Here is a 72,089-nt window from a genome sequence, read left to right on the forward strand (position 1 = left end):
AATATCACTATATTGTGAATCTTATTTCCATAGAGGCGTAGAAAAAAATTCCTTCAATTAGTAATTAGAAAATAGAAAAAAATTTCAAAGCAAGATTTTAAGTATCCTTTTTTCTCTCGTTAATTCGACAAGAGATTTGATTAAAATATCTCTATTTATAATGGTAAAGATTGTTCATATAAAATCTTGCTTTAATTCCTTTCCTAGATGGAAGAAATTACAACTTTTTACAATAATCATGAATAGTAAAAATGATGATGAAAAACTAAAATCTTCCAAAAGCTATATCTTAATTTATGTATTAACTTTGCCTAATTGTTATTTAGAGCTAACCATGGCTTAGGCTTGGGCACCGAAAATATCAAATTTTAAATAGATCCGGCCCAAGCCTGACTAAAAATGAATATAGTTTAGACCTAAAGCCCAATCCATGATCAATTTTATTCTTCTTAGAGTAGAAGTTATATTCGGTGAAAAAAATTTTTGAAAAGAAAAACTTTGACTAGCCCGTTAAGACCCAAATATGATTCTTAATGCCATGCGATCATTATGTATGTTAAATCCTTCAAGGATGGATGCAGCACTACGAGTCCTTCTCGAGAAGGATGCGGTGAATAAGCCTCGTATGGATGATGTCTTTTCGTGTTGTTCTAAACTCGGCACTGATGGCAAAAGTATTGAACATCCGCTGCCCCTGGCTGCTTGTTCAAAAAGTTTCCAGCATGAGAGAGATATTACTATATTAGTTATTATTTAAAGTTGATACTATATTCTTTTTAGGTTACAAGAAACTAGACAATATTTTGAGAGCCAGGAGAATTATGTTATAAAGCGTTCGACCATGCAATGGCAGTCAATGCACAAAACCCAATTATGGAGAAATTGGAACAAAAGACCTGAATGAGTTATCGAAGCAATAGCCGGAAATAAAATGGATGGATGCATTCAGATTAGGAAGGATGGTTGATTGTGATTTTCTTTATAACTAGGGTTATATTAGTACATTTGTCTCCAAGTCCGAGGTATCCGTCGCGGGTGGTTCTATATACACCCCCCCTATTGCTCAGGACACCCCCCCAAAAATTAAAAAAAAATTAAATACTCTCTACACCCCCCCCATTTGCTAAGGACGCCCCTAAAAAATTTAAAATTCCTAAATTACCCCCCACCCTCCCCACCCCCTCACCTAAATTGCTCTCTACACCCCCCAAACCCCCCCCACCCCGCTCTTCCCCTCCAAAACACCCGCCGGCTTCTCCCTTCCGCCCAAAAAACCTCGCCTCAAGCACCTCGCCGGCGGCCAAACCCCCTCCGTCTCCCTTTGAACTGTTCCACCCAAAGCACCTCGCCAACGCCCAAAACCCCCCCGTTCCCCCTTCATCCTCTCGTCGCCGGCATTCTGTTCGGCTGCACAGAGCCGGACAGAACCCTTCTGTTCGGCTGCACAGTGCCGGACAGAAGCCTTCTGTTCGGCACTGTGCAGCCGAACAGAAGAGTTCGGTTGAGGGTTGCCGAACAGAAGGCTTCTGTTCGGCACTGTTCAGCCGAACAGAAGCCTTTTGTTCGGCGATCCAGTGCCGAACGGAGCACGAACCGTGAAAAAAAAAAAATTTCGAAACAAGGTGGAACACGTACCTTTACGGCCGATTCTTCGTCCCAAATCACTAGTTGCTTGTCCATGCTTCGAATGGGGCTTAAATCTCTTTCAAAGATCGCCTAAACGATGTAAATGGATCGAGGGGTTTAAGGGGGGTTTGAGGGGTGTTTTTTTTTTTCTTTTCAAAACGAAACGGAGGAGGAGGAAGGGAGGGTGTACTGAGAAAATTTCAAGGGCAATATGGTAATTACACTAAAGGTTAGTTTGGGTATTTTTTTTTTGGTTTTTGGGGGGTGTCCTTAGCAATAGGGGGGGTGTATATAGAACCACCCATCCGTCGCCGCTCCGGCATCATCAGCGGACGGCCGAGAGAGAGAGAGAGAGAGAGAGTTGAGGGCAAAGCGAAACGCTCCGAGGACGCCTCAGAAGAGAATTTGGGCGAGGGTTAGGGTTTGGACGACGACAAGGAAGACGGCAATGGAGAGCGCCCTGGGGAACGCCGCTTCCGTCGCGGACCAGAGGCAAAAGATCGAACAGTACAAGCTCATCCTCGCCTCCGTCCTCTCCTCCGACCCCTCCCAGGCCAGGCGATTCATCGATCACAGTATCGCACCCTCTCTCGACCCGCCTCGATTCATGAATTAGGGTTTCTTGATATCTTTTCTCATTTTCTTTGCAAATTTAGTAAATGGCTTCCCTTCCCTTCTTTGTTGTGCGGAAGTGGTCTCGGATGACGTTCCTTTGGTGGTTTCGAGGCAACTGCTGCAGACCTTCGCGCAGGAGCTCGGTAAGCTGGAGCCCGAGTTTCAAAAGGAGATTGCTCACTATGCTTTGACTCAGATCCAGCCCAGGGTTGTCTCGTTCGAAGAACAGGTCTTTCCTTTTGATCTCCCTACTGTTTTCCTGCTTTTGTTCCTTTCGTTCCGTGCTCTAGAAAGCTGGCACCGGGTTTTGTGGAAAGGAAATTGATCAATGAAAAAGAAGAGAGTAATTTCATGTCGAATATGTTGGCATCATGCTGGAGTTCTTGCAAGGATTGGGTTCTTTGCTTGAAACTGGGGTCCTAGTCTATAATTAATGGGTTTCAGTTGGCTGCTAGTGCACGGTTTCTTGAAATATGTTAAATTATACGCTTTTGAAGAATAGGTCTTCTCTTTTCAATCTCACTACTTTTTTCCTGCTATTATTCCTTTCGTTCCACGCATCTAGAAAGCTAGGAATCGGTGTTTCAGAGAGGGCAAATGACGGATGAAATAAAAGGTAATAATTTTGTGTCAGGTAATTTGGCGTCATGCCAGAAGTTCTTACAAGAATGAGATTCTTTGCTTGAAACCATTATTATAAGTAGTAAGTATTGGGTTAAATTAGCCATTTTTACAGCTGGCACAAGCTTTTGAGGTAACCTGGTTTGACCCATAAGTGCACACAAAGCCTGGTCTATAATTGGCGTTGGATTGGACTCTTGTTTGACCTAAGCTGTGAGCCAAGGAAAAGAAAAAGTCTCTTAACCAATCCACCAATCTCGAACCATTTATCCTTACGATCTGCACAACATGAAAAAAAGAAGAAAATAAAGAAACAAACTCACATTTACATTTATAATCCTTAAATTTATCCATGTTTTTACCTTGTTTGGGTCAGCCATCCAATGGCTTTATCTTGAGTTTGATCCCCTTGATATGACAGCAAAAATACTATGCGAAGCACAGAATCTCGAGTTTGATCCCTTGATATAGAGAAATAAAATAATAAAAGAATATTTTAAAGGAGGGAAAAACAAAATGAGAGAAGAGAGGAAGGTGAATCAAATGGCAATAAAGGAGGTGTATTAAGTGCAAAGTAGTTGTATCCATGCCTTTAATTCTTAGGTTATAAGTCCTTTTGGTATATACCATTTTTGCAAAAAATCCTATCCTTTTGAAGTGAGCTGCTGATTATGTGGTTGATACATTTGAGAAACAATTTTAGTTTGCCTACTTAAGGCCAATAGGTTATTTAAGTAGCTAGTCTTTAGTGATTTTAGGAATTGGACTTTATTTCTATGCTGTATTCAGTTTTGGATCAAAGGACTTTTAAACTGGTGAAATAAATTAGTGCTGCAGATGAGGCTTCAATATAATGTTAGGTAATAGGTTAAAAGCCTGAGATAATCTCAGGTTAAATCATAATATCTGTGAAAAACAAAGTTGGAGTACATTTTTTTGTTGTTCCAAACATGATGTCCCAAATTGTTCTTATCTTTTTTATTAGGTTTTCTAATTTTAAACATCAACCATACCCAAAGCTCTTACCTCTAACAATCAATGCTATCGAAAGCTTCATTATCGCCTATCTCGAAAGGCAACCTGTGTGCATCCGTCAAGTCCTTTATTATGTTTCTTGGTTCTTGTTAATGCTATCTCAATCCGGAGTATATTTCTTTTTCTTGTCCAATTTTCTCACATTTCATGCAAAAGAAATGCCTCTACAAGAAATATCTTTGGACGTCTTGGCCACCACTACTCATATTAATGAATTATTTTAGTGAAGAGACATCAACACTTAGAACAAAGAGTTTCCCTTTCTCCAAAGGATTGTGTCGATATATGGACTAATCCTCACAATTACTTCCCAACCAATTAGTATCTAATTGTCACCCATATGATGAAAGACAGCCACATATTCTTGTTTGGTGTTTGACAATCAAACAGGCCAAAGTTGTTGCTTATCCCATCAATTTTTAAGAATCGGTCAACCAATGAACAGTAAGATATTTCCAGCTAGTGCTATAGTCAATGGTGGAGCTGAGTTTCCTTGTTTAAAATGGAAGATACATAGATAGGATGAAAACAATCAGATAAAGGTAAACTACAGTAATGCTAGCATCAAGCACAGTTGCCAGGCTACGAAAAGCGAGAACCAATACAAGAAACGAGAATGGGAAACATTGTATTAATTTTTATACAATTCGAGAATAGGAAATGTCTAATCATCAGTATTTCTAGTATAGTATATTAAAAATATAGTTTAGAATTTAGCAGAATGTTAAAATTTAGAGGGTTGCTTTGGTGCAATGGTAAGGTTGCTTCATCATGATTTGGAGGTCATGGATTCGAAACATGAAAACAGTCTATCCGTATGTGGATGTAGGGCTACGTACATCTGACCCTCCCTAGATCTTACGATAATAGGAGTTTCGTGCACTAGGCTGCCCTTTAAAATCTTTGTCCTCATTTACATCCTTTCTAATCTTTTTTGATAAAAAAAAATGTTAAAGATTAGTTGAATAAACATGTCAACAACTGAATGGGATATTATTTTTTCAATTTGTTTTCAAGAGGGGTGAGTGTGAGTTTTGGCACAACGGTAAGGTTGTTCTATTATACCCTAGAGGTTATAGATTCGAAACACAGAAACGACCTCTCCATACATAGGGGTAAGGCTGCATATATCTTACCCTCTCCAAATTCCACATTGACAAAAGCCTCAATTTGAAATATCGTATGGGAAGCCTTAATTCCCGTGCTTAAGACATGAATTGCATGTTTCACAGAATGTGCTTCGCACTGGTTTTGAATTCGGCTTCATGGAAACCTATGTTGATGCACATTTTTGGACATCTATGGCTTAATTGTTATTTTTGATCTTTCAGAATGTTATAATAATAAAAAAAATCAAATTTAAAAAAACATTTACATCAATATTGCATACCAGCTATTAACATTAAATCGGGAAAGCTAATGACAACTTACATTTGCATGTATTACCAAATTATGCAGAGTTTCCTATAATATATAATTTCATACTCAAGTTTCTCATCTCTGCCGAGATTTTGTTTGTTTCAGTATTGGACACCGCCTAAAATGATATGTAGAAATGCCAATCCCTAATATCTTTGCAGGCATAAATCGATAATCCTCAGGTATTGGTGGATATGATATAAACATTTCAGCTAATATTTTTCAATCACTTTTTTTTTTACTCAGATTTTCTAATTAACAATTTGAAAATCAATGCCTAGATTTAGTTCTTATTATCGGATGCGATTTATAGGCTGAGATTTTGATATATGAGTCCAAAATATCGGCCAATTGAACATTTTATTCTTTCCAAATCTTCCAACCTTCCATATAGGTGAAGATAAATTAGATGTCAGTTCATCTTGGTCTTGCTCACCATTGAGATGAACGATATCTATGTTTTTGAAAGCCTTGTTCCACAATGGTCTTCCCAGGATTTATTCATTTTGGTTTACTTTTTTCTCGTATAAAGTTAAATATCTCAGCTACTGACCCCTAAATCTATCGTTTTTATTTGAGAAGGTCATCCGGTTCGTATATTTCTTGTTTTCCAGACAATACTGAACTAAATCAACATGTGTGCTTGATGCATATTTGCTATGGATGGACTTAATTAATAGCTTTTTTTGTCGTCGTAACTGACATGTCTCAAATTGCAAATAATGCTTTTTCTACTTGTAATACTCTCAGGTATTGGTTATCAGGGAAAAGCTAGCTGAATTGTATGAATCTGAGCAACAGTGGTCGAAAGCAGCACAAATGCTAAGTGGGATTGATTTGGACTCAGGAATAAGGTAGATTTTGCTTGCTTATTCTGCTGCTCATGTGACATGGGCCTTAAGACAACATAATTAATTAATTAATTATTTTTTAAACAGGATGCTTGATGATACATACAAATTATCCAAATGTGTCCAAATTGCTCGCCTTTATCTTGAGGTTTGTCTATCTCATCCTTCTACATTTTGAACAAATAATGCCTGATAATAACAATCTGCAATATCACTAACATCTTGCTTTATTTGTCAGGATGATGATGCTGTAAATGCAGAGGCTTTTATAAATAAAGCTTCTTTTTTGGTTAGCAATAGTAAGAATGAAGTTCTAAATTTACAGTACAAGGTGAAAATTGTTATTCCAAGAGCAGCTAGGGTCCTTTAAAACCAAATATTAGATTTCTTCTTGCAGCTTTTGAACTCTCTCTCTTTCTCTCTCTCTTTTAAGGTTTGTTATGCAAGGATACTAGATTTAAAGCGGAAATTTCTGGAAGCTGCACTTCGTTATTATGACATGTCTCAGATTGAGAAACGCCAAATTGGAGATGAGTAAGTGAATTAGTGCTTCCTATAGAGATCCATTAAATGCTGGAATTAATTTAAAAAGTTTAGTAATATCTACTAATTATGCAATTCTTTCCCTATAGTGTTGTTACTTTTTTAGCTGGGGCATTTCCATTTATATGTCTTCATCCTTTCTTGAACTTGCAAAAATTTCCTTAGCTTTTTGGAAATTGCATAACTATTGTTTCGTTTGTTAAAATCATCAAAAAATATCCCCTTAATCTATTTCAAACATAATGTAAGAAGCCATGTTTTGACACCTAGGTGGGTCTACTAGGTCGATTCGCCTGACCCGTCACCAAAGGCCTTTGATGGGTTGGGAAGATCAGAAACCCAAAATCTTGAAAAAACATTAAACCCGATTGGCCATGCGATTGATCCGTTCAACCCAAAAGGTTGATCCATCCAATTAATTGGGATGAAAGTGGAAATTCTAGGGTTCAATCTCTTTGATTCCTTCCCTTGAAAAGACTTGACTTCCTTTTTAGATGGGCCTTCAATCGAACTCTCACCAATGCCAATGGTGTTCGCTGTCCAAATTCTACAAGGCATGTGGCTTCACAGATTGGGAGAGGTGGAGGATAACATAGGTTGTTGGCTATGAGATTGGTAGATCAAGGGAAAAGGGGAGCAAATTTGGGGTCCTCGACAATGAGGTTGGTAGATTGAGTTGTCCTCCTGCACCTCTTCCTCCTCCGCCTCTTCTTCCGCTTCTTCCTCCTCTTCCTCCTATGCATCTGCCTCTTCCTTCCTCTTCTTCTATTCTATTTCTCTCTTCTTTCCTTCCTCCTCTTCATCCACCTCCTTCCTCTTCTTCTTATCTTCTATCTCTCTTCTTTCCATTACAATTTACAAGCAAGAGAGGGAGAGAGAGAGATGGGATTTGGAAAATCAACAAACTGGAGAAAGGAGAGTTGTTTCTTTCATTAAAGAGGAGGAATCTAGTTGAGCGAGGGTCGACTCATGGTCGAACTGGTAACCTGTGAACGAACCACCATTATGGGTTGCATTGGGTAAACGGATTCCGAACATTGGTAAGAAGCATTCACTTATTTTTATCTATTAAACTCAAAGATAATCACAACAAACTCTGAACAGCCAATTGACTCCATGGTTCAAACTGCAACAACGGTAAAAGGGTCACTGACATTTAAAGAACAAAATATTACTCATATCCTGCTTAATTTAACCATAAGGATTATCATGGATGCTTTTAAAAAATAGATGGATATTTATAACCTATAAAACTTTAGGGATATTCCTTCTATTTAAGCAAAGGATATGGACAAGGTTGCAGAACATTCTTATTAATATTTTGACATATTTATTACAATTAATTTCTGAAAAACCTATGTGGTTTATTGTTTTTAATTGTCTCATCTACACGTTTCTGTTATTTTATGGCACTTCTTAATTATTTCTATCGCTGATATTTCCCATTCATTTCCTTAAGGTTTTTAATATTTGCATTAGAGCTTTGTTAATTTGATCTTGCATCAGTTGGATATTATTAAATTGCCATTTGGTCAAGGCTCTAAATCTCTAATAGACAGCCATGATCTAACGTATATTTTGATTCTTTCACATATATTAGATGACACCTGTTGATACTTGTCATGCCTCTGTTTGTAAGCCTTTATGAGACTGTGAACTATTGAATCCTGGCTCCTTTGTTCATATATTCTTATGCATTTGTGTACATACTTTTGAATCTCAGGGAGATTGATGAGGATGCATTGGAGCAAGCCCTTAGTGCTGCTGTGACCTGCACAATATTGGCTGCTGCAGGCCCGCAACGCTCTCGTGTTCTTGCTACATTGTACAAGGTATTCATGCTGTATTTGTGTGAGGCCAGGAAAATCATCATCATGCGATATCAATATCTTTTTGCTTAGCGCACTAGCATAACTAATCTGCTTCTTGTGGCTATTATGATTGTTCAAAATTTGAAAAAAAATCACTTTGGGTTCGTTTGGCTGGGGGTAACTTGGCATGGGAAAATAAATTCCATGCCAAATTACCAGATTTGGTACGAAAAGAAGATGAGAGAGAAGGTAAAATAAATAATAGGTCCCATGCCTATTTTATCGAGAGAGAAGGTAAAACAAATACCACTAGGGGGTGGTTTTTTTTTTCATGCTGGAGAATTTAAAAGTCATTGCTTGACAGAAATGCTCCCACTTTTTTCGTTGAAACCCACAAATGCCCTCTTTTAACTTTGTCAACAACAGTCCCAACTCAAAACATAACACCATCAATGAGTTTCAACCCAAAAGTATATGTAAGTATAATTAATATTTAAAAATATTTATTAACTCATGTATAATTAACATACAGCATGTGTATAATTAATTTAAAAATATTTATTACTCATGTAAATATATTTTAATATTTGAAATAGCCCATATTAATATCCTTTACATAAGTGAGCCATAATGACCAACAAATGGATTGAACAAAAAAATGCCATTACTTGAATTGTTTATTCAAGGTTATTGTTGGAAATTTGGCAATAATTTCATATAAAATTACCTCCAGCCAAACATAATATTTTTTTTCGGTGCCATTTTTCTGAGTAATTTTTCCACCAGCCAATGTGGTAAAATTCAGTTTCCCTGCAATTATTTTTTTAGATAAATGATTTTCAGGAATCGTCGTATTACTCTGTAATCTGACATACCCCAACCAAACGAGCCCTTTAAAGAAAATTCTTCATGTCGTTTATCATCTTGCATCTGCTTTGATTTACTTAAGATAGAAATTCCATGAGTTCTGAATTATAACAAAGTAAGTTGGATATTACAATTTCGTAAGTTGGAAAAGGGTAATGTTGGAAAAGTCAGTCATGGTCATTTGGGTGTTGTTGATGTTTCAAAAGTCTTTTTAATCTTTTCAAATTTCAAGGTGATAATACATCATGCTAATACAATGCTCAATGAGTACTATATATCATTGCAAATTCAGGTTCAATAGCCTATTTCAGAGTCACATCGATGAGGATAATCCAGAATATGTTGTTGCATATTGGTTTTAGATTAATTATATTAATAAAAAAAATGTAACATAGTTATTTCAAGAGAACTAGTGAGATTTTTTTTTTAAATCAGTTCTGGGGACTCATGAACTTATGCCTTGGTGTTTCACACTCTGTTCAAATAGGAGGCTTGATAGGTTCAAAATGGAGGTAGTGTAAGTGTTTAACTTTTGTGGAAACTTTTTGGTGGTGGTGTTGCTCCCTTCTGTAATGTCCTTTTTCTTTATGTTTTCCTTCCCGGCTTTTGACTCCCCTAGGTATGAATAGGCATATTCTTCATATCCCTTCACTTCAAGAAAGAAAGAGAAGAAAGAAAGAAAGAAAATGCTCATGACCAAAAGGAAATTTTGGTTAAAATTGTAGGCAGATTTTATTGATATGCCTCATAAATAGAGAGGAAATGGCGAAGAGAAAGTGATGGTTCTGGATCACAAACTTTTTCACTCAGTTGGGCTTTCTAAAGAACTTGGAATTAAGTGGAGTGAGTGAAAAGCAGCTCCTTAAATAATCAAGAAATATTGGGCGATAGAAAAAAGTTTTGGCCAATTATTTTAAAGCTGTGATTGAAATTAAATGAGAGGAAGGGAGGATGTTTTATATAGAAGAACAGTTGCATGGTATAGACTAAGCATAAACATGAATGTGTATGTTTCCTTTAAATTTGATCATCTCTTTTTCTTGTAGACTTCTTACTACATGCTACTCACCCAAGTTTGAAGCTGACCTCATGAATGCTTGCAAAACTTGCCTTACTATTTTCTCCTTTGGGCTTTGTATTTTGCATTGTTGATGTACATTAAGGAAAAGGCACTATTAGGAACTACGTAATGGAATATATGTTGGTATTCTATTGATCCTCTGAGACTTGGAGTGAATGGGTGACTTGTAAACTTTTCAATGCATAAGAAGATTTGTTTCATGCACCTTTGTTGGTCAGGAGATGTTGTTGTCAGTTACTTGCTGTTATCTTTGTATGAACTATGGAGGTGCTCTCTCTTTTTTCTTTTTAACCCATTGCAAGGTTCCAGTTGGGCGCATGGGATGAGTCTTTTTGGAATTATTACAAAGATTCCAGAAGTTTTGGGGAGTTGAATTCTCTCCCCCCCTCCCTCCCCCCTCTCTTTTCCTTTCTCAAGTTTTAAGCACAACCATAGATAGTACTCATGTTGGTTGTGCGAGATATGTGCCTCCCTCTCCCCTTTTCCTGCCCATGGGTTCAACTTTGTTTTTTCCGGCTGCATGAGATCTGCCTCCAAGCTTTCCTATTATATATATGTAATCTAGAAATCTTATTTTTGAGTCTGCATGTCTTCGATGAATTTGGGCTTATTATTTTGATGTTAATTGATAAAGCTTCCTTGTCGGTTTCTAAGTTGCCATGGGTATGAGGAAGAATGGCTTTTGTCATTGTGAGCTTTATTTGGGACTTAAACTATTGGAATAAATGCTGATATTATCCTCTATTTAAGGGATAGGTTTCTTCTTCGTGGAGCGCCTTCTGCGCATGGTCTCAGAACTTGTTGATCCATGTCAAAACTAGGTCAAAAGCTCAAAGCCAAAAACATGTAAAAAGGATTGTATGGATCAGGTCATACAAAATACACTTGATTCTAGTCTAGAACATCCAAGTTTTTGATGAGTTGGAAGATCATTTGAGTCCTATGGTTAGCTGTACCATATCACCTTATTATTCATTTCATGCTTCATAAGATCATGCGACGTGATCACATCTTTCACTATATTTATATCTTGCTGCTTAGAATTTAGAAATTTTGCCAAAGCCACAATTTTATCACATTGTTACCTGATCGTGGCTCACCATGTCGACCCCTATACAAGTTGTACTATATTGATAAGGTACTAGTATGATACCGCGGTTTGGTACAATGTAGGACCCGAACCGGCTTGTTTTAGGTGGAACTGACCTGTTCGGGCTAGTTTCGGTGCTGTATTGACTCGCCCAATGTCAGGCAATACCATGACTGGGTGTGAGAGAAAGGGTCTCATGACCTGTGTCAATATCGAAGCTTTATCATACCATGCTGGGCGTAACGTACCATATTGATAAGGTATCACTATGGTACCTGGAATTGGTATAACAAACCTTGATTTGGACCAATGCTGGCAACATTTTGAAATGATGGCCATTGTTTTATATTGTTTTAAACCCGGATTTACTATCAATTCATACATGTAAAAAATGCATATTCAGGCAGAAAATGTTATTTAAATTTTTTCTCATATTTTCAATTTCTTACCCTTGCAATTTGCAAATATAGACAATGAAAAAAAAAGAAGTTGCATTTATCTTAGATCTTGTTTCACATGCACGCTGTTAGATTTATTTCTTTATTTGTTTGTTTGTTTTCTTTCGGGAGAAAAGAACAATGCGAACTTTAATGTTAAGTATGTTTGGGTGTTTGTATAATTAAATAAAATGATGAGTCCCAGTAATATTTGTCTTTCTTTCTGTCTGTGTTTGGAAGCGTGAGAAAAAAATTGATGAAACTTATCTCCGAGTTTCTGAGTTGACTCTCTCCAGTCAATTTTTCGAGCGTGACTGATCTGATCCCAAGTTGAGTTTTTGAATAATGGTTTATCAGTTTTGCATCACCGCCACCATCTTGAAGTTCGGTTCGGCTAAATCTACATGCTACAAAACTTTTAAAGTGTCTTTCTTTGGTGGATAGCCCAATGTTTGCTTTCGTCTAGAGAGCATATAAAACTGTTTCGTTATTATGAAAACTTGGATGCTTTTGTTCAAACTAACTTCAATGACAGGTTACTGTTTCCTTTCAATTGATGCAGTTTTAAGAACATGTGGATCGATAACATATCATGAACTCTTAATACCCCATATGAATTTTATATTATTACATCTATTTACTTAATTGACACACCCTCAAATAGTCCATTTGGGTTAGTATTACATTTAAAAACTGGCTACCAACCTTCAAGTCTCCACTTTCTTATTTGGCTCAGGAAAGACCTGTTCTGGCATTTTTTATTTTCTGAGCATGTTCTACTGATCAAATATATTAGAAGAGAATTTATTGAGCTTGTTATACTGATAAAAATGTAAAAGTGTACAATGAACATGCTAATATTGTGATAAATGATAAATAAAATATTTAGCATTTCTCATATCACTTTAATTACATGGGTGATGAAATTCATTTCTGTAACTTTGCAGCATGCAGCCAACACTCACGCTCATCTTTTAGAACTGTATTCATTCGATAGCCATATATTCAGTATTTTGAAGTGATCTTTTGGTGCTAAATTATGGCCTATATTGTCTTCTTCTATTTGAAAATTGAAACTGCTCATCTTTTTAAGTTCAAATGAACAAAAATATGCTATTTTGAAGCTTACCATATATGAATTTTCATGCTGTCTTCTTAAAGAATATTTAAATTGCAAAAATTGACATTCTGTTTTGTATGTTACTACTAGGATGAGAGGTGCTCAAAGTTGAAGATTTATCCCATCTTGCAGAAGGTACGCACTATGAAAAATAATTATTGAGGCCTTCCTGCATGGCAATGCAACTTAGTTTTTTATTTTTCTTTAATTTCATGGACAAGGTTTGATTAATATAAATGCTATTAGGTGTATCTTGAGAGAATTTTGAGAAAACCAGAAATTGATGCATTTGCTGCTGAATTGAAAGCACACCAGGTAAATATATTCTGCTCCTTGATTTCCTGTTTCCTATGTTCTCTTCTATCCTTGTTAGTTGGGAAGATGTAAGTTCTTATACATTTTCATCCAACAGAAAGCACTTTTACCAGATAATTTCACTGTGCTGGATCGCGCAATGATTGAACATAATCTTCTGAGTGCAAGCAAACTCTACACAAACATAAGGTAGTAGGAGCAAAACATAAGATTTCCTTCCGTACTCTGGAGTCCCTACCTTATTCCTATTATGATTAATCCTAATTAAAAATTTCTGCTATTGGAACAGTTTTGAAGAACTAGGCACCTTACTGGGTATTCCTCCTCAGAAGGTACATTTTCAGAGTACACTGATGCCTTTCATAATTCAGATTGGTCATTCTGTGATAATGTTGGTTGTGTTAATGTTCATCTTAGAATGTTTGGGTTATTCTCATTTGTACTATGTGACTGCATAATAATCTTTTGACTGTTGATTCTTTGATGCTGTGGAGGTTCTTCCATTAACTTTTGATTCTTTGCTTGGCACATAAGGAGCATTGTTTTATGACAATGCTTTGACAGATATGTTCAGTGTATGTCAGTGCCATTTTAATGTATCATGCTCTTTTTTATGCTTCTCTCATGTGGATTCTTTGTAAATTTTAGAATTTTCATCATCATTACTGTGTCACTGTTCTTTCAACCTTATTAGAATGTCTGTTTGGTATATTTATTTAACTCTGACATAATTCCTCCTCATCTTTTGGCAGGCCGAAAAGATAGCCTCAAGGATGATCTATGAGGATAGAATGAGGGGATCGATTGATCAGGTATGGTTCTTCTTCTCATAACTCTCTTGTTTCACGTCAAACTAACCAACTTCTTCCAGAATCCCCAGGACATGAATCCCAGATGAATAGTCATTTGGTTGCAGCCTTTATAGCAAAAGCCAGAAGTTTTTAGATGGTAATAAATAGCAAAAACAGCAGCTCATACAAAGCCACACCATAAGCTGACTAGATATAAGCGGACAAGAGATTTGCTTCAAGAACTGTTATGGCAACAATGTACCAATCAAGGTTCACCACATGATATGCTATCTCGGTATCGGGCGCCATACCAGTGCTATCGTCACTACGTTGGTTCGCCTACGAGGGCCAGTTCGGCATACCGAGTGTCGGTACACCTCCCATATCATGTATCGGTACTGAACTGGTACAATATGGTATGCCTTGTACCGTCTGGTTTGGTACAATATGACATACCATGGTTTACAATCTCAGTACCGGAATCCGTACCGGTACCATACTGATACAATATCGGTATGCCCTGTACAGGGATCGGTCGGCACAACAAGACTCAGTACATACCTTGTAATGAGTTGTAGTTCGGTACCAATACGGTAGGTATGTCTGGTACGGGATAGTATGCACCGAACGGCGAACCTTGAATGATAAATTAGTAAGCCATACAACCATGATGGGGATAGACTAGAATGGCTACCAGTTATTCTGGGTACACTCACAAGGATCCCATAGTACTAAAGAATGAAGGCAAACTGCAAGTTAGGATGTTTGGCTTTGCTCAATTTGCTTCATTTCCAGCTAAGAAAACTAGTCATTCTGAGTAAAGACCCATGTACTGGTTGTGAGCAATCCATTTATATCATTTTTTTTCCTCAATAGTTATTCTTGCAGGTCTCGTAAGAGTTGTTTGTTAGATCTTCCAGTGGCAGCCTCAGGCCTGTTTGTCTTATGTTTACTGATACCGCTTGAGCTTTCAAGCATTCTATATTAAGTTTTGGTGCTCTCACATGTTTAAAAAATTTAGTTCTATACTCATTTTCTGGCAATGATTCTGAAGACAGCCACCAATTTACCTGGAGGATATTTTTGATGTCATCTTATAATTCTGAGTTGGATTCTTAACTAGTTCAAGTAGGGAACTGATTGTCAAGAAAATCATGTCAAGTTTGTTGGGATCCCAGGCTTCGCTCTATGTGAAGGATGCTAGTTATTTCTAGAGGCTTAAATTTTTTGAATCTTTTGGCCACATTGGATGTATTTATCTGGCCAGTACTAGATGACATACCAATGGAGACTAATTCTGATACTTTTCTATAGTATCGTGCTGGCAGCAACGAAGGAGATATGGCTTCTATTTTATGACATGGTTTGATGCCAACCAGCATTTAAATCCTTGATTACATGCTATCAAGGGCTTAAGAGAGGTTATTAAGACAATAAAGGAACCTGCTAAAATTGTTGTATTATTATTGTATATCAATATTACTTATAAGGGAGTGACGTGAGCTGCTATGTACCATTGACGACAATATGGGACCAACTAGGGGATATAGTAGTTGCATATTTAAACTATATAATATATTTTTGTGTCGTAGAATTCAGGAAAAATATGTTAAAAACCTTGAAGAAAATAGCATAGGGATTGTTTGTATATTGTTTGGAATATTATGTTTGGTTAAACGGGCAATGCTGTTTAATGGTGTTCTGGCACCAACCAGGGGTTGGCCCAGTGTTGGTATCTTGTGCCTCGTTGGTGGTTGTGTTTGAGCGGCATAATGGTGCAGTATATTGATGGAAAAAATATTCAGGATAATGAGCTGCAGAGGTAAGGTGGATGTGCAGGATTTGGTGCGAGTTACGTGGTTATGGGCTGTATGTCCAGCAGCCTACTTGGCTTGGCCAGTGAAGGCCTGCTACCTGTTGTATAGCCCACTGCTAGCCTATGGTCTGACTACCCTCAAGGGGAAAAAGTTTGAAAAGAGTAGGGAGGCCCAAAAGGATCAGGCCGAGTCATGGAAGTGTATGAGGATATCGTCCTCAGAGAACAATTTGTAGTGATTTCATGTCATAATTATAAGCGAAAACAAAGAAATTTCTTGTTAATTTGTCATACTGATTCTTGTATGTTATCATTCTTGCTGTGATGATATTTGTGCATTATTGTTGTTTTTTGCTACCCTTCAAATATTCAGTTGCACTTTCTTGTAGGTTGAAGCTGTCATACATTTTGAAGATGACACTGAACAGCTACAGCAATGGGATCAGCAGGTGAGTCTTGTTGCAACCTGCAATTGCGACCAAAACCAGCAACATTAGTATTACAAAATATTGTGATATACCCATTCAGCCGAACAATTTTTTTACCCAACACATTTTTTACTGTTACGTAATCTTTCGTCTATTAGAAGGTTGCGTAAAGCTTATTAGGAAAGGAGAATCTGGGGTTATGAAGGATCTAGTTATCTTATTTTCCTTTTGTTGTTAGATAATTTTAGGGCCATTAGAAAGCTGCTTACAGCTTATCATAAAAGTAAATGCTGGGAAGTTAAAGTAGGATCCAGTTAGCACATTATTTACAACCTGAACCATCCCTGTTCAGCTTCTTTCATAGCCTGCTGCATTATTCCACGCGATATATATACAAAATTCCTCAAGCTCTATGAAATTCTTATAATGATTTTTTTGCCGTCAAATAATATCTATGCACTATTCCCACTGAAAGCTTTTTGTTTTTCCTGGAATGTCTTGTTTATGTTACTAAAACTGCTCATGTTCATGATACATGTTGATCAAATGTAAAGAATTGGTCATTATTCTTTGCGCTAACATATTATTGACGTATGCTCAAGTTTTTTCTTTTTTTCATTACTTGCAGGTTGTGGGAGTATGTCAAGCACTTGATGATATTCTTGACAGTATGACAAGTAAAGGCATATCAGTTCCTGTCTGAACTATCTGGTTCTTTAAAGATCCATCCAGCTTAGACAGCTGGAGTTTTTGACTTGCATATTGATGATCAATAGCCCATTTTGTGATCGCTGCTGTCATGCTTTGAGGTATAGTAAGTATGACGGAGTAGTCTGGGCATCTACTTAAAAGATTTTATATGCAGTGTCATCAGTGCTTATGGGCGGTTATGCAAACAGGGTTCTCAAGTATCTCTCTTTCTAAAGTTACACAGCCAGGTAGATTGGAGATGGCATTCTGTCAGTGTTCTAAAAAGCCGCTGCAGTATTTGGGCAGTCAAAGGACTGCATATATCGAATATATATATATATATATATATATATATATATATATATATAAAGTATAAATAAAACATTGTTAAGGTTCAATAAAAACAACAATCGTGATAGTAATATTTTTCTGGATAATTGATGTAGGTACATTTATAGAAATGATTAATAATTAATATTTATTATTCAGTGATTAAAACTAACAGTGATGGGCATGAGATACTTGAAATGAATATTTGACCCGGCCATCACTTACAGGACCTCATAAGAATGAGGTATGTATCTAGCTTCATATTGCTAAATGAGTTGCATATGTAAACTGCAAATTAATGGTTGAGCTACACGCAGAGCTGCATGAAGCCAAGGCAATTTTCCTGTCGGCCTGTATGCTGTATGATCGCATGATAGTAATTGCAAATAAACAATGCGGCGCTGTCTGTATCTGCTCTTATATGTGGCCTTATTATGCATCATGTTTCAAAACATAATATTTCATGATCGATGATCGCTGCTGCTAGAGTATATGGAGTCATCGGTAAATGTTAGCCCAGCCATTACATAAAATCGTCTGTGCGCTCGGCGTGCTTTATATCTCTATGTATCACCATTCACCGCTTGGCTGCATTTTCTTCGATAAATAGCCACATCAACTCATGAGCAAACCAATGATCGTGCTTGTTTTGCTTGTGCTTATGTTGTATGATGCCTGCTGACCTCTGCACCTGATTTCAGCTGTTAGTTGAGTGGATACTTTTATCAGCCATATCACCCAAAATAGATGCTAACATGATTTATAAACAGCTTTACGATCACTACTGGTATATGGTATTAAGCTCCTTATTTCACGAGTAATCGGCCGTTCAAGCATCCGGTGACGAGCACTGGTGTCAAGGGGTACTCCTCTGGGCAATTCTTGCGAACGAGGATGCCCGCTCAAGCACGAGGAGACTAATTTTGGAATGAAAGTCATTTATACTACTTATTCCACTTTAAACCGTAAAAACTAGAAAACTAGCTATTTATTCCAAGAATAAACTAGGTATTTTTGAAAAATGAGAGCTACTTTTTTTTTTTTTTACCTGTCCTGGAGTGAACTATTCCACTATGTAGAGTGTGATAGTTTATTCCAGCGAAAATGTAGGTAAGGGTATGTTTAGCATCGTTTTCCCTCTTTTCAATTTTTAAAATAAACATACTAAATCGAGATAAAAAAACATACTTGGCATATCTTTAGATATTTTTATCATTTCCAGAAATAATGCCGTTGTATTCTTCATTACAAAAAAGCTTCTTTTTAAAATAAAATCTCCCATCACTACTGTTTGACGGTTATATCCACTTACTACTCTAATGCAGATAGCCACATCGCCACCATTATTTACTTTATAATATAATTTTCACCACCATTATTGCTATTATTGCTGACTACCACCATCATCACTACTACCGCTACCACCATCACTACCACCACCACCACCACTATCACCATCACTATTACCGCCACTTCTATTATTAGCGTCAACCACCACCACCGCCACCACTACTTTGACTATCATTACCACCATTACGCAACCATCCGACCATCACCACCCGGAGCATTTTTTATTTCCTTTTATATTTACAAAATAAAAATAATTGATTACATCAAGTAATATTTATACTTTAATTTTTCTAAAAAATATATTTTTTTATTTGATAAAATAGAAAAAGTAGAAGTGTTGCTAAACAGAACCTAAGTAAATCAGTTCCATGTAGATGCTGGTCTGCACAATTCCAGAATGTTTTCAGCGCGGCTTGGTAATACCGTGGTTGGCCACCATCTGACGCACACGGCATGCGGCTTGGCAAAGCTTCAGGCAAATACCACCGTCGTGTGCTATCCAACTAGACTCTTGCAGAAGGTTCATCTCATCCACAGGACCACAAATACACCCAGCCCAGCACACAAGAAAAAAAAAAAAAAGGGAAGAAGATGAACAATTGATTTTTAATATTTCTTTCCTCTCTTTTTTACAAAAATCTATCACCAATGTAGATTATTTCTCAAAAATCAAAAGAAAAAAAAAAGCACAAAACATTCTGGCTATTCGTGCTTCCTGTACATTTTCTAAAAATGGATTTCCAGTGAGCGTGCTCCTCAAACTACCACGCATAGCGCTAGCATAGCTGATCATGGGCCGGGCTTGGGCATAAACAATATCAAATTTTGCATAGGCCTCGCCTAAAGCCTGATTAAAAATAAATAGAGTTTAGGCCCGAGGTCCAGCCCATGATCAGCTCGAAGCGCTAGCGATATTTACCGTTCCATTCCGAACTATCAAAAATGTTAATATGCACAGTGAAACTTGGCCCATATGAAGAGTAGAAACTAGTACGCCATCAAAACATGGCCACTTCACACCTATGTTTAAAACTAGGAGCGGGGATACCTTTGGGGGGATGAACATTTTGTTTTTCCACTTTGTAAGAGGACATCATAATTCATGGATGCCAATTGTGATAGATTCTGCAATAGAACATACCATGTCACTGGTTTAAGGCAGAAGCTTATGATAGTTTGCAATGATGCAGAGAGCAGTGAAAAATTAAAAAACCAATCAAGGACAAGTATTTGTAACCACTTATTTGATTTCCTTGATTAAGAATATCAGCGACTAATTTGTGAAAATCTTGCATGCTAAAACGATAAAATCTGAAGTGCAGTTGATGTCGGACATGCAATCAAAATGGAATTCTACAATGCAGGAAATGGGTTTACCTTGAAAGAGAAATTGATTGAAGAAAGATCCAGAGAAGTTTGGGAGTCAAACTCCTTTAGTTCGCCATATTCGTCCATCTGAACATGAGAGAACAGAAGGGTAGAAAGAGAGAGAGCCTGTTAGTTATACACTTTCAAGTTACAGCAATTTTCAGGAAAGGACGAAAGAAAGCACATTGGTATCAGGTAATAATTGAAACAAATAAAACAGGATCCTGAAGTTGCATCTGGACAAAAACAAATAAAAGCCAACCTGACTGTCAGCATGTTACCAAATTTAGAAGTTGAAATGCTGATAGTAAAGATGACAGAGAACCTAAAAATTGATGAGACTATCCTCAGGTCCTATCTCATAGTTTGATTACCAAAAATTGTGTGTCGCATATTTTGTTTGCACCAGTACCACGCTCTACCAACTACTGCCATGAATTGGAAGCATAAACTTAACACTCTTTGAGATACACGAGATGCATCAGTGAATAACCAATTTTGATATGCTCAACAGTGATAATTGCAACACATTTTATTTCATTTAAGACATGCTTAACTTTTACTACTAAGTGACATATTCCTATGGCTAGGAAGACTTTGAGAGAGCTCTTTAAAACATTTCTGAGTAGAGTTTCCAGAGTCAGATGATTTCTTTTCTATATAATATTTCCAAGAACAAGAATCACATAAAGCTTAAAGCATCTCATACTTTAGCTAACACTTTTTAAATAACTGAAAATACGAACAGCACATTTCCTCATTTTTCAATGCAAACTAGAAGTAGCAAAATCTGAACTGCACCAACCAACCCACCTGAAGCACCCAGAATACATGGGTTTGGGTGGGTTCATTGTAAAGCTGGGTCTGTGACCCGTCATCCCAAAATCATTCCAATAACAATTGTCAGGATTAGCTCCCTGAAACTGAGGGTGCAGCTCCCAAACCCAACATACTCGGTAGTTTTCTAATTTTCTCATGTAGTTTGGTTCACCAAAGAAAAGGTTATACAAAGCAATGGCTAGGACAAGCAACAGGGTTTCGAGAAGGGGTTGCATTTTATCTCATTTTTTTATTAATTAATTTATAACTGATATATATCCTAAATTTCTAGGTTTATTTGTGATTGTGATGATATATTGGAGGTTAAATTCGATTTTGTCATCAGTGATCTTTGCATACCATGTTTTGTTTTATTTTTTAGTCATATGTACGAACGACAAGAGAAAACATAAATGAATTGGTGGGTGGTTATGGATTATGTAAAATAAATCGGCTGAGTATTGCTTCACATTTCTGCCATGATTATAAATGGGTCAACTATAGGTTGAGAGTTTATTAGACCCGAACCAGGCTTGACTTGACCTGAACCCAGCCCAAGTTGACTCACCCTAATGCAAACACAAATTGACATCATATGTAAAATAAATTTATTATATTAAATTATTTTCTTCTGAATAGAGAGGAGCTGTAGGCAATGGGATATACAACGAGAAGATTGTCCACCTCCCCTAAATATCTGTAACCTTCCAAATCCTAGCGAAGGCAGGATTTGATCCTAGGTCATTTTTTTTTTGGTAAACCGGCATCTCACTACAGAGTATGAGTACGCCTCGAACAATCACAGTACAAAACGTGGGCTAAGCTCTATGGAATGGGGATAGTGCCCTCCCATAAAAAGGCTCCGGTATGATGTGCTGCAAAGGAGGCGACCTAGTCAGCCGCACTGTTCGCCTTCCGATGTACATGTGTGACCCCAAATGAGTCGAGACCCTCCAGAAGGTGGCATACATCCCAGACGAAAGGATGTAGATCTAGCCTAGTACGCCCACTCCTGATCCAGTCAATCACTATAGCCGAATCACCCTCCAAGAGTATCTACCGAACCCCTAGGTGCACTCTAGCATGAATGAGGCCCTCGCACGCCGCGCACAACTCCGCCACTGGGATCGACTCATTAAATATGCACCGTTCCCCTGCCGCAATCATCCGAAGGTCGTGGTCTCTGATCACAAAGCCCACAACACATCTACTGCCGCTCTCTGAAATGCTACCGTCAAAGTTCACTTTGAGAAAATCAGAGGTTGGGGGCTCCCAGGATATCATGGGTACCATCGCATGCCTGGTCGTTGCAAGAGCCAAAGGAGGGCCCCAGATGTCTCTGTCATCCCCAGGTAGAATCTCAGCTGCAGCACTCGCCAGCTCAGCTGCATTTGCAAGTGCTCTATCTACCACTGATCTCGGATAGAATCTTCTGCCCTCGTATATCCTTGCATTCCTGTCCAGCCATATGTGGTATGCCACGTAAGCCGACACAACTGCCCTCTGTGCCCATCCAGGTCTCTGTCTTGAGTCCCTCAACTGACTCAGGAATGTCTCTGTGGAAGTGAAAGTGTCAGTGAGTCAAAATAAGGCCCCAACCCTGAAGCGCCCGCGGGATGTGAACAGAACATGGCCGATGGTCTCCTCCCTCGGGCACCCCCCACAATCAACGGAGATCCGAACCCCTCTCCAAGCCAGGTCCCTCTGGTCGGTAGGATGCCCCATACCACTCTCCACAAGAAAAAGGCCACCCGTGGGTGGATCCATAGCCGCCAAATCCAACACCCCTCCAGACAGCGAGCTGGCCCCGAATCCACTAAAGCCTGAAGATCACTAGCTATGACTCTAGCCCTCCCTAGCCCTCCCTGACATGCTCCAGATCCTCCTAGGTCATTTGATACAGCTACCGAAGACTTAACAACTTGATAAGCTAGTACCTTCTATCTATTAAAATTTAGGATGCTTGTATATGGTATATTTGTCTCATCTCTCATTAGCATATAAATTGGGCCCATATACAAGTCGTTTTGTACATTCATTTAATTCTATTTTTGCTTTGCATACATCAACAACTGTGAGTTTGCCTAATTTAAGGAAATCTTGCATTTGAAATTGTTCCTTTTTCGATATTTATCTTTCTGAGGAATTATTCCTTTTGATGAAAGATATTGCTACTAAGTCTTCCACTTTGGCCTTTTGGTTGATTATACATTCCATAAGATGCAAACAATTCCTCGTACTAAACCTTGCATTTGATCTAATCATATATAGATCCTTTCCAAGTCTGGGAGAACATCAAGGGCTTGCACAAATTTCAACAATAATTAATAAGGCATGTTAGCTTCTACAACCACTGCTCTTTCAAGACTCATGGCAAGTGTTTTATATCCTAAACAAAATACTAGACCAAAATTACACAACATTGATTTTGGGATGTGTTTCCAATGATACAAGTTAAATTAGCATTAATAGATCATTTTCTGATCCATGAAGTCGAACTTGAATACATGGGATAAAGCACTAAGGTTTTTATATGGTTGTGTAACTTGTGTTAATAAACATGTATGGTACACTAATGATAATAAACCATGTCGTAGATATGAATATTAAGCTGAAATGAAGATGGATAAATTGGCATAAATCATATGAAAAAAAAGAAAAGAAAATCACAATGGGCATCCTTCTGCTATGATTGGTCACCAATAAAATAAGGTGTGATATAATGATAAAAACAAGAATACCAAATATGAATAAAAAATGATTAGGGCAATCAACATGATCAATCTCTTCATAATGCTTGTTAGCACCAAGATATTTAATCAAAAAGCCCCTTCCCATCTTGGATTGACTTTGAAAATTCGTAAGTTAAAAACTCAGGAAGTATATCTGTTACAACAAAACTTTGTCCATACTCTTCTCGATATAGATTATGTATTATCACCTTTGACCACTATCTTATTAACTGAGACCATGGAATGCCGTACCGGCCCGTACCGGCCGGTACGTATCGGTCCGGTCCTAGACCGGTACCGGAACCACAAGAAAACCAGTATCTCCGGTTTTCTTGTGCGAACCGGCCGGTACGGAGCCCGTACCGGTCGGTACCGGCCGGTTCGCACCGGTACGATTTTTTTTTTTATGAACCACAGCACGAGGCGCTGTGGTTTTTCGCTCGCAGTACCGGCCGGTACTGTACCGATACCGGCCGGTACGTACCGGACCGGACCGGTACCGTACCTGTCCGGCCCGCCACCGGTACGCCGACCGGTACCGGTACGGCGGACCTTGACTGAGACTTTAACCATGATCATAATATTTAAACCATATCCCCAAATCTCACAACTTCTACCCATATTCCTTTAAATTTCCATCGTGGACATGGTTTAGTCTATATTGTCCATTTGGACGAAAGATAGACCTATTACTACGATGACACAATGTCTAGGAAGGACAAGCTCTTTTATGAGAGACCATCAACTTAGTTGAACCAACTCACACTGAACCCAAGTTTTGCCTCTCATCCTCCACTTCATCCTCCATCCAACCCCTCTCTATCAGATCAGCAATGATGACCGGGGAAGGTGGAGTAAATGAGGGTCGGAACCCCGCTTGCCGTAAAGCATTTCTTGAAAAAATCGATCCATCTTGGCTGAACTAGCTTGCAACGAAACCATAGTTGCTTTAAAGCATTTTCTTTTTCCGCATCATCTTCCTCTATCAATCCCCTCTCCTTAGGATTAGCAACGCTGATCGGAGAGAGGGTGGTTGTTAAATCCCTCCCAGCGTCAAACTAAAGATAAAATTAAAATGGTGTACATCTATACTGACGCTCGTCTTTGATCAAGGTGATGGGTCAGCTCCGCTGGAGAGATGATGGTAGTCGCTAGAAGTTTGCAAAGAAATTGCCAATGGAACAGAGGGCATACTAAATGAATGGAGCAGAGGGGTGTGCACTGGAGCATAGACCTAGGGAAATGAAGACAGATGCTATGAGTGGCGCACAAACCACCACCTAATCTACCCTCCCCTATCATTATCGCTGATCCAAGGGGAAGGGGTTGGATGGAGAAGACATTGGAGAAGGCGAGGTGGAGAAGTGAACATGGGTTCACCATGAGCCCATTCAACTGCATTGGTGGTTTCTCATAAAAGATCTTTTCCCTCCTAAGATACATGTCACCTTGGTATAGGTCCTTAGCTTTCCTGAGCAAGCTAGGATAATGCGAACTAAATTGCATCCCTTTGTCTCCTCTTCGTATATCATTTGACAAAAATTTGAGTACCTCTTCTTATTGGAGCCTCCTCATGTCTTTATTGTATGCATGTTATATGTTAATTGGTTCTTTACTACTTCATCATAAACTGGTGAAACTTCAACAACCCCTCAAATACACTTATTTCTAGCTATCTTAGTCTTCATCCATCTCAACATTTTAATTTTTTTACAATCAACTCATTTTCTTGAACTCTTTATCTCAAAAAGTTCTTGGTTTTACAACTACGCTAATCTTGTTGTTGTTTGATTTAATTTTTCACTTAAATAACCAGGTATCAATTAAAAATAATGACACTCCAAACACCTCTCCACTTCACCCATCCAATTCTAGTTCTAATACCTACTATCTTCATACATTTCGCCATTCTTTCCTATAATAGATCCAATTTAATGAAACTAAATCACTAGCTTTATCTCTTTGTCCATCAATTCTAATTGGGGCCTCATCTTGATTTATGTCTTTGCTGAAATTGCATTCTATATACCTTGTTTTCGTTTTAATCTTTTTTAAGCCCTTAGTCTCTAAGGCTTCCCTCTATTTATTTGGACTAGCATTCAATCTTGTCCTCATCCAATGAACCACTAACAAATCAAAGAATGAATCATCAGTATATATCATCTACAAGTGGTTCACACCTTAGTATGCACTCCTGATTATTAATAGTAAGTTCATAGATGACTGGTGTAAAAAAGACACAGGCTTAGTGCTGAACTTTCTTGGAAGACCAGAATGACTAGAAGTACACTTGTCAAACTACTAATCTAGTGGTACTAATTTGAGTTATATGCAATGAATAACTAAACATTTCAAATATACCTCGTTGAACTAATTAAACCAAACTATTGGTAACTGTTGCAAGCAGTAAAATTAAATAGCTTTCATCAATATGCTTAACCTCTCCTGTATAGTAGTACTTCAAGAGTTCTAGTTCTTGAAGCTTTCCAATCAAGTAGACAATAGAGACCAACATTGGAAGTAGCAGCCATTGGGCTTGAATGTAGGAGAGCAATTTAAGGTAGTGTGGCCATCCTCACTATAAGCAAGAGTTAACCCTGACAAGCAGGAGATCTTAGATTTACGTTATAGTCTTAAAAAAGAGGAAAGTTCAGCGTGATGGAAATAGTGAGAAAAGGGTCAAGATTCAAAAGGAGCAAAGAGGAAGGAATCAGCCGATTGGAAATAAACATAATAGGTTTGGTGGTTTGTCTATATATTGTTCAAGGAACCAGAATTTCAGTTTGCGCTGCAAGGACAAAAGCAGATTGAGGAATCACAAGTTTATCATCACTTCACAAATCACAAGTATTACAAATGTTGTAAAAGAAAAGGATAACATGGTAACATCAGAGACTATTCTCTAATCAATATCTAATTTTAAGAAACATTGGAAAAAAGTACTTATCTCCAAATAGTTAATCAATCTAAGTAAATTACAAAAGATGTCATGACTAACACAAATTATCAGATTTTGTTTAAAATTGAGCTGAAGAGGCATACTTACATTTGTTTCAGGGCCAGTTTCTGGGCTAGACATAGTTTCACCAGAGGTGCAATCACTGGAGTCTCTGTTGACTGGAATCAGGCAAGAATTTTGCGAATATCGTGACATGAAATAGCTTGTATCATCTGCACTATCAGGATTTGGAATGAAGGCAGCCTACAGATGATAATCGGTAGCTATGAGATCATAGTAAGAAGAAAATGAGTATAAGATTTGAGCATACTATTCTTTCTTATATACAAAAAAAAAAAAAAAAACAAATCAAGACACACCAAGAGTACCCTATGGTGCACAATATAATTAGTAACTCATAACATTTAATATCTTAGAAGTGGAATAGCAATTGAAGTGCAGGCATAACTGCTAGGAGAATTAAAGACAAGGCTTATCAAACCGACCATCTTAATAGAAGTATCAACAAAGACAACCAAACACCTAGTGCATTTCTAAAAGCATATGGCACAAATATTTACATTTCTTCCATGTAGCTTAAAATCCAATTGAGCCATCAAAGTAGTGAGCTCATGTATGAGAAAACAAGCCCTTGAAATTATAAATAGAAAACATGAGCACGTGCATTTACATTTTCATTATATAAATCAGGCAAGTCTACAAAAGAATTGATGGTGGGAGTCAAATGCCCAACACTATACTTGGTAGGGCTGCAAATAGGCCAAGTTGGGACCAGGGCAAGCATGAGACCAACCCAACCTGGTTTATTTCAGTTGATGATTTGCAATCCGAACCCAATCCATTACCCAACTAGGGTAGATAAGGTTGGTCCGCAAAAAATCACTCAATAGTGTACTAATCTATTGAGTATAAATATCAAATATCACCCAATCAAACACTATTTAACCAGACAAATTTATAAGAGTATAGACTTAATTAAATATGCTTATTCAGTAGCACAAGAGGATAAAAGTAATAGTCCATCTAAGCATGAAAATACTCATCTAGGCATATATCATTCTATGTCAGTTATCAACCCATCTAAACAAGGAAAAGAACATCTAAGCATATCATGTTCTATTTCATTTTAATAGTCTATCCAAGAAAGAAAAAAAAATATTTCATTATTTTTTTAATATTTTATTTATTTCTGAGAAAAAAAAAGAAGAGTAAACAGCTAAGCTCGGAAATAAAAATTGCCAACATATAATATTTCTAATTAGTAAAAAAAAATCAAAGAAAAAGATAACAAAGGAAACATCAAAAATATTTACTTCTTAAACAAAAAGAAAAAGTTTTGGTCAATTGCAGCTGAATTTTTCGTATGTGACTGAAAATGCTGCATTGGCCAAAAATGTTGATATGGGCCAAAACCAGCTGAAACCAACCAAAACTGACAAAACCAAAAAATTCAGCCAATTTCAGAAGGCATCGGCTAAAGCCAATCATTTATTGTCAAAATACATTGGTTTCAACCAAAACTTAAAACATTGCTTCTGACTCTTTGGACATGGCCCTCTAAAAACATGATGATTCATTCATGCAAGATCCATCTTTATTAATTCTATTCGTCCTTTTCACCCGAAATCTCTTCAAACAGATGAATGATAGTCTGCTATTTTTGCTTGCAGTTTCTAATAAGAAAGTTCCATTTAATTTGTTAAGTCAAATTAATAGTCAGTCTGATTTTTTTCCTTCATACTTTCAGCCAAGTTAATGAAGCACTAATTTTTTAGCAACCAAATGGTAGTGCACTACATTTGCACAGTTAAATATGAACCTATATACTATATATTAAAATCATTGGGACACAAACTAAATAAATCTACTTCTGATGCATAAAATCTGTTTGACATTCATCTCAAAGAACTATTCATGCATACCTTTTGTGAGGAAAAATTGTCCCAGTTAATCTCCTTGAAGAAAGGATGAGCTTTTACCTGTAAATTGAATTCAACCATTAAAAAAAGGAAAGATTGCAAAATCAATACAAATTCAATGCTCTCGAGTTTCTAAAGGAAGGGGAGTTAATAGGAGTTCTTTGAAAAAAATACAAGTACACATATATCAGGTACAACCTCTGATGCCCCATTAGCACCAAGCCGCAAATCTGGATCTTGAACAAGTAACCTGCAGAAAATGGAATGGACAAATTACAGTTAGTTATTCAATCAATATCCCCTAAGAAAACAATATTCATACATCCTTACCATGTCTAACAATTAGAAGGTCCTAATTAAAGGTAAAGTACTTTGAGGCAAATGACATGTTCGATGAAATGATTTTTTTTTTCTTGTCTATCTTTTATTTCTGGATAACGACACATAAGATATGGGATTTGCATATAACCCCTCTCTTTATAGATCAAATGCATATAAAGACCTTTTTTTAAATCTGCAAATCAATTTCTTTTCCAAGAGATTTCCCAGTAGGACCTCAACTTTCCATCAGCCATAGTGGAATATTTAGTAATTCTTTTCCTATCGCATCCCTCACTCATCCCCTTGGAGCTATTATCTAATAAGCCAATCCAGCTTCTCAACAGTCAACATCAAATTCGAGTTCTCTGCTAGAATCATTTTAAGAATTAACATCTTGATTCTATGTTGAATTCAAAGATTCCAGAGTTGAGGGGTGGTGTAACTCATTAACTTGAAGTCCCAAAGAACCAAGTGAAAGGAGAAACGAGAAAAGCACTAACTTATTCATTACATCTAATGAAATATTAAATTGGAATCTTATTGGGAAAATTCTAGAATAATAGCATCTTGATCTGCGAATATTTAAAAGAGGGATCTTTATATGCAACTAGTCTGTAATGAGAGTGGTTATATGGAGAAAAAACTTAATATAACTAATGTATGAAATTATACTTATGCTCTTGTTTGCTAATGCTCGAAAGACTAATTCAATAATCTAATGGAACCAGTCCCTCTGTCTCTCTCTGTGTGTGGAGTTGACTATACACTTCTTATTAAATCTTTGCTAAAGGGCTTAACAACTTGATGGCTATTAGTGGACAACAAAGTTTGTCTGCAAGAAGGTTGTCATTGTAAATTGACCGGATATTGGACATGGGCCTATTTACAAGCTAAATTAGGTACCAACCTTGATGCCCACATATGGCCAAACAATTTTAACACTACTACCAATGAAATGATGAGAAACGTGCTGCCCAAGCCTCTACTTCTCACTATCTCCCCCAATATACACATGCATGCATGCATTTATCTAGCAGCGAATTCCCATCTTACATGCAATAACTAAAAGTTCGCCAGTAAGCATTACAAGCATATTGGCATATTGGAGTTAGTATATCAGTTAATAACCAAATATACATAATACTTGAGTGTTCTTCAAATAAAGGGCATTGAAAAATTCTCCAAGGGGTTGTTTTTCCTTGGGTAATTTAAATGGGACCTAAAAGCAAGACCATTTGTAGGAAATCAACAAGTTGCCAAAACAACAATAAATCATTTACAAGAGTAGGTTTCTAAAGAGAAAATATTTGATCCTTCCCCCAAAGCAATCCATAGAAAATAGCTGTATTGGGGGTTAAAAATAGTGCTAGAGATGAAGGATGAATGTGGTTTAGGGCTGAAAACGGATCGGATACAGATCAGATATCATCATATCAATATCCATATCTTTTTTTTTTGGCGAATATGAATACTGATACAGATTAATGGTACCCATAATTATGTTAAATGGGTATAGATATGAATTGAATACTGAAAGTGCTAATATAAATATAAGTAAGTCGGATTGTTATGATCACCAAATCAAAGATATTACTCAATGAAAGGTAAATTAAGTCAATAACATGTTAATATGGTCCCTTGTTTCCATTAATTCATAAGTCATAAGATTTAATAGAATTACAAACAGAACTAGTAATTTGCATACGGTTCAGATAGATGTCAATTCATGTCTATATCCATTTTTTTTTGGTGGATATGGACACGAAAAAGAATATTAGTCGGATGCTCATATTCGCATCCATATCCAAATAAAGTCATATACAAAAATGGATCCTGACGGATATTATCTGGTACACTTTCGCTCCTAATGTGGTTCGTTCGAAGATGCAATTCATATCACTATTACATCCAAAAATTCATTTGAAAACTAGTAGTATTAGTACGTTCTATCCTTTGAATTGTTGATTAGAACTTGCTTAGATGATTATCCTAGTTTAATCCAGACATAAACAGGGATTGCAAATAAAATTCAGTGAGTTAGGTGTGTAATGTGGAAGTTTAACATTTCAATATAAAATAATAGTAGACAACATAGAAGGATTATACTGACATTATATTAATATGTGGCTATGTTAGCAGCACGGTAGATTCAACTTAGTAGCCAAGAAGCACAATTCACTTTTAAAGCTATAGAAGTTTCTATTAAGGCACCCGTCTATATATGAAATAAAAACTGAGAAACATACTGAGGACATTCTCCCATTAATAGACCCAACCACTGTCATATTTAAATCTCTTCGCTTCACTGAGACAATATTTTTGGTACAATGACTGCAAAATTAAGGGATATATATGCAACGACAGCCATAGCCATATCTTTACTTGGCCTTATTCTAGGATCCTCACCTAATCAGATATTCCTGATTTGTTAAGCTTACACTAGCTGTTCTTACATGGTCCCATCCAAATAACTTGAGACTTAATTTTGTGCTCTATTTCGTTTTTGTGCCATTCAAACTTATTCCCAAGGTTGTTTAAAAGGCAGCTTTTACATGATTTTCCAATAATCATCTTCTAAAAGTGCTCCTTCCTTGCTCTTGTATTCAAAATCCAATCCCCTATCTGCCCCACTTCCTTCAGGTAATACCATATCAAGCAAGTTCTAATTGGAGTTGATATATGTTCTATCTGTGTAAGTTAACCTTGATTTCAGTCTGCACAATAAGACCCCATTTAATGTAAGCCCCCCATGAATAATCATCATAAATCTTTTAGAAAAAAATGTTGGAATAGGAAATATTAGTAAACTGTGAGGAAACTGTTGGATAAGGTAGATTTGATAAAGGATTCTCCCGGTCATAAGGTTGCTCTCAAACTGGCAGAAGAACAATCTGGCCTTGTCTTTTAGTTGTTTTTTTTTTCTTATCAATTTTATTTTTTTTTTATGTCTGATTGTTGGAAACTGCAATTGTTTGTTTTAACCTTGGACTACAGCTTGTCTGCTTTTGAGGTGTAAAAAAAAGTCTTAACAATGTGATTGAACAAGAATAACTAATCTTCCTTATTAGAAGTTGCAGACAAAAACTTATGGTATGATTCAATTTCACAAGAATATAATTCTTCGAAAATGTGTGTGCAGGATAGTGGATATTCTTCTTGGGTCAGAAGCAGCATATTTAGATTCAAATTTAATACTTTATATAGATAGAAGCTGAGGGCATAAGTTATAACTTGCTGGCATTTCAGTAGGCCACTCTCAGGAGGATCTTGAATGGAATATTCAGCGATAATGCATAAAATTGGTTACAGAGAGCAAAGTTGAAAACCCTCAATCATGACCTAATGGACATCCAACCATCATTTCCAGTATGATGCCTATATTTAGGCATAGAGAACTCCTATTTAAATTACCCTTTAATACAAAAGGTGAATAAACTATCAGTAAATTTTCTACATGATTAACATACATGAATACTCGAACATCGTGTCAGTTAATTGTGATGACATCCATATTTGACAAAACAAGCTTATGTTGGTAGTGTTTCTTATCTTCTCGTAGTCCCTAAATTTTATTTCCCTTTTCTTCTTGATGTTCTTTTGAAAGTGTGTCTGTATTATTTAAAAGGGTATTTTGCATGTATACCCTCTTAACTATTCAAATTTGTGTGAATACCCAACAAAGTTGCTATTTGCATGTATTCCCTTATGAATAATTCTTTTTGCATATCTACCCATTGAGAATATTTTAAATTTTATGCGGCTCATTTCTTAATAGTGTTAGATGGCATGGGTACATAGGCCAAAAAAAAGGACAACTTTGCAAGTGTTTTATAAGGACAACTTTGCAAAGGTAGTCATGCAAATTCAAACATTTAGGAGGGTATACACGCAAAAAAAGAATATTTAAAAATAATTCCATTGAAAAGTCAATCTTATAATGCATTAAATTGGGCTGTCATAAAGCTCAAATCCTTTTCTTCCAATCGCAGACTAAGCTCAAATCCTTTCCTTATAAGGATTCAGCATTTCACATCCCAGATTGTATTATCGACTTTTCATATTCCCCTCTAGATTCCATTTCTTCAACTAAATCTTGTCTACAATGGAAACTCAGCCAATTAACAAATGGCTTCTTCTTTGGAGAAACGGAGTAGCATATTAACTCTCTTTCATCTATTTTTCTTTCCTATCTTAGTCGTTTAATCCTTTCATCTTCTCCAACTGCAAACCAATTACACCATTCAATATCAATTAACTTTTGAATTTTAATTTTTTGATTTTTAGAATTGTTAAATTTAAAATATCCCATCCCAATTAAGGGCGGCAATTTTTGACCGTACCTGGCCAATCCAACCAAGATAAGGAGATTTGGATTTGGCATAAATAGATTCGGGTTATAAATGGATTGACCCAAATTACCCACTTATTAAATGGGTCGAATTCATTTTTAGAGTCTCCACCTATTCAACTTGTTTCAAGCTATTTAATAATTGCATTGGGTTAACATGGTTATAACCTGAATTTTTTAGGACCAATTTAACTAGTTATCACAGACCTGACTCAATCTGGTGTTTTTATTAAACAGGTTACATGTGTTGGATTGAGTTGCCCAATTAATAAACAAGTCAAGTTCAGTTTTGGATTTCTGACCTATTGGCTCAGGTTAGGTTAACAGGTTTTCCAGACCCTGGCCTGACCCAACACATCGCCCCCCCCCCCCCCCCCCCTAAATACTAAAATGGTAATATTATTCATTCACTACAATTTATATAATCTTTATATAATATAACATTACGTAAAACTTTGTGTTCATAAATTTGATATTCACAACTTTTTCTTCAAATGTGCATTGCATGCCCAACAAGTAGCATAAAATATTGAAAACTGCAGGCTACGGTTAACCAACCAGAAAGTTAGAAAACCAAAAAAAATGCTGACAAACCTGTCAATCAAGTCTTTGGCTTCATATGACATGTCATCAGGAACATGAGGCCAGGGAATTTTCCTGTTTAAGATGTTCTGAAAGATCATCTGTATACACAAAACAATAAAATATTTTGTAAAATGCAGCTCTCCATCCTGGCTGATTTTGTACAAAACATACTTAGAAACTACTTTATACAGAAATTGTAATCCAATAAAATAAACTCCAATACCAATCTTCACAAGTCATACATACACTGAATTGGTAATGAAACTGAAGTCAAAAAGAACATTGCCATGTTAATAGTTTGCACTTTTTGAGTTTAGAAGTTGGGTTGGGTTGCATAGTTCCATCAGTGAGAGACCAGTTTTCATACTTTCAATTTTCTTCTAATTATTCCTGTTTATGAAATTTGACTAGGCCCTGTTCTTTAATAATTAACAGTTTGATAAAGGTGAGATGTTAGAATACATATCCTTAAATCCACCACAGGCAAATAAGTACATGCATGCCATTGACAAGGTCAGGCATTCAAGTGACATAATCAACTATCACAAGCCATGGTCAGGCGAGGATTTTCATGGTTAGCTATATGTGTTTATTATCAACCTTGATCGGCAATTGCAAACACAGTGCTAAATGTATAAACATGGTTACTTCAAAAATCTTGTATGATTTGAAACTAGTTTACCATAGGCTACTTCCTGTAAAAATGGCACTTCCATGAGTTAAATGACATGTACATCCATATGCCCAAAAGTAGACCAGTTACATGCCTTTCATGATTTCCAGTTTCACTTCCATTAACAAAAAGATGCTGAGGCAAAAGCTTATATTCATGCATCGAACAACCACTTAATTCCCACTAGTTATTTACTAAACAATCCACTTTCATGCATAAGATAATCTCAAACCCCAAGCCTCTTGCCATGATCTTAACCATGGTTAATATGACTAGTACCGTACCGTTCTAGCATGAAACCGGAACTAATATGGGGGTCAGGATGCCGAAACAGATATATTGGTACCATCATGGAATGCCGTACCGGCCTGTACCAGCCGGTACGGGCCGGTACATACCGGTTCGGTCCTAGACCGGTACCGGAACCACAAGAAAACCGGTATCTTCCGGTTCTTTTAGCCGAACCGGCCGGTACGAAGCCCGTACCGGCCGGTACCGCTTGGTACCGGCCTCGTATCGGTGCGAACCGGTTCGCACGGGATGATTTTTTTTTTTAATGAACCACAGCACGAGGCGCTGTGGTTTTTGAAACCACCACGTGGCGCGTGGTTTCGCCATGCGGTGGTTTCAGAAACCACGCGCCGCGCGTGGTTTCCCAAAGAAGTGGCCACAGGCCACTTCTTTCAAAAAAAAAAAAAAGCTGTGGCCGACAAGGAAGAAGTGGCCTCCGGCCACTTCTTTCTTTCAGGAAACAAAGAAGCGGCCGAGAGGCTGCTTCTTTGTTGTCAAATCAAAAAAAGAAGTGGCCTCTAGGCCACTTCTTTTTTGTTTCTTTTTTTGTTTTGATAACACAAAAACCGAAGTGGCCTCTCGGCCGAGAGGCCTGTCGCCCTGTCTGCACCTCGCCTTCCTCCTCACTCGTTCAGTTATAAAAACCGAACGAGAGGCTCTATCCAGAGTAACTCAAATCCAGAAGTGTTTCAGAGAGATTGGCTTGTCCAAAGTAACTCAAATTCAGTGAGCCTCTGAAGAGTAATCAGAGACGAAAAGATTTGAGAGATAGCCCACAAATTGAGGAGGAGGTCCTGCCCAAAAAATCCAGCGGAGACTATTTAAGGTGCGGTTTTTTGTCCTTATAACCTGGCGCGAGAGCGTGAGCGAGAGATCCGACAGTTCTTATAACCTGGCGCGCGTTCCTTCTGATTGGGTTGATTTGCCTCCTCCTGATTATACTTATGATCCGGATATCTACGCCAGGTTATAAGGACAAAAAAACCGCACCTTAAATATTCTCCGTTGGATTTTTTGGGCAGGACCTCCTCCTTAATTTGTGGGCTATCTTTCAAATCTTTCCGTCTCTGATTTACTCTTTAGAGGCTCACTGAATTTGAGTTACTCTGGACAAGCCAATCTCTCTGAAACACTTCTGAATTTGAGTTACTCTGGACAGAGCCTCTCGTTCGGTTTTTATAACCGAACGAGTGAGGAGGAAGGCGAGGTGCAGATAGGGCGACAGGCCTCTCGGCCGAGAGGCCACTTCGGTTTTTGTGTTGTCAAATCAAAAAAAGAAGTGGCCTCTCGACCACTTCTTTTTTTAAAAAAAAAACAACAAAAAAGAAGTGAGGCCACTTCTTTTTTTGATTTGACAACAAAGAAGTGGCCTCTCGGCCACTTCTTTGTTTCTTGAAAGAAAGAAGTGGCCGGAGGCCACTTCTTTGGAAAACCACGCGCGGCGCGTGCTTTCTCGCGGTGGTTTCAAAAACCACAGCGCCTCGCGCTGTGGTTCATTAAAAAAAATCATACCGGTGGGAACCGGCCGGTTCGCACCGGTACGAGGCCGGTACCAAACGGTACCGGCCAGTACCGACCGGTTTGGCTAAAAGAACCGGATTTCTTGTGGTTCCGGTACCGATCTAGGACCGGGCCGGTACATACCGACTCGTACCGGCCGGTACGGCATTCCATGCGGCGGACCTTGGGTACCATACTAGCCCTACCAATCTATGCCGGTCTGTACTGTGCATACTGGCATACCATAAGCTGTATCAATCAACACTAATGGTTTTTCATTTTTTAGAATATGTTGGTTACAGCATGTACTGCCAGTACCAGTATCGTATAGATACCATGTCATTCTGATGGAAAAATAGTATGAAGTCTGGTACTGGAACTTAAAACTTTGATCTTGACACCTGTCAGTGTATGAAGACGACTTAAATACTAAATTCTTACCATATACATGACAAGGTGATTTAGAAAACACGCAACATGGAATCCCTTGAGTGAACCAATTACCCATGATCTCATGATTGTAGATGTGGAGAAGTTACTCCACCAAGAGTGAGGCACTTCAGCTAAGATGGATAATGATCAGTAATTAGAAGAGATTGATGACCGTGACTAAATCATTATCACAAGAAACATAAAAGAATGAAACTTATAAACACATGATTAAATATTATTTAAAATACTCAACAAAATTTTATCTTCCAATCGATAAGAACATAACCCTGAATGAGATAGCCATTCATAGACATTGGTAGTTGCATGCCAACTTCTTGTATTGCTAAGACCAATATCAAGTCACAATAAAGCTATGAAGAACTAAATATGGTCAACCAATATTAGCTCAAGGCTCAAGCATTTAATAGAATCCCCATAAAATCCAATATTCCACTCCGAGGGCATTTGCAGGAAAAAAATTCCAAGGTTCATCCTAACACTATATAAAAGCAGCTTAATTTCCTAACTTTTCAGTTCCCATAATGTCCCTAATTTATTCTCTCTCTTAGATGTTTAAACATCCCAAACTTCTGCTTTTTTTATTTTAAACAGTTCCTAATATTGCTAGATTGAGTCCAAGAAGGAACTCACGTTACAAGACTCAGAGGAATAGACCAAAGGAGAAAGTCTATTCAAGTTAGGATTTCCATGATTTCTAGGATTATATGGATGAAAAGAATTTCACATCTAAAATTTAAATTCATAGTGATCTATTGCTTATGGCAAAACTTAACTTATCTAGGTTAGAATTCTAATACACAAAAATAATTCAAATAGTTCTACAATTAAGGTTTATTAGCATCTAATTCATGTTAATTTTTTAAAAATTATTTTGTTTAGTAGTAGTGACATGTGGTCACATGTGCATTATACCTAGTAGATAGAAAAGTAGACAACGAAGAACTAACAAACTGCTCAGCTGGATTAAATTGCTAATATAAGGTTCAACAAGGAATATATCCAGAGCTACGTGCCAATTGGGCTTATGTGGAGTGCATTTACGCTATGCAACAGTTCAAGTTGTTGGGTCAGCTCTTTTGTGGACAAAATAAAGGCCCAAGGATGGATTATCATGGTAAGATCCTACTTCCTTCACATGACTATCTGCAAATTTATTAATCCACTATGCCACCTAAAATGAATTTCAGAAGAATGCTTCCCTTTTATAGCCTTAGTCAACCTTTGGTTGTTCATCATGGTTGATCAATTGGTAGTTCAAACTAATGGAGCATTGATAAGAAGTAATGTCATGTGGAAACTAGTGCCATGCAGGTGAGAATCCCAGAAAGAAAGATCCACCATGAGGATTCTGCATGTTTATAAATTTTTGAAGCTGATATGCAATTCCACAACCAAAACCAATTGTCCTTTCATAAAACATTACATCAAACCTCATTCCGACATAAGATAGCCATGTTAAACTAACACGTCTATCCTTGAATCTTTTTTCTTTTTTAAGAGCTAAATTCTCGCATCCAATGCTGATATCCATACTGTTATATCATAACTAGTTTACTCTATGATAGAAAATCAAATTAAACTAAATCTCACATGTGTTCCTGAATATTCTTTTAGGACTGCTTATTGCCCATGTCCAATTATGATATCCATATCAATCTCCTCAGGCCAAAGTTTAAGAAGCACTATTAGCCAAAATGTCAAATGTGTGCAAGTATCAGGAAGCTCAAAATAATAAATATGCATTAACCTAAAAATATTAAAGCATCTATATATCACTGAACATTCTGTTTTTATTTAAATATTTGTGTCCAACATACTAAATCATCAAGACCCTTGAAGTAATTATACACTTGTCTTGATAAATTCAATTCAATGGGCCAATCAGTGAAAAGCGACAATAATGCCATCATGCTATGAAATATGAATATAGGAAGTGCCAAGAAATACCATTCTACATTGCAGTGTCATTCTACATTACAACTAAGGAACAGATCAGAAAAAGCTGAAGAGATTAAGAATGGGATAATTATAAAACATAATTTGTATGGTCACACAATCTACTCAATATCACCTGCTTTATGCTCAAATTATATGCCTAAATGTTGTCAACCAATTGTAATATGAGAATATTTGAACAATGATAAAGATAAAGGTTCAGAAATTTTTGAGTCCAGATAGTATCTAATTTCCTCCAAATTCCTACACCATTTAATGCTATTAGTTCTACGTATTCTGGCAAAGCATGAATTACAGCACATTTTGAACTTTGAAAAGCCAGTATGTTTCAAGATATGAATATTTGTTTGACTAGAAGACTGCTAAAATTTTGTGGATATTTTAGTTGTCAGAATCCCTAATAGTTGATAAGTTTAATCACTGTTGTTCTACTTTCCAGCAATTTTAAAGAACGCTCAAATGTTTGTAATGAATAGATCCATGAGTCATGGCTTCTGTAACTTTTTCTTTCTTCTTTTCTTTCCAAAACCAACAATGAAACAAAGATCTTTGAACATTGTGCTCGATAATTTAGTTCATGAACATTTGTATAATTGTAGACTACCTCAGGAAGCCTAGCTGTGAAAGGTGGGATCCCTGTTATGAACTCGAACAAGATAATCCCCACAGACCACCAGTCTGCAGCATAGCCTGCAGAAAAATAGCAAAGAAGGTAATTTCATCTTCTTAAAAAACTTGACAAAAAGCTTGCAATATGGAATGTGCTAAACCATGTGCAGTTCCAAGAAGAATTTCAGGTGCCAAATAGTCAGGTGTCCCAACAGCAGAACGTCGGCTTCTCTTTACTCTTCGGTGAGCATTTGCAGAAAAAGCATGCTGGTTCTGGCCATCTAATAGAATGGAATCAGTTGTCCCAGATGCAGACAAGTCCATCGCGCTATTGATCAGGCCAATTTTTGATAGTCCAAAGTCTGTAAGCTGGTACAAATAGAAATCACTATGCATTTTCATTAATAACAAAAAAAGTCTGGAAGCTGGAAGAAGTCACTATGAATTTTCATTAATAATAAAAACATTTCTCCAAGTCATATTAAGATACATCGACTATATGATAAGACTGTGGGCCACTAGAATGTTGTGCATGATGTGTCATTCATCACTAATATTTCTCTTGCTTATGTTCATGATGCAAAGAAAAAAATATGGGATTTTACAAGCTAATGCCTAAAAAAAGGGTTAAGTTGACAAAATCATAAAATGTCAGGTCACCTTAATGTGCCCGTCACGAGCTATCAGTATGTTGTCTGGCTTCAGATCACGATGAATAATTCCCAGTGAATGAAGATATTCCAATGCAAGAACCTAATATAGCATAACAAGCACAATAAGGAAAAGGTTTCAAAAGAATGTAACAATATTGCATGAAATTAGTCTTGAACGAACCAGTTCAGCAACATAAATGCGAGCTACATCTTCCTCCAAGCAACCAACTTTTCTAAGCAGGGAATATAGGTCACCTCCATTGAGATATTCCATGGCCAAATAAAGGTTGTCTCTGCAGGTGAAGGAGTAAAAGAAACGGACCTGCAAAAGTACAAGAAGAATATGGGATGAATCTTGCACCTAAATAAATATTGTTTGGCTGATGCAGAAGCTTTAGCTACATAAGCATCAAGAATGATGATAATAAATGAAAGCCAGAAAATGGAACATGTCTAGTTTTTCTGTTTATATACTCTAAACTATGCAGAAAACTTGGTTTGTTTATGTTCTGATGATGAACAAGCTAAACAGCAACAACGAACATATAGTTAAAAAAGAAGCATTTCAATAAAAATAATAGAGAATAGCTCATTGAATTTGACTCAGCATGATGAAAAAAGTAAATTTGTAAAAAATGAAGGATTATACAAGAGGATGAATTTTATGACATGAAACCTCAGTCATACTCTGCATGCAAGAAGCATATATCAATCAGGGGTGAAGTCAGGTTTCATGCTAAGGGGGGGCCAAGTTACTTTGTAAAGACAATGATCATATTGTTATAATAGCCAAATAAAATGTTTTAGTCTTTCACTTGATTATACTTTTTCTTTTCCTTTGAAATGTGGATAATTTTGGATTAAAGAATCAAATATTCTTAAGGAGAAGATGCATAAGAATCTGACAGAGGAAGATGTATTCATGATAATCAAATTTTAACCATTAGGTGGAAAAAATACTGTAATCTATTTATATTTGGATCACACTCATGAACCAAGATCACATATTCATATATATTCTCTTAAAACAAATTATTGTAGCTATAGATGCATTTAAAGCCAGTCCATGAAAATAATCTGGGAAGCCTCCAGTGCAATTACAGGCAGAACTAGAAAAGAGTCAATAGGAGGGAGATGATTCTTAATAGGCTATCCATGAATGCAAAATGCAAAAGGAAAGTTACTAGGAGCAACTGAACCTAGAGAAAGCAAAATGAGAAAGATGTAGGAGTTGCATACAGGAATAGGAACTGAAAAATGCATGATGGTGGGAGGCTGGGGTGCCTGACAATTCATGTCTTTATCAAGTTTCTTCAAAATCTAGAACAGGAAAATATGTTAGAAAGATTTAAAACAAAATCCTAGGAGTTTTGGCTCTCATATAGGGGTTTTAAGGAAAGATATCTGTCTTTGTTAATGGGATGTCAAGAGGAAATGGGCAACATTCTACAATGAAAGCCTCCATGCTAAGAAGCACTCCACAAGAAGTGGGGCTGTGGCTGCATCTATAGGAATTATTTCAAACTTTAAGGGTGCCTATAGCACTAAAATGAATGAGTCTGGAGCACCATGCCATCCAGATTAGTAATATGTCAGCAAAATTTCACTGACTTTTTTTGGGTAGAGGGGGGATAGTTTAATGTAGCTGTTCCCCTGGTGATACACAAACTCATTCATTCAAAAAAAGAGAGATATATATTCAAGGCTCGCAAGAAACAAGATCTTTTTTGCTTGAAAATGTACCAAAGGCAAAGAAAGAAAATGAAATTACCACAAATGGATTTCTGATTGTGATTAAAATATTACGCTCAGCCAATATGCGCTCAACATCATTTTTCCGTATCATATCCAATTTCTTAAGTACCTGCAGCAACAACAATCTAAAATTACCTAATCAGTTTTTGACATGTAGACAACAAGATCACTTTGTTAGGCCAAACTATATAACTCTGCAATTAATTCTTTAGTGATGGATAGCTCTCTCGATATGATGGGAAGAAAAGCAATACCAACAAATTCAAAATCAAATGAAATAGGCTGATACCAACAGGTTAAATAAAGAAAAGATAGATAATTGGACATGTCCACGTCTACCAAAAAAAAGAAAGGGCTTGTAGCAAATACAAATGTATAGTTTGATTATGAAAGAAAGTCACATGAAAGTGTAGTCCAGAGATGCACATGTGATATATGCCTTTTCCAACACCAAATGGTGAAATTACATGCTATATCAAAACAGCTATCTCAGCAAAATGAATAAAGGAAACCAATGATAACCACGAAACAACATTTGCAAGCATAGAATAACAAGGCAACAACTGCTTAATTGCATGGAAGAAGAAAATTAGAATTATACGTGTAACTAATATAAGGTCAATAACACTTGTTCAGTCTAACAATTGTGCTCAAATGCTTGCTAATGGTGATCTTTTTAGTCAAAACATAAAAGCAGCGATGTATTTCATATTTTCAATCTAATTTTCTGAAAAGACATGATATAAAAATAGTATACATTTAGACTTGTGTATGGCTGGTACTCAAACTGGCATATGAAACAAACAAGTCGGTTGAGGGTTTTAAAGAATTGGATCGGTTTTTGGTTACTGCTACCAGACTATATTTGGTTTTGGTGTGGTTTTGACCAAAGACTCTGTGGGTCACCATGGATAAGAAAAGCCTTAAAACCCAAACCAGGCCCTATGATAGTGGACAATGTAGTGGGCCATATAATATTCAAGGCTCGGTTGAGGTAATTAAGGAGGAAACATGGCTCATAGTTAAGTGAATGAACTACTGGATACTAAAAAGAAAAGTGAAGCAGCCCGCATGATAATACCTATACTAAAACCCTATATCTCAATTTCATTGGACTTTTTGAAAATGGAGATTACAAGTACACTAATAACTAATAAGGTTTGAAGTTTCCATCGAAACCAATCCATTGCAGCCAAAAAGGACCAGTGTTGCCTGAAACCGATCTAAAACTAACCAAAATTTTCAGGTTTGCTCCATTTGGCAGTTTCGGCCAGTTTTGGCAGCTTCAGCCTGAAAAAACAGAAAGTATTTTTCACTTTTTTGTTTAATATGCATTTATCAAAGGCTCTAGTCACCAAATTTGCCCTATTCTTGTTGAAGCTTTATTAATATGATGAGTAGCCTGGCTCTTGAAAAAATGAAATAAAATGTTCATACATATATGGGTTTCTTCCTTAAAAGGGTTATTCGAGTGATAGAAAGAGCCATACTCATGCTTCTTTTAATTTTTAGCTTAGATGGGTTATCAATGTGGAATAGAATGAAATATTCCTAAATGGGTGTTCTCTTGCTTAGATGGGTTATTAAAATAAGTAGAACGTAATACTTGTTAAATGCATTTTTTTTGCTTAATCACTCATTCATTCACGTCAAAAGGCTTAGTTTTCCTTTGTTGCTAGAATTATATTATCAGAAATTCAATTCAAATTTTCTAGAGTCCTCTTCTTAGTTTCAAACAATTCATGTAATAAGAAAAGACTTTGCAGCTAATTAAACCTTTTTTATTCATTTATGACTCTTCTAGAGTTCACATGATGAAAGGAAAATGTTGTCCTTCTTCAAGAACCTATGTCCATAGATCTTGGAATTTGAGGCTTGCACTAGCTAAGCAATCTTGAATGTTAAAAAGATTTCTTATATGAGAAAAAGGTCTTTTGACGGTAGGTGACATAGAAACATAGAGATCAGAAAGAAAAAGTGGGAGTAGCAAAAAGCTCTCTAGACTTAGGTTGGACTTGTCTTACAACACCATTGTGTTGAGAAGTTCTAATACTCACCAATGAAGAACTGCGAAGAAAATAAATTAAAAAATATATATTCATCAATTTTTGATGGCAACAACTCAATGCCTTTGCTGACTTAATCAACATAACCATGGAAATCAACGGGCAATGGTGCACTGGATTCATAAAACTTGGAAGCACATTGTTTAGATCCCATTCAGACAGCAGATTGTAATAGTGAAAGAGTCGGAGATTAGAATGAACAACAAGGTGTCAAGGTCATCCATTTAAAGCATGCAAATATTGTTAATTAGTTAAACAAACACCAAATAATATCTTTTTAAAGCATGTACCTTTATTGCAAATAGATCTCCTGTTGTCCGTTTTCGAGCAAGAAAAACCTGACCAAAGGCCCCTCTACTGATTGGTTTGATAATATCAAAATCATCAATACTCATCCGCTCTTTGTGCAGGGGATGTAAAGGAGCTGGGGTCATACGCTGAGCAGCACTTGACGTAGAAGGTTCTCTGATTTCTTCAGGTTGGCCCATGTTCTTAAATCTTTTTTTATCCCTTAGTTCAATAGCCAGTAGAAATTTCTCTCTGAGCATTCCCATCAAAGTTGTTTTTCAGATGTAGTTCTCCATGCATCAAATGTGAAAAAATTCATAAAAATGTATTCTCAAAGCTGAAACCAAAACTTACTTAAGTAATTTTTTTATGTGGCTTCCAAATGTGTCTATTATCAAAGCCTTGAGCTGGCTATGTTGCAGAATGTCCAATATTTCATGCAACCACTTGTTCAAGAGCTCAGAGGCCCCTTCATTTGCAAGATCACAGCTTGCAACCTTACGAGCTATATCAGCCATTTCATTCATCTGCAAAACAAGATTTATCTAAATAAACAAAGAGAAACTTCCTTTCTTCATTTTCGCAAGTCATGTAGAAGGAACGGCAACAACATAATTAGGGGTGCAAATGAGCCAACCAGTTTGCAAGCTACTCGAGCTTGACTCGTGTCCAAGCTTGAGTCGTCTTGACTATTACCGAGCTCAAGAAGCTCGATTCAAGCTCGACGAAAACAGTTTTTTGAGTTGAGCTCAAGTAGCAAAATACTCGGTTCGAAGGCTCGGTACCAATTCGAGGAAATATATATATAATAGTATTATTTTTTATTTATAATATATTATTAATTTAGTATTTACAATATAATATTTTGTTTTAATCATATTTTTTACTTATGACCAAGGCTTGAATTCGGACTCGAACTCGAGTTTGAGTATGGCTCGGTTGATGTTCGAGTTGAGTCGAGTCAATCTTGAGTATTGCTTTTTTTAATTGAGTTGAGTTCGAGCTTGGATATTAAGGCTCGATCGATCTCGAGTCGAGTTTCGAGCCTGAGTATTTTGAATCGAGTCAAACTCGAGCCTCTAGCTACTCGACTTGGCTTAGCTCGATCGCAACCCTAAACATAATCTAAATGGAATATTTAATTAGAAAAGAGAAAAAAGAGATAGAGAAAAAGTAAACCTCATTTCTAATGATATGACAAAAAAGTCATAGGGCTAAAGCAAAAGGGAGCTGATACTAACCAAAATTACAGAGAAACTGGAATACAAGAATTAAATTAGCATGAAAATTTTATTTTTTGATCATATTCTTCTGTTAACATATCTTTACTCTAACATATTTCACATCACTACAAATTTACGAGAAATCTCAAGAAGCAAATGTTTTGAAATGCAAAATTATGTTGGTTTCCAATCAGGGAAGATACCTAAAGCATCAGTTTTCACAATCAAACCCTGAAATCACCTAAAGCGTCCAAATTCTCTTATCTATCTAGGCCTGCCTTTCCCTTTCAGAAATACCAGCATCCATCCTATGGATTTAGGTTTATTCTCCTTTTACTTTGTGAATCTTTAGGATTTTTCAACATATTCTGAAAGTCATATAACAAAATTCAAGAAAGAATATGGTATTATCATCAAAACAAGCCACCTGATTTACATCCTCATGCTCAGAAGGGTTGTTATGCTCTAACCAATATAAATCAAAGTGGCTTGATCTAGGAGTGGTTGTAGAGGAAGCTGGTGTCATGCTACCATTGGAAGAACTACGACCACACGCTCCAATCTTCATAGCCAAAAGAATCTTCAAATTATTAGAAGTTGCCACATGAGAATCATCTATGCAAGCCGTGTCCATCTCGTGAAGATCTTCAAACATCCCTTCCATACCTTTGCTGTGCCACTCTTGTACTCTAGGAGAATGAGACTCAGATCCCATGACTGAGTTAGCACTTTGCACCCTTGAAATCTCAGGACTGCTACATGATGCACGGTTACTCTGATTGTAAGACTCCACAATCTGCTCTAGTATCTCTGCAATTTTTAGTAGCCTTTCTTCCACATCAAAACCTTCTAAATCACACTTGTCAGCATAAGCACATATATAGGAATGAGATTCCAAATGAGAAGTTGGAACATTCTCCTCACATATCCTGCAAATTACTGTATGTAGCCCTTCGGAACATTCTTCTCTTTCTTGAAGTGAATCACAACGGGACTCGCGTAACAGCTCTTCTGGATGACTGCCATCTAATCCATGATGTTGTGAAACAACATCCACATGACTGGAGGATAAGACTTTTCTTTTTACAGGAGAACTGAAACTGCAAGCATCAGATTCTACAGTGAATCTCTGACTTGTACGGATGGAAATCTGCAAGAATGAGAGGAATATCGTAAGATATAATAGGTTACTTCCTAAAGATTTGGTACCTGTTAAAACATGCATTAAATTCCTCAAGTTGAAAAATACCTCACTATGTTCCTCCGAAGGATGTTTGACTAGGCTATCCAAACCTAGGTCAGCATGGTCATGCTTGGAAATCCATTTCATTTCAACAGCAGGAACACGTTCTAGACACTGCTTGAATCGATCAAGAGAGTCCTCATTCGTTTGTCCACTATCTTTCTGCAACTGCAACAGCCTGGTGCAGCGTGTCAAGATGAAGAGCATGCGTGTTATAAGTTGCTTCACAGTGCCTACTTGGCACTTCTGCCTCCTATCAGCAAGGTCCTGAACTATTCTCTCACAGTTTTCCCGGAACTGAGAAGAGGTCATCTCTGTGCACTGCTGCGAGAGAATCAGTAAATCTTCAGCTATTTCTTGTACTTCCGATACAGAGTCCTTCTCAAAGGCATCAATTTCCCCGGCAAAAGCAGCCAGCTCTGCATTCACTGCTTCTTTAGCAGCATCAAACTTTGAATGTAATGATCCCAAAAGTTCCTGAATTCAACTCAAATCAAATACTATCATCTAAAAAAGGTGAAAAAAAAGAGGAGTGTACATAAATTTAATCGCATGAAAAAGAAAAAAATGCTTGTCATGATTCACTAAGTGGTCATTAGTTTTATCCATCCTTTATCTTGAAGTCCAAGTATTCATCAAAAGAAAAAAAGTAAAATACCCTCAAATCACTATAACTGCGGGCACGGAGATTGTCAGGTCTAATACCACCTCTAGGTCCCAGTTCATGTGAAAAACTTTTTTGGCCTTTTAACGCTATTTTAGCTGAACTGCTTTCTGGTATTGATTGTCTTCCAGTAAGATCTCTTTGATCCACAGAATATTTGGCTGCTGCAATATTCTTCTTCTTCTTCAGCAGTTTAGCCAGTGCCCTATTGACCTGCCAAATTCGTAACAGGATCGGTTCATAAAGCAGTGAAAGATATGTAGATTTGTATTAAGGTTGAGGCATCATGCATTTCAATCACAAATTACCTCAGGGTTATGAGTTCTAGAGGAAGCTTTATTAGAATCCTTGGTGCTTAGATACGAACTGAACCAACGACCACTCTTTTTACCAGCACGCAACACTGAAAAAATGCAGCAAAACCATATAAATGCTTTACATAATTGACTCCCAAATCATGTTGCTTCTTTGTTAAAGCAACATATATTAAATGCATAAGCCCGAAGACAAACTGCATTGAAACCATTAGTAGTACAACCGCCTATAAAGATTATTCATGAGCTATGACTACATAAGAGACTCAAACAAAGTTAAGCATAGCAAATATATATATATCACATGAATACATAAGTATTATCCCGTCCAAAAAGAGCTACTTTAGAGACAGCTTCTGCGGGAAGGTTTACAACTTGGCTCAAGGAAATTACACTGAGTTCCAACACTACATACTTGCTCAAGAGACACAATCATCAATTCTTTAAAACTACTCACTCGACATGGTTGCTTCCTCTTTTGCTTTGAAGCGACAAGATTGTTTGGTACAGTTTATAGAAAGTTCACAGAAACAGCTATTTGTTAGAGATTTTCAGGTTATTTAATTACAAGAGAATCAAAGGTAACTTCTCATAGGCTTGACATGGCAATCTGCCACGACCTTCATTAACCCTCAAAATCGTCTCTTTATTCCATTTTCTCACTCAAGATAAGAAAAAATGCATATTATTTGTGCTTCAGGTACAACAAATTTCCCCGTTATGTTAACAGATAATGTTGATACCAGAACAAAGACATCAAATAGCCAATAATTCTCCAATCAAGAACAGGTAAAGCTAGACAATTTAGACAGAAAATCGGCCATAAAACGGAAGAAAAAAAATAAAATTCCTACCTTTTCCATCAGCCACCAATGGATTCCCAACACCTGCGGCCTTATTCCTGGCAAACAGCCGGGCAGCCCGGCTCCTGGCCGACACGCAACCTCCAGCGCGCTCCACATTGGGCGCCGGGGAGTCGTCCCCGCCGGAGCTGGACAGGTCCTCCGGCGGCGCCCGGCGTGTCCTGATCCGGTTCAGCCCGGAAGGAATCCCTCCCGGATCGCCCTCCGCCATCCGATCCAAGAATCAAGAAAAGAAATAGAAATCGCCCTAAAGCCAATCCCTCTCCGGCGTTATCGCCGCCTCCCCGGGAAGAAGAATCGCATCACCTCCATGGGAGAAGAAGAGCAGCCGAAGGGATTGGGGTTTCAGAATGGAGTCAGAGAACCCAAGAGAGTTGAAATGGTCCTGGGGGCTTCGGTCGGCGCCGGTCTCGATCTCGTCGGGTTTAAAACGAGAAGGAGACAATTCAAACAAACGATTTTTTCTCTTTTTTTTTTTTTACTTTGGGTTATTTTTTTGGCTTTATATTTTGCGGGTTCGGATGAGAGAGGAGCGCAAAAAAGCGAAGGGGAGCGGCGGGCTCGGGGAGGGGAAGTGGGGAAGTGGGGAAGTGAGAGGTCGACCGTATAATTATTTTATAGATCAATGTTATAGGATGCCGGTTTCTTTCACACAATCTTTCCCATACTACATGGCAGCGTATTATTGGTTCGAAAGTGACACATCAGTAATCGTGAGACCGTGGAACTTTTCGTAACGGGAGGAACGCCGAGATGGCACGAAGACAGGAGGAGAGGGAGCAATTGTTGCACGTGCTGAATAAGGGGAAGAGCCACGTGTGGGTTTGACCGCGCATATGACGTTAGGACGGTTGTGGGCAGTACCAACGAATTTATAGTATTTATTTTTTCTTCTCACAATTATACAACTTAAAAAAAATAATTTGGAGATTAATCCTTACACAAAAAAAAAAAAAAATCCGAGGCCACATGTTACATTATAAGAAGATTAATGTTTTGTAATAAAAAACTCCATGAATATATCATAGGAAACACTTCCTTGTCGTCTCGCAGGCCAGCCATAAAGATCATTTTTTTGATATCAATATTAGACTATAGATTTTTTTCTCAAATCAACAAAAAAAATAAATTTTTGATGAAAGTAAGTATATATATATATATATATATATATATATATATATATATATATATATATATATATATATCCATTCTAATATTTCACAGAGTGAGAGACAGAATCTTGTTTTTCTTTTTAATATATTTATCTTAAAAACTTGAGTATTCAATTATTATAGGAATAAAATAAAAGATTGGCATAAATTAACATATTTGTGAACCTATGACTTCAGTACTTACAAGCATGACAAACTAAAATGTTTGTTTGAGCTATTAGTTGATAACTTTAAATTATTTATTACATGACTTCAATGTATCTAAAGTTGATTAGTTTGACTTCATTTTAAAACAGCCGCAAAAAAGTTTTTTAAAAAAATAGCAAATTTAAAGATGTCCTCTATATGAGAAAATAATTATCATCTTAGTAATCATAAGCAAATATAACTTTCTCAATGGCCATTTGTACATTGCTTTGAGAGTTTCAACCTAGCTTAGCTTGACAAGTCTAAAACATGAATAAACCATATATATTCTACATTATTGTTTTTCTATACTAGATGGTTAAGAATGATGAAGTGGAAATATGTGGACAACTTCAGGGCAACCACAACATTAGGTTCCAAAGGTCATAAGTTTATATCAATATCATCTTAAGATTTTTTATACAGTAATTAACATGTAATTTCAAGAGCTCGACAAACATTTTATGGAAGAAAATATTGCTTTTGCTTCTTCTATGACATGCTTTTTCATTTAATTACTTCCAAATTTTTATTAAGAAAAGGTTGTTCCGATTAGCTCAATTTTATGACTTTTGGTAATCAACTTGAGACTTAAGTCCTTCATATGCGACCTAATACTGTATTAACAATTAGTGATCTAGCTCCAAAATGATAAAGAAAAAAAAGGATATTTAATATCAATTAGTTTACAAACTATTGAGTCAGCATAAATTCTAACTATTACTTGTGAATATTGTCGGAAAACAATCACATAATTAAACAAGAAGTTAATGGAGAAGAATACTTGGTTACATATATTGAGGAAAATATATTTGATAGCATCGGTAATGAGACATTCATGGAATGGTTCCAAAATATATATAAGAATATATTGAGCATAATTATACTCATAATTTTAAATAAGAAACTGCATATTTGAGAAAGTGTTGATCCATGTGCTTTTCTAATTTAAGTTTTTAGATTTTCATAATTTATATTTACATACGACAGATTTGAATTACAATTTAAAGTTTAAAAATCACCTATTAAGTGAGAATTATCCCTCTGTATGAAATTTATGACTCCACTCTACTCACGTGAAAGAGTTTGCTAATGAATGTGGGAAAAGCTTGTTGGGGGATTCGATTCTTTAAAGTTCTGGTTTGCTGAAAACTTGTATTTCTTCATTCATTTTCTAAATCGAAAATAATAGAATTGGATCTCCCACTAATCTCTCATTTTGTATAAAAAAAGGAAAAGGTTTATCCTTAACTAATACACAAGAACCTACTCAAATTCTACTAATGTTATTCTCAACTAAGAGACATTTATTAGGAGTCGTGTTTTGATTGCTTGAAGAAGTATAAATTTATTATTGGATGTTAGATCTTAACAAATTCAAATGGCGTGATTGGATCCAAACATGATTCTTTGATTTAACTACCTAGTGTCTGGAATAATAAAATATATTACTAATGAGAAAAGGATGGCCTTATATTGTCAGGTAGTATTTGCCTCCAGTAGTTAATAGTCAAGCTAATGGTACAATTGTCTTAGGTTCCACATCTAATATATGCAATATTACTTTTTTTTTTTTAATTCTTGTAGCTAGATTTGGTGATTTGTCTGTTTGAAAAATGCATGTACATCCATGTATTCTTTAATGGATCGCTACTCCATCGTAGGCCTTTCCATGACTAACCCTTACCATTGAAATAGAGAAATGGAAAGTGTCTGCCTTGATAGCTACATTTCTCTTGCTTCTTTGTTGATAGTCTAATTTGTCTACGTATAGCGAATGCAAGGACTTTTGACTAGGGGTGGTGATCGGGTCGGGTCAAATATAAACGGGTCGGATCAGAAAATCATAAACCCGAACCCAATCTATTTATTAAACAGGTCAGAAATTACAACCTAAACCTGTCATGTTTAATAAACAGGTAACCCGATCCGACCCGTTTAACCTGTTTAATAAACAGGTAACCTGTTTGCCCAACCCGACTCGACCTGTTTAACTTGTTTAGCCCAACCCATCCCGACCTATTTAATCTATTTGCCCAACCCGACCCGACCTGTTTAACTTGTTTAACCCAACCCATCATGACCCGACCTGTTTAACATGCCCAACCCAACTTATTTAACCTGCCCAACCCAACCTGTTTAACCTGTGTTAACCCGACTCATATATTAAACGGGTTAAACGGGTCAGACATCTAAACTATGTATCCGACCCAATTAATAAATAGGTTAAACAGGTCAACCGGTTTACGACCCAAACTTGTTTAGGCCAAATCCACCTGTTTATGGCGGGTCGAACACGAGTTGGGTTGGCAAGTCGGATCATATTTTGCCACCCCTACTTTTGACTTGGGTGATTTTATCTCTTCTTTTTTGAAGCTCACAACAAGCTATGTCATAAGTCACAAATAGCATTGATACAATAGAAAATACTAGATGAGTAGTAAAACTCATAAAAAATGCCTAAAAACCATGCAAAATAGATACTGATTGAAATAAATAAAAAAAATATGTGTGCGTAATGATAATATAAAATGTGGGGAGATAATGATCTCTCTGAGTGATATGAATGAAGTATGCATCTACATAAATCATAAGCGATTCTTACATTGCATTGTATTAAGCAATTGCATATTTTACAACACTCCGTTTGGCTTAAGCCTGTGCGCTTTTTGTTCTAATTACTACAAAGATAAAAAAAATTCTTTTTATTGTTGTGAAATTCCTTGACACTGATGCATCTTAAAATTTATTTATGCCATCAACTTCAACTGCAAAATGCTTTGATGCCCTCCTTACCATATCACAAGTGTTAATTCCGTATGAGAGACAAGGAAAGCAATCATACAAAACATTAATACTTTGAAGACAAAAGAAATAATTTACTCACTTCAAGGATCAGGCGGTCATTCCACTTGATATGTTCATCAATGACAATTGGAATGAAATGGGAGACCCATGCAATTTGTACAATAAAAATTTAACAAATTGCATTTAGAATGACCAAAGCCATGTCTCGGCCAAGGATTACAGAATTCTATCTTCACAAAAGTTGCTGACCAATGAAGATGTGTAGCAATTCCCAACCATGAATTAATCATATTTTTGGACCCAGACGTTCTTACACTTTCCCTTATACTCACCTTCCAAAGATGAAGTTTAATGGGATCCTTCACCTTATCTATCTATCTATATATATACATAGTGATTGTCGAATTCTATCTGGTACCAACCAAAGCATATGTGCGGCAATTGTTGACTACAAAGTAATCATAATTTTTTCACTAAAAGTAGACAGTTTAGATCCATCTAAATTGAGTGCAGCGAATTATATCAGAAAATAAACAATGCTAGAAAAGAGAAGGTATGATAGCACGTGTGTCCATAATATTTTGCTTGAATGATCCACAACATAACACGCCATCTACTTTGCTGTTTTGTTCGCCATCCTGTAAACATACTTTGTGGTTCTAGGCATTTTTACTCTTCACCTTCTAAAGATGAAGCTTAATAGATCTATGACCACATTTGTCTGTGTACATACGTGCGCACATACATATAGTGCACGTGCTATGCATGCGAAGTATCATTCGATTCATACACTATATCATTGAAATAATCAGATCGCAACAAATAATAGGTATGCCAATCAATTTCTATGAGCATAGCCTTCTAGGCTATGCACTGACTACATGAGCCTAAGTGGGTATTTTATTCTCGTTTGAAATGAATTCTTTTTATTCTTCTTATATTTTTAAAGAATGATGCGTGAAATTAGTTTATTTCATTTTATTTTTTACTTGCACACTAAATATTTGCTGCTGGATTTTTAGACTTGTCTCCTTTTACTTGCATAGTTTTATTGGAGTACTAATGTTTCAGAATGTATTATGATGTATCTCTTTATTTTTGCTTCTAAAATGACCAAAATCATGGAATTATGTCTTTTTTACTAAATCAAGGAAGATGTGTGGCAATTTTTGACAAGCAACGCAATCATATTTTTGGACATGGATATTCTAACTCTTTTTATTGTACTCACCTTGCATAGATAAAATCATAACCATATTGTTGCTGGAAATTGGACCCGGGGGCAACCTTCGGTCGAGGAGAGGGAGCGACTGTTAGTCCTCACGGCGGGGCGGCGGTCTGTCGGCGGGCGGCGTCCTGCGTCCGGGGCGATCGGAGAGAAGGAACAGCAGCTCCTCGCAGCGGGGCGGCGATCCGTTGGCTGGCGGCGTCCTCCGTCCGGGTGCCTGCACACGAACCGGTGGCCGGGTTCTCCGGCGCCGGCCCTCCGACGCTCAAGTCAGGGAGGGGGCAAATAGTGGGGAGAAGGAGATAAACAGTGATTTTTGGGTGTATGAATGTTCCAATCCCCTCTTGAGAGGCCAAGGCTCCCTTTTATATGCGGGGGTCGGTTTACCTGTGATGTAACAGGGCGAGGCCGTAGTACGGCTTGGCATGTTGTTCAGGTCGGCGCTCGGTCAGGCGAATCATCGCGCTGATGTCGGCGGTATGGCCGAGATCAGAGACTTATCATAGTCGACTAGACCCTGCTGGGTCGATTTGCCGTGGAGAGCTGGGGATCCGTAGATGTCAGGAGCCATGCGCATTTATTGTGGAGTAAGTCGGAGATCCGCATTTATTATGGAGTAAGCCGGAGATCCGCATTTATTGTTGAGTGTGCCGGAAGATTACAGCGGCCATGCGCAATAAATGCCGGAGGGGTGTTAGAGTACGGTCCTCGGACATCGGGGTTTCTCTTAGGTCGGAGGTTTCGGGGTCGGTCGTCTTGTGGCCGAGCGTTCCGAGGTCGGACGCTGACTTCGGCTGTCCGGGGTCGGAGGTTGTACGGCTTCTTAGGGGCATTTATGTCATTTGGGGAGAAACTTTATTCCCCCCAACACTACCCCCCGACTTCCGAGTTCGAGCGGCTTGTGGGGCTCGGACGTGGGAAGTAAAGTCTGTCACTAAGGTTGGGGGGAAGGTCTCGCCCGCCCCCTTGTGCTTTCCGGAGCTTTCATGGTGAGATATGCGCCCTTTGGCGTCTCGAGGCTGCTTTATTCGGTGAGCTAATGATGGAGCTCGTATCATCATGCTTCTCGAATCGCCAGGATCATTTTACGGCGGATTAATGATGGGGGACCTCGAGCTCGTCGAGGCGGTGTCTCGATTCCGTAATCGACGTTTCTGGCTCATTAATGAGTGTGCCGTTACGGGGTTTGAAACGGACACGCGGCGCGACCCGAGGTCGGACGCTTTCGATTTCATGTTACTGGATCATAATTCCGAAGAAGTGGAGGCCTCATCGGGGGTCCACGTGTCCCAGATCTTATTAAACGAGGGGAGCGGGGGTTACGTCCGCTCGTTCCTCAAGACGATTTGATTCTGTGGACCCATGATGAGGCCCCGAGATCCGATGGGACAACGCTTCGATTTCGTATCCGATTTATCAAACCGGAGTGAATACGGTGCCTCGGCTTCCGAGGTCGACACGTGGCGCAACTCGGTCGGGGGGATGGGAACCGACCCCGTCGATCTGGGCCGTCAGGGGGGTCTATATAAACCCCACGAGTCTGCCCTGAAGGTCTTGTTTGGCTGCCTCTTATTTTCGTCGTCTTTCTCCCCTGCTTCCTCCCTCAGCTGAATCTTGCTGGTGGTGCCCGGAGCGATTTCCGGCAATGTCCAGTAGGTTTTCTTCCTGTTTTCACTAGGGTTTCCCCTTTTCTCCTCCTCGTCAACTTCCATTTTCTACTCTTAACTTTTGCTCCACTCTTCCGTGAGAATGGGTTCCGGTCCCGAAGAGGTTGGGTCGAGTCTGTCGGAAGAGGAGCTGGAGTTAATCCGCTCCCGTTTCTTCTTCCAGCCCGGGTTTCGCCTTGAAACCGCAGGGCCGGAAGACAGGGTGACGCGGCCGCCCCCAGGTCGGATCGCGGTTTACCGCGAGACACTTTGGGCGGGCCTGCGTTTTCCCGCCCATGAGTTCGTGAGCAACTTGCTGGCCGAGTACCAGCTCGTCCCGGCGCAGTTGGCTCCGAACTCATGGAGGACCATAATCGGGTTTTTATCCCTGTGCCTCGGGCACGGGATCCCGATTTCGGTAGGCCTTTTTCGCCGGTGTTTTCTGTTAAAGAAAAACCCGGCGGACGTAGGGTGGTTGTATTTCGCCTTTCGGGGCGGTATGTCACTCTTGTTGGAAAAAAAAAAAAAACTTAAATGCGCACGCGGCCAAAATCTCGGGCCGCGTGCGCGTTTGAGAAAAGATAACGCCCAGCGGGCGTTACGCATTTGAAAACGGACGCGTTTGAAAACGCGTCCGCAAATGACCAAACGGCCCCTGTAAAAACCCCTATTTAAACCCCTTGATTTCATCTCTTTGGAAGCACGAAAAATTTCAGAAAAATAGTGGAAAAATTCTGGAAAAATTCTTCTCCCTCTTAGCCACTTCCAAATTTTATTTTTATATTTTTATTCAGTTTATTTAGTTCTTTTCATTCCGTTCTTTGCTGGATCTGCAAGTTCGATAGGGTTCGCTTTGACTTCTTCCGAGACGTGCCGAAGAAGAAGTTGTAGGGTCGTCGTATCTCCGAGAAGGATTGCCGGGTGACCCGTACGTGGGGGCAAATACTTCTTTGGGACAGCGTCTACGCGCTTCGACCTGCCTTCAATCAGGCTACTTTCTTCTACTTTTATTTTTAATTTAATATTAGTAGATTTGTAGGATTTGAAATTCTATAATATAAATTTATTAAATGCATAGATTTATTTTGTGCTAGAATAGATTTATTTTGCATTAAAATAGAATTATTTGGATGCCGAATGATATGCATGTATATTATTCCCTTTAAGATTTTCCATTAATTGAATTAATAGAATTATTGTTTATTTATATGATATATTGCTAACAATCCAAAGAAGTATTTGCTTTTGTTAGTAATATATAATTAATTAAATTTTTTTATTACAATTGTGGCATATTAGATTTTAATTGCAATAATTGTTTTTGCTAGCACATCATTAATAATAAATTATTCTAAAGAGGTAATAATTTGGTTAACCTCCAAGAGGTTTATTATACCTCCATTTGAACTCCTCAAGGAGTAATTTCCAGATCCCATTCAAACGGGAAATTCGAAAATTGGTTGATACATAATAATTAATCTATTGAATTGACCTATTAGATCTCAATCAATTATTTTAATAAAGGAATAAATCTTTTAATTCATTGAATTGACTTATTAGATCTCAATCAATTATTCTAATAAAGAAATAAATCTTTTAATTCATTGAATTGACATCTTAATTACATAATTGATTTGCTACAAAATTAGTAATTAATTATTCTAATAAGAAAATAAATCAATTCTAATATATATAATTTATTGAATTGATAAATTAGATTTCAATTACAATAATTGTTTTGCTAGAATTAAATTTAGTAATCAATCGTTACTAATTCGGAAAGGTCAAACGAAAAATTCAAAAATTAGTTAATTCGTTTAAATTTGCATTTAGGTTATTTTAAATATTGAATTTGTGTGATTTCTAGTGATTATATCCACTAACTAATAGTGTCTAAGAAAAGCTTGTCAAAAAGGCATACGTGCCTAAGAAAGGCTGGTACTTAAGTGAGCCTAGTGCTCCACCACCGATCTGGAGCTGATCTGGCTATTAGTTTTTTGAATATATCAATTAGACATCCAAAGTTCAATATAAATATTAGTGCAACCTTTTGACATAGATTTTTTGCCTTCAATCAGGTTTCTGTCACTATTCTGTAACCCTGATCCTATGGCCTCAAACACTAGTGACCATCTTAGTGCCAAACCTGAAAAATTTGATGGCCATAACTTTAGGAGGTGGCAGAATCAAATGCGGTTCTGGCTCACCACATTAGGGTTAATCTCAGCCATAGGTGAAAGTACGACCGAAGTTGATAATGGGTCCAACCCAACTACCTCTTCCAACACTGAACATTCTGCCTCCACTAGCACACCCTCTAGGACACCTGATGAGATAGATTATCATTGTATCCATAGAATCCTAGGTGCTCTTTCTGAGAGGCTGTATGATATCTATTACACAGCCAAGAGTGCCAAAGAACTCTGGGACACCCTAGATAGCAAATATAGTCTTGATGATGCTGGGGTAAAGAGGTTCAAGGCCTCCGATTTCAATAAGTTTAGGATGGTGGACTCAAAGCCTATGAATGACCAAATTCATGAATTTGAAACCCTGATCCACCAGCTTAGGGCTAATGGAACCAATTTGGATGAATCATTCCAGGTAGCCTGTCTGATAGATAAACTACCTACTTCCTGGTCTGATTTTGCCAAGACCCTGAGCCATACCCAAGGAGTTCTCACCCTAACCCAAGTCTTAAACTCCATTAGGATTGAAGAGCAGCATAGGCTCAGAAATAATACCTCTACTGGACCCAAAAATAATGCATATAATGTAGAAGCTCCTCCTAAGAAAAATCAGAACCGACCCTTCCGTAAGAATTTCAAGAAGAAACCCTACAACCCTAGAAACCCTAACCACCACTACAATGGGAAGCCTATTCAATCCCAGGAGCAGAAGAAGAAAAAAGAGGAAGGTGGTGCTCGTTTCTGTTATGTGTGTGGTCGGACCACCCATTTGTCTCCCCAGTGCTTCTATAAGAAAACTGCACCTCTTCAATCTAAGAAGAAGGGTCCACACACATCTAGTGCTCAAGTCAACATGGTGACTTCCGGCGCTGGCTCCTCTGAGACAGCTTTCAGGTCTGTTTCCTTCACTCCTGAAGTTAACATGACTTTACAAGCACTTGATTGGTGGATTGATACCGGAGCTGGTATTCATATTTGTTCGGATCGCTCCTGGTTTTCTTCTTACCAGATCTCAAGTGGAGGAGCTGTGATCATGGCAAACAGCTCGGAGGCGCGTGTGTTAGGAGTAGGACGTGTGGACTTAAAGCTTACATCTGGAAAAGTCCTGTCCCTGCACGGCGTCCAACATGTTCCAGTTGTTAGGAGAAATCTCATTAGTGGTTCCTTGCTTGTCCAGCAAGGCTTTCGTCTTGTTTTTGAGTCCAATAAGGTTGTAATTTCTCATGGTGTAATGTTTATTGGAAAAGGATTCCTTAGTGAAGGATTGTTCAAGTTGAATGTAATAGCTCCTTTAATAAATGAAAATCATTTGATTATGAATATAGAACCCCCTTCTATTTGGCATGGTAGATTAGGTCATGTAAATTATAATTCAATTAAGCAACTTATGAACCTAAATCTAATACCAAAAAGTGATCTTAAGAACCATGAGAAATGTCAAATTTGTGTAGAAGCTAAACTCCCTAGGAAGCCTTTTAAATCCGTTAAGAGGGATTCAGATCTATTAGAGTTGATCCATAGTGATGTTTGTGACTCTGGTAGAACTTCTAGGGGAGGTAACAGATACTTTGTAACATTTATAGATGATCTATCGAAGTTCTGTTACATCTACCTAATTAAAACCAAGGATGAGGTGCTCAGCAAATTTAAAATTTTTAAGATTGAAGCTGAGAACCAACAGGAAAAGAAAATTAAAATTCTTAGATCAGATCGGGGAGGTGAATATACATCAAATGACATAACTCAATTCTGTGAAGATCATGGAATCATTCATGAAGTGACTGCACCCTATTCTCCCCAATCAAATGGAGTAGCAGAAAGGAAGAATAGGACTTTAATGGATATGGTGAACTCCATGCTTATAAGCTCAGGAGTGCCAGAAAATTTGTGGGGGGAAGCTCTTGTTTCAGCCTGTTATATCCTTAATAGGATTCCCTCTAAAAATAATGATCTAACCCCATATGAAGTTTGGAAACATAGAAAACCTAATCTTAGCTATTTAAAAGTGTGGGGGTGCTTGGCAAAAGTAAAAATACCTGATTTTAAGAGAAAGAAAATAGGCCCTAAAACAGTGGATGCCATATTCATAGGTTATGCAGCCAATAGTAATGCCAATAGATTTCTGGTGATAAGTTCAGAAGTAAATGATATTAGTAACAACACTATCATAGAAGCTAGAGATGCAACATATTTTGAAGACACCTTTCCACTTAAGACTAGAGTAGATAGCGGTATAGCTAGTAGCTCTAGTAGAATAAGGACAAGAAAAATAGAAGTAGAAGCAGAACCTAGGAGGAGTAAAAGATCCAGGGTAGAGAAAACATTTGGAGATGATTTTTATACCTTCCTAATAGAAGACTCTCCAACTACCTTTGAGGACGCAATGAAATCCTTGGATTCACCTTTTTGGAGAGAAGCTGTGGATAATGAGATGCAGTCAATTATCCAAAATCATACTTGGGAATTGACTGATCTTCCTCCTGGTTGTAAAACTATAGGGTGCAAATGGATCTTTAAGAAGAAACTTAGGCCTGATGGCTCTGTAGATAAATTTAAGGCTAGATTAGTTGCCAAGGGCTTTACTCAGAGACCTGGGGTAGATTTCTTTGATGTTTATGCACCTGTAGCTAGGATTACTACTATTAGAGTCCTTATAGCATTAGCCTCCATTCATAAATTAGTGATTCATCAGATGGATGTTAAGACAGCTTTTCTAAATGGAGACTTAAATGAAGAAATTTATATGGACCAGCCAGAGGGATTTAAAATTCCAGGCCAAGAAAATAAAGTTTGCAGACTAGTCAGATCTCTTTATGGTCTTAAACAAGCACCCAAGCAATGGCACTTGAAATTTGATGAAACCATACTGACATTTGGATTTGAAATCAATAGTACAGACGAATGTGTATACCACAAGAGAGTTGGACACAAATTTGTGATCTTGTGCCTCTATGTAGATGATATACTGATCTTTGGGACAGATCTTCAGATAATTGATGAAGTAAAACAATTCTTAACTCATAAGTTTGATATGAAAGACTTGGGACAAGCTGACTTAATTTTAAATACCAAAATAATTAGAAGTGCAAAAAGTATTGAGTTATCCCAAAGTCATTATGTTGACAAGATACTTAATAAATTTAATTATTCCGATTGTCAGCCTGTCTCTACTCCATTTGATCCCTCTACTCATCTTAAGAAGAACTTAGGAACTCCTGTCCTTCAAAGCCTATATGCTCAAATCATAGGCTCACTAGGATTCCTAACAAACTACACCAGGCCAGACATAGCATATGCTGTAAATAGACTTAGTAGATATACTATTAATCCAAATAGAGATCACTGGACAGCATTAGAGAGAATTCTTAGGTATCTTAAGGGTACCAAGTCCTATAGTTTGCACTTTAGTGGGTTTCCTGCTGTTCTAGAAGGCTATAGTGATGCCAACTGGATCAGCGATACCTTAGATGTTAAATCCACCACAGGATACGTCTTTCTCTTAGGAGGTGCTGCTGTGTCTTGGAAATCCACCAAACAAACCTTAATATCTAGGAGTACCATGGAGTCTGAACTGATAGCTTTAGACACTACTAGTACTGAGGCTGAGTGGCTCAGAGATCTACTAATAGACCTTCCTGTAGATGAGTCACCTTTACCACCTGTCTCCTTACATTGTGACTGTAAATCTGCAATAGATAAGTGCAACCAAGAAAATGCCAATGTAAAAATGAACAGGCACTTAAAAGTGCGTCATAAATCATTAAGATATAAATTGAAAAATAATGTTGTTGCCTTAAATTTTGTTAAATCAGAAAATAACTTGGCTGATCAGCTTACTAAAGGCTTGTCTAGAACAGTAGTTCTAGAGTCGTCGAGGGGGATGGGGCTTAGCCCATAAAGATAGATCACCACGGTGGGAACCCAACCTTAAAAGGTTCAATGGGTAGAAACAAACCGGAGTGTGACTAAGAGGAGCACTATTTCATGTTTTCCTCATCCCTATGGCGCTAGTGCTCATAAAAGCAAGCGGTAGGATGAGTTCGTTTGTATAACTCTTAATGAGTCCGAGACCCAAGAGGCAGGAGCTTCCTTGCTAGCTTCCTTATTAGGACTCACCTATATGTGCAGTCGTGAGGTTGCGATTATGGGAAATGGGCGATTCACTAAAAAGCACTTGATAGATATCTGCGCATGGCCATAACAGCGCAACCCGCTTAGAACCCAGATCGGGCTATATTATGTGTGTTGTTGATTTAATCTGAGCCATGGACCGAGGTTCAAGGTTAAGACCACCTTGGCTCCACAGATGTAATCAATTGTCACTAAGTGAAGGTTCAAACCGAAAGGTACCTACACCTATTACATAATATAAGATATCCAGCATTTTATTTTGATTTTAAAATTATTTAAGTTTTTTTTTTTGTGGGGGATTGTTGGAAAAAAAAAAAACTTAAATGCGCACGCGGCCAAAATCTCGGGCCGCGTGCGCGTTTGAGAAAAGGTAACGCCCAGCGGGCGTTACGCATTTGAAAACGGACGCGTTTGAAAACGCGTCCGCAAATGACCAAACGGCCCCTGTAAAAACCCCTATTTAAACCCCTTGATTTCATCTCTTTGGAAGCACGAAAAATTTCAGAAAAATAGTGGAAAAATTCTGAAAAAATTCTTCTCCCTCTTAGCCACTTCCAAATTTTATTTTTACATTTTTATTCAGTTTATTTAGTTCTTTTCATTCCGTTCTTTGCTGGATCTGCAAGTTCGATAGGGTTCGCTTTGACTTCTTCCGAGACGTGCCGAAGAAGAAGTTGTAGGATCGTCGTATCTCCGAGAAGGATTGCCGGGTGACCCGTACGTGGGGGCAAATACTTCTTTGGGACAGCGTCTACGCGCTTCGACCTGCCTTCAATCAGGCTACTTTCTTCTACTTTTATTTTTAATTTAATATTAGTAGATTTGTAGGATTTGAAATTCTATAATATAAATTTATTAAATGCATAGATTTATTTTGTGCTAGAATAGATTTATTTTGCATTAAAATAGAATTATTTGGATGCCGAATGATATGCATGTATATTATTCCCTTTAAGATTTTCCATTAATTGAATTAATAGAATTATTGTTTATTTATATGATATATTGCTAACAACTCTTCCGGGGCGCCCCTTCCTCGATTCACGAGTGGAAGAGGAAGTTTTTCTTTCTGGCGTCTGCGGCGCCTTGGGGGTTCGAGCCAAGGTGGGGACACCCTCTGTTGCGGGGACGGCGCTTTGGCCGGAGCCTCGCGCAACAGCATAGCCCACATTAAGCTAGCAGAGAAAGAGGACCACGTTCCTCCCGAGGTATTGTCCGCTTTGGGCGCTCCGGCCCGCGCGTCCAGCGCTGACGGGGGGAGACTGGTGCCCTCACGGGTTTGCCCTTCAAAAGGCGCCTCGAGAGGAAAGGATTTCCACCCCCCATTTAAGGCATGGAACCTTTCCGCTACTAGCCAATGTGGGACTAAATTCAAGGCCCCCTCCCCTCCCCACAACATAGCCCCCCCAGCGGGAAGGTTCCTTGCCGGTTTTTAACGCCGGGGGCCCCCACAGTCCTGAAGGGTAGTCAATGGAGGGAGGAGGCGCCCCTACCTGGCGCGCCATCTGTTGCGGGGACGGCGCTTTGGCCGGAGCCTCGCGCAACAGCATAGCCCACATTAAGCTAGCAGAGAAAGAGGACCACGTTCCTCCCGAGGTATTGTCCGCTTTGGGCGCTCCGGCCCGCGCGTCCAGCGCTGACGGGGGGAGACTGGTGCCCTCACGGGTTTGCCCTTCAAAAGGCGCCTCGAGAGGAAAGGATTTCCACCCCCCATTTAAGGCATGGAACCTTTCCGCTACTAGCCAATGTGGGACTAAATTCAAGGCCCCCTCCCCTCCCCACAACATAGCCCCCCCAGCGGGAAGGTTCCTTGCCGGTTTTTAACGCCGGGGGCCCCCACAGTCCTGAAGGGTAGTCAATGGAGGGAGGAGGCGCCCCTACCTGGCGCGCCATCTGTTGCGGGGACGGCGCTTTGGCCGGAGCCTCGCGCAACAGCATAGCCCACATTAAGCTAGCAGAGAAAGAGGACCACGTTCCTCCCGAGGTATTGTCCGCTTTGGGCGCTCCGGCCCGCGCGTCCAGCGCTGACGGGGGGAGACTGGTGCCCTCACGGGTTTGCCCTTCAAAAGGCGCCTCGAGAGGAAAGGATTTCCACCCCCCATTTAAGGCATGGAACCTTTCCGCTACTAGCCAATGTGGGACTAAATTCAAGGCCCTCTCCCCTCCCCACAACACATATCTCTATACATACAAGAACGTACGCACACATATATATAAATACATATATATATATTTAAAAATTATACTTTTTTTGTATATTTATATTTTTTAAATAATAAAAAATACATAGGATTTGCTTAGAAAAGCGAAATAATACATTTTCTTGTGGACTCAGTTCCTGTGTTCAAGTATCCCATGCTCGGTATATGCCACACATACCGACGTTCGTATTCTACAACGGTCGGTGTTTGAAAAGAGGTTGATGTAGCTGTGGGTCTCAGCATCTGTACCAATCGCACATAGGCACATGCCTAGAGAGTATCCATAATTTTTCTTATTTAATCTCTACTTTTTATATTTTAAAACTTTCAAAACTTTACCAAAAAAAATAAATTTTTGAATCAACGGATTTTTTTTTAAACTAAATCAAATCCAGATAAGACTAAAAGCATGGTTAAATATCATTAATGGAGCCATGATAGCTCTGGTTCTACCCTTGCATCTTTTTTTTTTTTTTTTTTTTCGCCGGGGCATGGATGATTTTTCTTTTCAACATGCATGCCCTTAAAAAGCAGCCAAAAAAAAAAAAAACAGAAGGGAATCTTGGCTGTCCTTAACCTGGAAAAAATATAAAATCCCACCGCCACAAGAGCGTGAGTGCGCGCACCGCTTCCACCGCCACCGCTTCGGCTCGGCGCGCACCACCCGTCGTTGTCGCCTTCTTTTTGTTTCCGCTCGTGCTTTGGGGCTTGGAAATTGGAATCAGCCATGAATTCTTTAGCTCTGCTGCAGCTCCCAGCGGTCGCTAATGGCGGCCTCCACAAGCCTCAATCGTCCCAAATTGGGCCCCCTCGGTCGGTTTTCCCCAAGAAACGCTCTCAGACCAGGTGGACTTCATCTTCTTTATAATCTCTTCTGTCTACCCATTTGACGTGTTTCGTGCTTGGGTTTTGCTACTCTAACTGCGTTAAAGAAGGGATAATTTTTTAAGAACAAGGGAAAAGAACGGTTCGTGGGTTAGATTGGGCAGTTTGTTGGCAGATCTTTGTAGATTTTAGTCTTGATACCAGTTTTTCAAGAAGTTTTGTTTGCCAATTATTCTGTTTCCGTTTTGTAATTAGATATAGCTGAGTAGAAAAGGAGATGAACGTGTTTGCCTGCTTCAAACCAAGTGGAAATTTTGGTTCTTGAAATATATTGGAGAATTTGTTCGCTGTGATCTTTGTGGGTTACATCTGGGTGTTAGTTTTTAAGATAGTCATCTGTTGTTCTTGCCATTTTGTCTAACCGTTCTTCAGTTTTGATGAATATATTGGAGAATTTGGCTGCTTCAAAGCAGGTGGAATTATTGGTTCTTGAAATATGTTGGAGAATTTGTTAGCAGTGATATTTGTAGGTTACGTCTGGGTGCTAGTTTTTAAGATAGTCATCTGTTGTTCTTGCCATTTTGTCTAACCATTCTTCAGTTTTGAGGAATGTGGATTTATCTGAGTAAAGAATGAGATGAATCGCTTGCTTCATTAAAATAGGGCCTCTTCCGGCGTTTAAGGTGAATCCCTTCTACATCAGTGAGATCCGTTAAGTGAACTTCAGAGGGAATGGACCTGTTACTGGTAAAGTAACTCTACATGGGTCTTCTTTTTGGGTGAGAGTTATATGATAGAAGAAGGCCAAGCATTTTCACGGCCCACTATGAGCAAGCAATGAATAAAAAAATCCTCTCACCTTATGTTACAAAGAGCCACTACTGGCTCTTTATTTATCTTTTTTTTTTTTTTTCATTGTCTTCTATTCTTTTGCTAAATTTTTAAGGAATACTCGAAATATTTTAGTTGGGATATACACTGAATTCAGGTCTATAAAAGGGTTGCTTGCTTTCATCTTGGAATAAATCTACATTCGATATTTGTCGCATAAGGGACCCTCCTCTTTTTTAACAAATTTAGTGAAATGCCAATATATTTCCAGTGGAGTGAATCCATCACAGCTCCCTAGAAGTTAGCAAGAAGTTAATTTCCAAGAGCTTTGGAGGCAAATCTTCAAGTTTCCTTCCAATTTTCTCTCTCTTGTGATTACATGTGTTGAATTAAATGTGGGAAGAAATATCTAAGCTCAAACAACAAGATAAAGCTGCCTTTTTACATCTTTTAGGCTCCATTGAAGATATAATCAATTTAACTTTTCTGGGTTTGAAATATTACTTTGCATTACTTTATATTGCTGGAACTAAATTCCAGCTTTCTGAAATCTTTGACTGAAGGCACATGAAGTTAATACAGCTGATTCCAACCCTTTATATATCGTTTTTATGCTCTCAATGAATTATAATGGGCTAACATTGTTTAAAAAAAAAGGGTCACATGCAGGAGATGTCAGCTCTGGTTTTCCTTTCTTAATTTAAAATCAGACTGAAGTTTTCCTCTATCTCAAATACCTCCCAGACAGGGAATCTCAGTGCCCAAGACATCTCCTAGCATCCCATCACATGTGGTGTTTCTACCTCTCTGCAGCCATGAATTCGGAGACATATTTATTCTAATGAAAATCTGCTAAGTACAATTATCTTGTTGTTGTTCCAATTTGTATTCAGTATATTTGGACAAGTAAGATTTAGACTCCAACAATCAAGATTTGGTGATTGCTGCGGTGAAAATTTTCTGAATTTCGTTTTATCTGTACACGAAATGATTTCTCTTTCCATTTTTAAAATATTATATAACTTTGGATGCTTGCATAATATTTGAAAAATTGAAGGGTCTAAATAGTTGGAAAAGGCTAGATGATTATGATTATGATTATATTGTAACTTTGGACCCTTGACATTAAATATGCTTCTGGTGTTCATGCAGGTGCCAATCAACTAGTATTGAAAAGCCAAAGACGAAAAGAAATCTGCTGGACAATGCAAGCAACCTTCTTACTAATTTATTAAGTGGGGGTATTCTTGAAACAATGCCAGTTGCTGATGGCGCCGTCTCTGATCTGTTTGGTCGGCCTCTTTTCTTTTCACTCTATGATTGGTTTCTCGAGGTGTTTCCTCCTTCCATTTTCTTTGTATTTTTTGTGATTTTGATTCTGCTTTCGGTATTATGTATGACTTAAATGGATTCATAGTATCATGTGCTTCAAGTAGGATGTAGTAACACTAATTATAATATCTTTTATTTTTAACTTTAACTCTATAAAGTGTTATAGCGTTCTTTTTCTGTCATAGTCAAAAATATACTTATCTATTAAAGAAGTCCATGAAACATAAAAAAAAATTGCAGCAACTATGGATATGTGCTTCCATAGTTTTTACATGGCGCATGCAAATGTATTTGCCATATGTTCTTTGAAAACACATTTCGTAGGTAGCCGCTTAAAAGTTTTCTTGGACTTGAATCAGGTTCTGGAGTTGAACTATCCCGACGATTGAAGATAATATCTGCAATAAAGTTTGAAAATTTATTCCAGTTTTGCTTAAGAAAAATGATTTTCACATGTTTTTTGATGGTTTCAGCTATGACTGCAAGCATGTCGGGATGGATCTGGGATGGGACAAACTGAATCCAAGCCATATTTGAATTGGATAAAAAAATTGAACCCAAGCCTAAGCCATTTCCGTTCAGTTGGATCACACTGGGTTCATGATTATTTTATCAATCCATGGGGTTTTTGGAGTCAAATTGGATAAAGAATAAACCAAATGTAAACCATTATAAGCTTGTATAATTTGATTATCTAATTATATCATATACATGCTGTGCAATAAAATATCACTAAATAGCATATAGACATTATAAAAAACCTGTTCCACATACGATTTTAATTGACAACCATGTATAATTGATAATCAACAACATGAAATAATGGATACCTATGGTTACATATGATAAATTTAAGAATTTTTTTTTAAATATATAGTGTATAACTTTCGGGCTGGTCTGGGTTTGGATCAGGGTAATTAGTGATTCAAGTCCAATCCATATTCAAAATGATTATATTTTCAGTCCAAGCCTAATTGAAATAACTTGGGTTCTGGTCCTAGATAGGACCAGGTTATTTTTTGGGTCATTTAAGTATCGAGAGTGGGTCAATGCGATCCACTTGTAGCCCTAGTTTCATCTCTAATGCTGACAATTTTGCTTAAATAAAAAAAAATAATAAAAAAATAAAATAAAGCAAGACCCCGTTTGTAGTATTTTTATTGTTAGGATCTTAGGATATGCAACTTTGATAAATTTTGGCGTACTATCAAGCAAGTATTCAAATATTGAGTATCAGCATCATATTGATGTGGTGTGGGTATGGTATGTGCAGTAATGCATCATAACAACAAAGTGCACATACTGTTTTGTACCAACAAACTATATCAACTGATACACTTTGGTACAGCTGGTATGCCCATGGCCTATATGACTTCCATATTTTTCTTTCTCTTTTTTCTTATATTGTTATTTCTTTGTTTTTGCAAGAAATGTAGTAAGAGTATTTATTAAAATGCCCTAGTCATTGTTTTAGATGTTTATTGAAGTTTTTGTATTATATGCTTACTATGTTACTTCAGATAACTTGGAATGAAAATACATACGAAACATATGCATGCTAAAATTAACACTTGACTCATTAGAAACTATTGAATTAATGAATGTTACTAAACACTACTGAAATTCATGATGAAATAGTCTATAGCTAGTATTCAGTAATATATACGAAAATTGGCCCGACCAAACACCATTTGCTTAGGCTATTTTTGGATCTATGTGAAATTTAGGGAAGGTTTTGGGGTTCAATCCGAAACCCCAACTATCTTTTGTTTTGACCAGATATTTTGCTCTACGGCATCGATTGGACCTCCATATGCGTGAAGTCTGGTTGTGGGCACCTCCACCACTCTTTCTTTGCTTGTTCCAGCATTGAAAATGGTGCACAGGCAATATCATCCTTTAAAGCCCATCCCAATTAGTAACTGGTGGTTTTGCTTGGTTCCCTATAATTCAGGGTTGGTTCAAGCTTCCCCTAGTTATCTCGGCCTCGTTCGGCCATTCTCAACACATATCGCTGCTATTACATTGGCTCAGGGCTGGGACAATGTGTACTAGCTAGTATAGGGCCAATATGCATAAGAACTTAATATTTGCTATTAAGGAAAAAATAGTAAAAGAATTTTATAGATTTCGCACATTGAAACTAACTGAGTGCTACTACGGCCTACAAACCAATTTGCAACCGATTTGGCTTGTAAAATTATGCATTTGGCCTATGAAATTTGACATGGTTAAGCCATTTATAGAGCTAGTAGGTTCTATGCTAGCAATCTTTTGAGTAATAATGTGAGCTCCATATTTTTAAACTAATCAAATTTGTCATATCACAAGTATGTGTTCAAGAGCTTATTAAAACCTAAAATGGGCCTCACTACTTCAGCTTAAAATATGCATATAAGATCCATTAAAGCATAGAGTGGGTCCTATAAGCCTGATTTGATCTAATCTTAGGCCGAAAAGCTCATTGGAGCCCAAAATGAGCCCTAAAGGTCTATTTGAACTAACTTGGGCCAAAGGCCCATTGTAGTCAAAGTGGGTTCTATAGGCCTATTTTGGTTGTTTGGGTCCAAAAGACTACAACAGTCTCAAAGGACTCTACATGTCCAATTCAGTTAAGTATAGGCTCATAAGCCTAGCTAAGTTAAATATAGGCCCCTACATTCCCAGAAGATTTAATTAGACTTTCATATGCTTTTTTTAAGACACACAACTTCCATATGCTTTGTGCTAGGAACCGGCAACTCCTCATACATGCAAACTGACTCCATACAAACCACAAGGCCATTCATTGATCTAAAATTTCTTTATTTTTAGATTTTGAAAAGATATTGAATTAGAGCTAGTCTTTAAAGTCCATTAAATCCCCCAAGTCCATCAGTCAAAAAACTAGTTTTCTGGTAATTATAGGATTCCTAATATCTAATTGGATATTGGACATAGCCCTTTTGACTTTGTCAGCAAAATCAAATTGGATTTAGTCCCATTAGTCGATCAATCAAGTGTGCAACGAAGTTTGAAAATCTTCAACTATCTTGGTTCATGATTGCAGTTGGTCCTCTAAGTCCATTTAGTCAAACTAAAATCCAACAAGTCCTCTGATCAGGAAATTAAATCATTAATTGGGCTTAGCCCTCTAAGTCCATTTAGTCAATTTAAAATCCAACAAGTCACCTGCTCTGGAAATTAAATCATTAATTGGACTTAGCCGTCTAAATCCCCCGAGTCAAATTTGGAATCTAACTAGGTCATGAAAAAAGGGGATCTAAAAAGTCCTATGTTATTTTCCTTTATCAATTTATCCCTACAGATTAGTTCGTTAAAAGCAGAAAATTAGAACTTCTTTGTTTTTGTATTTCTGAATTCAAATTCTTAAATAGACTTTTCCCTCTGAGTCCATTAGGTCAAACTAGAAGCTAAGAAGCCTTGAATTAAATTTCTAAATTAAGTCGTTAATTGGACTATTCCCTCCCTTCTGTCAAGTCAAATTGGAGTCCAGTAAGTCAGGTTTTAGATCCTAGAAGCAAATTGCTGACCAGACATTTCCCTTTGCATTGATCGAGTTATATTGCCGTCCAAAGAATCCTTGCTATGTACACACTCACAACCAGAAAAGCCTATTTCTTATAACTAAACTAAGTGTCCAGAACAATCCAACAATCACCTCGACTAGTGATGTCCACAATCTGCAGCAAACTAGAAATCTAGTTAGTTTTAACTTCAGTAACTTTCCTTTGAACAGTATTTTCTTTTCTTTTCTTCAAAAACCTTGTCCATAATTACTTCTCAAACAAAACATCGTTTCTTTTGTAGGATATTATCTTCTTTATATAGATATAGTCCGTCCATAATTACTTCGTAATATCTTTCCCCTTCACATAACTTGGATGATGTGATTGTCGATTTTGTAGTCATCAAGGACAAACCTGAATCTCTAAGATGTTTCTATTTCTCCTTGCAGCATGGTTCGGTTTACAAACTTGCTTTTGGACCAAAATCATTTGTTGTTGTATCTGATCCCATTGTGGCAAGGCATATCCTTCGAGAAAATGCGTTTTCTTATGACAAGGTATGTGACTGTAATGAATTTTTTGCCGCCAATCTTTTGTTAAGCCTGTCATCCCCTGTTTTATTATAGCTTTTCTTTTGAATCTCTCTAGACTACACAAGATAGTTATTACCTTTTACTGTTTTTACATATAAAGATTTGTATTTTTCTGCTTTTGAACCCTGGATCCCCTGCTTATGTGCCATTTATTGATATTTTCAATACTTAAGCTAAATTATCTGTTGTATCATATTATGTGCATATTCTCCTGCTACATTTATACTGTTTGTTAATCTTTCTATGGAAGTCTGATAATATCTAGATTTTAGAGATTTGTGCCAATGGGAACCATTCTATGTATCAGGATGACTAACTTCATTATATTTAAGCATTATCTGCAAAGTAGTAGCTTGATTGATTTTTATCTAGCAGTAGAATGCATATATGTATCTTCAATTTATCACCTGAAGATGCAGAGGGCTTTTAGGGGCACAACTTGCCTTTAGCTGTAAAATCATATGCACATTGTTATCACCTACAATGTTTATGAGATATGTGGAGTTTCGTAGCCAACTGCAAGTTTATATTTTTGGATATTATCCTATTACTATCTTTTGGTGGATTACTTGTTCACTGTCAACACTTGTTCCTTGAGTTTAATGTTTAGCAGAGCAAATGGTCATTGTTTCTGGCTTCACATCAACTTTTGGTAGGATCTTGCAACAACTAAGTCATTTATTGGCTATATATCATACTTTATTTGGTTCCTTCACTCCATCTTTTCTTTGACAATTTCCTATCATACACAGATTGCTGAACCATTGCTCTCTATTAATATAAATTATAAAGCTTATTATATTTGTCAATATATGAATTTTTATCTCAGATGTGCCATTCTACTAAGATGCACTTAGAGCCAAGGTTCACAATCTCGGTACTAGACCCCATATTTGTATTACGTTACGCCGGTTCAGGATCAGTTTGGCGTAATGATAATCGGTATGCCCCCGTACCTTGTATTGGTTTGGTACTGGTATAGTATGGTATGCCTGGTATG

At 37.6% G+C, this 72,089-nt stretch overlaps 3 protein-coding genes across 9 annotated transcripts in view; 2 read left to right on the plus strand and 1 right to left on the minus strand.

Annotated features, from left to right (window-relative positions):
• Nucleotides 1-1,935: 1,935 nt before the first annotated feature.
• On the plus strand, nucleotides 1,936-17,658 carry LOC103721248 (COP9 signalosome complex subunit 4-like). Of its 4 annotated transcripts, none has more exons than XM_088716746.2 (14): nucleotides 1,936-2,201; nucleotides 2,319-2,470; nucleotides 6,067-6,170; nucleotides 6,255-6,315; nucleotides 6,406-6,498; nucleotides 6,601-6,701; nucleotides 8,434-8,542; nucleotides 13,207-13,251; nucleotides 13,363-13,431; nucleotides 13,529-13,620; nucleotides 13,721-13,763; nucleotides 14,184-14,243; nucleotides 16,428-16,487; nucleotides 17,095-17,658. In XM_088716746.2, exons 1-14 carry the CDS (start codon nucleotides 2,075-2,077, stop codon nucleotides 17,167-17,169), a joined length of 1,191 nt encoding a protein of 396 aa, XP_088572872.2. In that variant the 5' UTR covers nucleotides 1,936-2,074; the 3' UTR covers nucleotides 17,170-17,658. The 4 variants fall into 4 exon arrangements, with proteins under 4 accessions (XP_088572872.2, XP_088572871.2, XP_088572873.2 ...); XM_088716745.2 differs by having other exon boundaries at nucleotides 1,938-2,201; nucleotides 2,283-2,470; XM_088716747.2 differs by lacking the exon at nucleotides 13,207-13,251 and having other exon boundaries at nucleotides 1,938-2,201; nucleotides 2,283-2,470.
• A 327-nt stretch (nucleotides 17,659-17,985) lies between these two features.
• LOC103721249 (Protein kinase superfamily protein) lies at nucleotides 17,986-48,841 on the minus strand. Of its 3 annotated transcripts, none has more exons than XM_088716743.2 (19): nucleotides 48,430-48,841; nucleotides 47,570-47,664; nucleotides 47,256-47,474; nucleotides 46,604-47,074; nucleotides 45,782-46,504; nucleotides 44,486-44,658; nucleotides 44,134-44,383; nucleotides 41,794-41,886; nucleotides 40,204-40,344; nucleotides 40,030-40,122; nucleotides 39,531-39,738; nucleotides 39,365-39,450; nucleotides 33,897-33,985; nucleotides 28,832-28,883; nucleotides 28,637-28,693; nucleotides 26,802-26,957; nucleotides 20,214-20,291; nucleotides 19,885-19,961; nucleotides 17,986-18,177 (listed from the first exon to the last, which is right to left on the minus strand). In XM_088716743.2, the coding sequence occupies exons 1-19, from the start codon at nucleotides 48,647-48,649 to the stop codon at nucleotides 18,102-18,104; spliced, it is 3,357 nt and encodes a 1,118-aa protein (XP_088572869.1). In that variant the 5' UTR covers nucleotides 48,650-48,841; the 3' UTR covers nucleotides 17,986-18,101. The 3 variants fall into 3 exon arrangements, with proteins under 3 accessions (XP_088572869.1, XP_088572870.1, XP_008809595.1); XM_088716744.2 differs by having other exon boundaries at nucleotides 18,073-18,187; XM_008811373.6 differs by lacking the exon at nucleotides 17,986-18,177 and having other exon boundaries at nucleotides 19,429-19,961.
• A 15,601-nt stretch (nucleotides 48,842-64,442) lies between these two features.
• The window catches only part of CYP97B3 (cytochrome P450, family 97, subfamily B, polypeptide 3), a 29,718-nt gene continuing 22,071 nt past the window's right edge, over nucleotides 64,443-72,089 (plus strand). Inside the window, exons 1-3 of one of the 2 annotated variants that reach the window (XM_008811371.6) lie at nucleotides 64,443-64,845; nucleotides 66,808-66,988; nucleotides 70,946-71,053. In XM_008811371.6, coding sequence (XP_008809593.3) covers nucleotides 64,727-64,845; nucleotides 66,808-66,988; nucleotides 70,946-71,053 — 408 coding nt within the window. In that variant the 5' untranslated portion in view covers nucleotides 64,443-64,726. The remainder of the gene's footprint in view (nucleotides 64,846-66,807; nucleotides 66,989-70,945; nucleotides 71,054-72,089) is intronic. The other variant, XM_089929125.1, reaches the window with a different exon arrangement.

The sequence above is a fragment of the Phoenix dactylifera genome, chromosome 2 (assembly GCF_051530095.1).
Source record: "Phoenix dactylifera cultivar Ajwa chromosome 2, Ajwa_hap1_PhDact_Kaust_v1.1, whole genome shotgun sequence".
Lineage (NCBI taxonomy): Eukaryota > Viridiplantae > Streptophyta > Magnoliopsida > Arecales > Arecaceae > Phoenix > Phoenix dactylifera.

Coding starts and splice junctions, on each gene's coding strand:
- LOC103721249 (XM_088716743.2), bottom strand. CDS start 48,649: ATGGCGGAGGGCGATCCGGGAGGGATTCCTTCCGGGCTGAACCGGATC. Junction 44,659..45,781: donor AGCATGAGGATGTAAATCAG/GTGGCTTGTTTT, acceptor CTTGTTTTGCAG/ATGAATGAAATGGCTGATAT. Junction 33,986..39,364: donor TCACAGCTAGGCTTCCTGAG/GTAGTCTACAAT, acceptor TTGTGTATACAG/ATGATCTTTCAGAACATCTT.
- LOC103721248 (XM_088716745.2), top strand. CDS start 2,075: ATGGAGAGCGCCCTGGGGAACGCCGCTTCCGTCGCGGACCAGAGGCAA. Junction 6,316..6,405: donor TTGCTCGCCTTTATCTTGAG/GTTTGTCTATCT, acceptor TTTATTTGTCAG/GATGATGATGCTGTAAATGC. Junction 6,702..8,433: donor AAACGCCAAATTGGAGATGA/GTAAGTGAATTA, acceptor TTTGAATCTCAG/GGAGATTGATGAGGATGCAT.